We start from the raw sequence: 72089 nt of genomic DNA, 5'->3' as shown, positions 1-72089 counted from the left end.
TTACGTTCATCTATCTTAATCCTGCTATTTTCTGACTATCCTGTCCTGTCTTTGTGAGGCACGCCATCGCCGCATCGCATTGGCTGCCTCATTCCAGTCTGTCTGGTTTTGGACGCTTGCTGTCGCTAAGTAGCCGCTAGCTAGCAAGCGTTCATTCTGTCTACCTGTCCTGATCTCCTCAGTTCTGGTTTATGTGCTCAGCGCTACTTTGCGCTGAGACGTTATAACGAAAGCATTGTTTGTGGCTGTCAGATCTGCACCGGCTCTGTGCGCCACAATCTCCTATTGGAGTCAGTCCTCCCCTCCACTATACTAGGGATAGCCTGTTTCCTGGTGCTAGTGTGTGTACCTCCTCCACGCCAGCTCATGCGTTGCATGCTGACTGTGGAGAATACACCACTAAGCCTAACAGTATGTCTCTACCAGCTTTGCACATCTAGAGACTGAAATCCTTGCCCATTCTTCTTTGCAAAACAGCTCCAGCACAGTCAGATTAGATGGACAGCGTTTGTGAACATCAGTTTTCAGATCTTGCCACAGATTCTCGATTGGATTTAGATCTGGACTTTGACTGGGCCATTCTAACACACATGGATATGTTTTGTTTTAAACCATTCCATTGTTGCCCCGGCTTTATGTTTAGGGTTGTTGTCCTGCTGGAAGTTGAACCTCCACCCCAGTCTCAAGTCTTTTGCAGACTCCAAGAGGTTTTCTTCCAAGATTGCCCTGTATTTGGCTCCATATATCTTCCCATCAACTCTGAACAGCTTCCCTGTCCCTGCTGAAGAGAAGCACCCCCAGAGTATGATCCTGCCACCACCATATTTGACAGTGGGGATGGTGTGTTCTGAGTGATGTGCAGTGTTAGTTTTCTGCCACACATAGCGTTTTGCATTTTGGCCAAAAAGTTCCATTTTGGTCTCATCTGACCAGAGCACCTTCTTTCACATGTTTGCTGTGTCCCTCACATGGCTTGTGGCAAACTGCAAACGGGATTTCTTATGCTTTTCTGTTCCCAATGGCTTTCTTCTTGTCACTCTTCCATAAATGCCAACTTTGTGCAGTGCATGACTAATAGTTGTCCTATGGACAGAGTCTCCCACCTGAGCTGTAGATCTCTGCAGTTCGTCCAGAGTCACCATGGGCCTTTTGACTGCATTTCTGATCAGCGCTCTCCTTGTTTGGCCTGTGAGTTTAGGTGGATGGCCTTGTCTTGGTAGTTTAACAGTTGTGCCATACTCCTTCCATTTCTGAATGATTGCTTGAACAGTGCTCCGTGGGATGTTCAAGGCTTTGGAAATCTTTTTGTAGCCTAAGCCTGCTTTAAATTTCTCAATAACTTCATCCATGACCTGTCTGGTGTGTTCTTTGGACTTCATGGTGTTGCTCCCAAGATTCTCTTAGAAAACCTCTGAGGCCATCACAGAGCAGCTGTAGTTGTACTGACATTAGATTACACACAGGTGCACTCTATTTAGTCATTAGCACTCATCAGGCAATGTCTATGGGCAACTGACTGCACTCAAACCAAAGGGAGCTGAATAATTACGCACAACCCACTTTGCAGTTATTGATTTTTTAAAAATGTTTGGAATCACAAATGATTTTCGTTCCACTTCTCACATGTACACCACTTTGTATTGGTCTTTCATGTGGAATTCCAATAAAATTGATTCATGTTTGTGGCAGTAATGTGACAAAATGTGGAAAACTTCAAGGGGGCCGAATACTTTTGCAAGCCACTGTATGTATAAACCCTCCCTAGCCCACCTGCCCGGCTGCTGTACCCTCCCCTCACCCTCCTATTGCTAGATTCGCGTCGGCCCATGCCCCCATCCTCAGTGGAATGGTCCGTTTCTTCACTAGTGTGAAGAAACGTTCCGTTTCCCATTGCCTCAATGCTGCAGTATTTTTTGTCCGGATCCGTTCCGGTAAGCAGAACGGTATGGAAAATTAGGGCCTGCAGCAATTTTTAGGTCCGGGGACCGGAACGTATGGAACGTATACGTAACAACGGACGCATGTGAATGGATCCATAGGTTAACATTGGGATTTCCTGATCGGAGATCGCCGAAGGCGATCGAAGCGGGCGGGGGATACTGCTGAGCAGCGGCTATCATGTAGCGAGCCCTGGGCTCGCTACATGATATAATAAAACAAAAAAACTGCTGCGCTGCCTCCTGGCGGATTTTTTTATACCGCCAGGAGGGTTAAACCAAAAAGTGATGCATTTAAAATAAAAATACATGAATAGTTCTCTTGGATGACTCAACTTGTTGTTTTTTTTATATGTATGTCGTGGGGTATATTTCTGTTATATTTGTACATAAGGGCTTATAATTAGTGACATTGTATAAACTGACACAAAAAGGAAAAAATACACCTTTATATTCAAATAAAATCTTGTCACCATACATTGCACTAAGGACATGATTTCAACATTGTAATAACCAGAAACAATGGGCAAATAAAATTTAAAAAAAGGTGTGGGGTTTATTAACAGTAGCAAATTTTATCTTAAAATTATAATGGCTGAAAACTGAGAATTAATTTTTTCATTCATTTTTTTCCCCATTATTCCCATTAAACTGCACGTCAACCAGTGGCGGACATACGGCCGTGCAGGCCGTGCCGCCGCACGAGGGCCCCTGAAGTTCCGTTTTCTTCAGGGGCCCATTAAGTATTTTTTTTTTTTACATTTTTTTTTTATTATTTTATTCCCCGGGGGGCCCCCCGATTCCTATCCTCCCTCCCTCCCTCACCTCGGGGGGCCCCCCTCCCGATATGCGCGGCGGGAGAGCGAGCGAGCGAGCGGCAAATGCAGGAAGACTTCCTGCATTTGCCGCTCGCTCTCCCGCCACGCATATCGGGAGGGGGCCCCCCGAGGTGAGGAAGGAAGGGAGGGAGGGAGGATAGGAGTCGGGCCCCCCACCCGGATAGCTACCCACCCGGCTACCTAACCACCTACCCACCCGGCTACCTACCTACCTACCCACCAGGCTTCCTACCTACCCACCCGACTACCTAACCACCCACCAGGCTTCCTACCTACCTACCCACCCGGCTACCTACCCACCCACCAGGCTTCCTACCTAACCACCCACCCAACTACCTAACCACCCACCCGGCTACCTACCCACCTACCAGGCTTCCTACCTAACCACCCACCCAACTACCTAATCACCCACCCGGCTACCTACCCACCCGGCTACCTACCCACCCGGCTACCTACCTACCTAACCACCCACCCGGCTACCTACCTACCTAACCACCCACCCGGCTACCTACCTAACCACCCACCCGGCTACCTACCGGGCTAGTTACCAACCCACCCACCCGGCTACCCACCCACCCACCCGGCTACCCACCCACCCACCCGGCTACCTACCTACCTACCCACCCGGCTACCTACCTAACCACCCACACGGCTACCTACCTAACCACCCACCCGGCTACCTACCGGGCTAGTTACCAACCCACCCACCAGGCTACCTACCCACCCACCAGGCTACCTACCCACCCACCCACCCACCAGGCTACCTACCCACCCACCAGGCTTCCTACCTACCCACCCGGCTACCTACCTACCCACCCGGCTACCTACCCACCCACCAGGCTTCCTACCTACCCACCCGGCTACCTACCTAACCACCCACCCAGCTACCTACCTACCCACCCACCCGGCTACCCACCCACCAGGCTTCCTACCTACCTACCCACCCGGCTACCTACCTAACCACCCACCCGGCTACCTACCTAACCACCCACCCGGCTACCTACCGGGCTAGTTACCAACCCACCCACCAGGCTACCTACCCACCCACCAGGCTACCCACCCACCAGGCTACCTACCTAACCACCCACCCGGCTACCTACCTAACCACCCACCCGGCTACCTACCTAACCACCCACCCGGCTACCTACCGGGCTAGTTACCAACCCACCCACCAGGCTACCTACCTACCCACCCACCAGGCTACCTACCTAACCACCCACCCGGCTACCTACCGGGCTAGTTACCAACCCACCCACCAGGCTACCTACCCACCCACCAGGCTACCCACCCACCCACCAGGCTTCCTACCTACCTACCCACCCGGCTACCTACCTAACCACCCACCCGGCTACCTACCTAACCACCCACCCGGCTACCTACCGGGCTAGTTACCAACCCACCCACCAGGCTACCTACCCACCCACCCACCAGGCTACCTACCTAACCACCCACCCGGCTACCTACCTAACCACCCACCCGGCTACCTACCTAACCACCCACCCGGCTACCTACTGGGCTAGTTACCAACCCACCCGGCTACCTACCCACCCGGCTACCTACCCACCCGGCTACCTACCTACCTAACCACCCACCCGGCTACCTACCTACCTAACCACCCACCCGGCTACCTACCGGGCTAGTTACCAACCCACCCACCAGGCTACCTACCCACCCACCAGGCTACCCACCCACCCACCCACCAGGCTACCTACCTAACCACCCACCCGGCTACCTACCTAACCACCCACCCGGCTACCTACCTAACCACCCACCCGGCTACCTACCGGGCTAGTTACCAACCCACCCACCAGGCTACCTACCTACCCACCCACCAGGCTACCTACCGGGCTAGTTACCAACCCACCCACCAGGCTACCTACCTACCCACCCACGGGGCTACCTACCTACCTACCGGGCTAGTTACCCACCCACCCACCCACCAGGCTACCTACCCACCCACCCACCCACTAGGCTACCTATCCACCCAACCACCCATGGGAGCTGCGCGCCGGATGGAGGCTGGGACAGGAGGTCTGCTGCTGCAGGTGAGTAAATGTTTTTGTTTTATTTATATTAGCAGGTGTATGTTCTGGGCAGGTCTGCCACATGATTGCATGTATTTTCTGGGCATATCTGCCGACATGATTGCACGTATTTTCTGGGCATATCTGCCGACTTGTTTGCACGTATTTTCTGGGCATATCTGCCGACTTGATTGCATGTATTTTCTGGGCATATCTGCCGACTTGTTTGCACGTATTTTCTGGGCATATCTGCCGACTTGTTTGCACGTATTTTCTGGGCATATCTGCCGACTTGATTGCACGTATTTTCTGGGCATATCTGCCGACATGATTGCACGTATTTTCTGGGCATATCTGCCGACATGATTGCATGTATTTTCTTGAGAAAACCTGCACAATTATGTGAATTTTCTGGGGAAAGGGTCACCAAAACTTGGGCCCACTGTCTTTGCGTTGCACTTTTCAAGGGAACCTGAGGTGAGAATAATATTGAGGCTGACATATTTCTCTCCTTTTAACCACTTAACATCTCAGTCGTTCTCAGCTTATGCATCCGAGCAATGTTCACCTCCCATTCATTAGCCTATAACTTTATCACTACTTATCACAATGAACTGATCTATATCTTGTTTTTTCCGCCACCAATTAGGCTTTCTTTGGGGGGTACATTTTGCTAAGAGCCACTTTACTGTAAATGCATTTTAACAGGAAGAATAAGAAAAAAAATGAAAAAAATCATTATTTGTCAGTTTTCGGCCATTATAGTTTTAAAATAATACATGCCTCCATAATTAAAACCCATGTATTGTATATGCCCATATGTCCCGGTTATTTCACCATTTAAATTATGTCCCTATCACAATGTATGGCGACAATATTTTATTTGGAAATAAAAGAGCATTTTTTCCGTTTTGCATACATCACTATTTACAAGCTTATAAAAAAAAAATAGAGAGAAATATTTCATCTTTACATAGATATTTAAAAAGTTTAGACCCCAAGGTAAATATTTATGTGTTTTTGTTTTTTTTATAGTAATGTTTTTTTTGTTTTTTTTTATTAAACATTTTATGTGGGCATTTTTGGGAGGGTGGGTTTTAGGCTCCCTGCACACTGCAAATCCGTTTTCCGATTCCGATTCCGATTCCGTTTCCGATTCCGATTCCGATTCCGTTTCCGATTTTCCTTGAATACATTCAACAGAAAAACGGATCAAAAAACGCAGCATGCAGTTAAGATTAAAAATCTGAATCGGAATCGGATGTAAAAACAGATTAAAAATCTGAATCTGAATCTGATTTGCTTGCAGTGTGCAAGAGGCCTTAAAAGTGTTTTATTTGGGGAAATATTGGTGTCTTGTAATGTTTTTGGGCATTTACATGTAGTTTTACATTTTGGCCACAAGATGGCAATCTCGATTTTTTTTACATGACGTCACTCTAAGCGTACAATGTACGCTTAGAGGGACACAGCTTCAGAAAGAGCAAAGCTTCCGAGAGAAGCTGTCGCTTTTTCAGCGGGGGAGAGGAATCAATGATCGGGCTCCCCAGCCCGATACATTGATTCCGTGGCTACCGACTCCGCGGCCGGGAGTGCGCGTGCACGCGCGCGATCGGCCGCGGGAGCGCGCGGGGGCGCGCCTGTCCTCCTTGACGTTTTTATACGTCAAGGAGGACAAAGTGGTTAAGCAATACCAGTTGCCTGGCTGCCGTGCTGGTCCTCTGCCTCTTATTCTTTCAACCATAGACCCTGAACAAGCATGCAGCAGGTCAGGGGTTTCTGACAATATTGTCAGAACTGAGAAGATTAGCTGCATGCTTGTTGCTGGTGTAATTCAGTTTATTACTGCAGCCAAATAGATCAGCAGGGCCGCCAGGCAACTAGTATTGTTTAAAAGGAAATAAACCCTCACCCCGGGTTCGCTTTAAGTTACAGTTAGCTCCGCCCTCATCCGGTCATTGCCACGCCCATTTTTTGCCGCGGCGCTACGCGCCGCAGGCTCTATCCACTGCTTTTTGCCGCGGCGCGCGATAGCCACGCCCATATTCGCTACGCGCGCCGCAGGTCATAGGGGGCCCACAATTACAATTTTGCACAGGGGCCCACTGCTGGCTGTGTCCGCCACTGACGTCAACTAAATATTTCTTAGCGACAAGTACCACCCAAAGAAAGCCCAATTTGTGGCGGAAAAAGATATAGTTCATTTAGGTGTAATAAGTAGTGATAAAGTTATTGGCAAATTAATGGGAGGAGCGCTGAAATGTGAAAATTGCTCTGGTCCATAAGAGGAAAACAACCTGTTGTGATCAACTCGTTATTGGGCACCTTTACAGCAATTGATCCACTGACTTACATGCAGAAACCACTAATTTTTGTGACAATGAGCAGCAAATTAGTGGAAAGTGTGCCTGAACCACGCCCCTTTTCCTTTGCAGCCTACCATGTTATCCTGAATGTGGAGAGCACTATCTGACCATCAATAAGGGCTGTTTCACACTGGTGGCGATTGGGGACGTATGCAACTGGCGATCACAGGAGATCTGCAAATTGGTAGCGCAGGGTCTCCCTAAAGCATCATTCACTCGACAGTACTGCGAGCGTAAACTGGGTAACTGCATGTAGCATTTCCGGAAGGATCACGCAGCAATTCTTGCTCCTGGAATGAGAATCGCAAATGCAATTGCTGACAATTCACTAAGCGCTAGCGATTTTCAGTTTGAACAGTGTCCTAAAGTCGTAATCGGATTTAATAATTATTTTATTATTATTACGTATTTATATAGTATTAACATCTTCTGCAGCACTTTACAGAGTACATAGCCATGTCACTGACTGTCCTCAGAGGAGCTCACAATCTAATCCCTACCATAGTCATAGTGTAATGTCCTACCATATTATTATTATGTATTTATATAGCACTGACATCTTCTGCAGCACTCTTTAGACGACATAGTCATGTTCTGACTGTCCTCAGAGGAGCTCACAATCTAATCCCACCATAGCCACAGCGTAATGTCCTACCATATTATTATTGTGTATTTATATAGCACTGACATCTTCTGCAGCACTTTACAGAGTACATAGCTATGTCATGTCACTGACTGTCCTCAGAGGAGCTCACAATCTAACCCCTACCACAGTCATAGTCTAATGTCCTACCATATTATTATTATTATTATGTACCGTATTTATATAGCACTGACATCTTCTGCAGCGCTTTTTAGACTACATAGCCATGTCACTGACTGTCCTCAGAGGAGCTCACAATCTAATCCTACCATAGTCATTGTGTAATGTCCTACCATATTATTATTATGTATTTATATAGCACTGACATCTTCTGCAGCACATTACAGAGTACATAGTCATGTCACTGACTGTCCTCAGAGGAGCTCACAATCTAATCCTACCATAGTCATAGTCTAATGGCCTACCATATTATTATTATGTATTTATATAGCACTGACATCTTCTGCAGCACATTACAGAGTACATAGTCATGTCACTGACTGTCCTCAGATGAGCTCACAATCTAATCCTACCATAGTCATAGTCTAATGTCCTACCATATTATTATTATGTATTCATATAGCACTGACGTCTTCTGCAGCACATTACAGAGTACATAGTCATGTCACTGACTGTCCTCAGAGGAGCTCACAATCTAATCCTACCGTAGTCATAGTCTAATGGCCTACCATATTATTATTATGTATTTATATAGCACTGACGTCTTCTGCAGCACATTACAGAGTACATAGTCATGTCACTGACTGTCCTCAGAGGAGCTCACAATCTAACCCTACCATAGTCATAGTCTAATGTCCTACCATATTATTATTATGTATTTATATAGCACTGACGTCTTCTGCAGCACATTACAGAGTACATAGTCATGTCACTGACTGTCCTCAGAGGAGCTCACAATCTAATCCCTACCATATTCATAGTCTAATGTCCTACCATATTATTATTATGTATTTATATAGCACTGATATCTCCTGCAGTACATTACAGAGTACATAGTCATGTCACTGACTGTCCTCAGAGGAGCTCACAATCTAATCCTACCATAGTCATAGTCTAATGTCCTACCATATTATCATTATGTATTTATATAGCACTGACGTCTTCTGCAGCACATTACAGAGTACATAGTCATGTCACTGACTGTCCTCAGAGGAGTTCACAATCTAACCCTACCATATTCATAGTCTAATGTCCTACCATGTTATTATTATGTATTTATATAGCACTGACATCTTCTGCAGCACATTACAGAGTACATAGTTATGTCACTGACTGTCCTCAGAGGAGCTCACAATCTAATCCCTACCATATTCATAGTCTAATGTCCTACCATATTATTATTATGTATTTATATAGCACTGATATCTCCTGCAGTACATTACAGAGTACATAGTCATGTCACTGACTGTCCTCAGAGGAGCTCACACTCTAATCCTACCATAGTCATAGTGTAATGTCCTACCATATTATTATTATGTATTTATATAGCACTGACATCTTCTGCAGCACATTACAGAGTACATAGCCATGTCACTGACTGTCCTCAGAGGAGCTCGCAATCTAATCCCTGCAATAGTCATATGTCTATGTATGTATCGTGTAGTGTATGTATCGTAGTCTTGGGCCAATTTAAGGGGAAGCCAGTTAACTTATCTGTATGTTTTTGGTATGTCGGAGGAAACCTGAGTGCCCAGAGGAAACCCACATAGACACAGGGTGAACATACAAACTCCATGCAGATAGTGCCCCGGCTAGGATTCAAACCAGGAACCCAATGCTGCAAGGTGAGAGCGCTAACCACCATGCCACTATGCTTTATACATATAGCGACGACCATCTCTAAGCTGGTGGCAATCCTGCAAAATGGCGATGCCTTATAAAAGGGGTGATTATATAAGCTGATTGGCCCTTATAACAAACCCGAAGTGAGAGGGATACGGAGGCTGACATATTTAGTTCCTTTTAAATAAGGCACATTGCCTGGCTGTCCTGCTGATCCTCTGCCTCCAATACCTTTAGCCATAGCCCCTGAACAAGCATGCAGCAGATCAGGTGTTTCTGACATTATTGTCAGATCTGACAAGACTAGCTGCATGCTTGTTTCTGGTGTGATTCAGACATTTATGCAGCCAAATAGACCAGCAGGCCTGCCAGGCAACTGGTATGATTTAAAAGGAAGTAAAGATGGGCACCTCCATATCATTTCCCTCTCATTACGGTTGTCCTTTAAGCCATAGCCCCTGAACAAGCATGCAGAGCAGATGTCTATGAGAAATCTGACAAGATTAGCTGCATGCTTGTATCAGGTGAGTGATTCAGACACTACTGCAGCCAAATAGACCAGCAGGCCTCCCAGGCAACTGGTATTGTGTAAAAGGAAATAAATATGACAATTTCCATAGGTCTCACACCTCAGCTGCTATGTGTAGTAGGGGTGGGTGAATGATAAAACTCAGTGAACAGATAGTAGCCTAGGCAACTTTTGCATCCCAGAACTACATTGTGAATGGGACATAACTGGATAACAGGGTGAATTTTTGCACATGACAGTAAACACGTAGCACTGTTCTTGCCTGGCTCCAGGTCGGTTAGACGTGCCGGTATCCAGAGGCACCCCGATAAACGCAGCGTCCAGTCCCTCCGCCGACTCCTGATAGGGCAGCTTCATCATAGTGCAGACCCCTGAGGGGCGGGCCACCTCCAGTGCGCTGAGAGGGGCGTTCAGCTTTCTGTCCGAGAGACTCCGCTGAGGGAGGATCTGGGGTATAGCTGATCTGAGCCTGCAGGCTGGAGGGGCCCCCAGGATCGGGGAGCGTGAGGCCCATCGCAGGGTGGGCTTTTGTGTTCCAGCGGTCGGAAGGCCGCAGAGGCGCCGCAGCGGGCCAGCCTGAAATACAGGAGCGTTCAGAGGAGGGAGTCTACAGAGTCTCTGCATGCTGTGCATAATGACTGAACTTGACTCTGCCTGAGCTCAAAGTGCAGCTGACTGAGCTGCTTGTACTACATTCCACCCCTCCTTCTGAACCCCCTCCAGGCACCCCTGGACAGCCAGGCCTGGACACTCCCCTCATTCCACCTCCTCCCCTCCAGGCACCCCGCCAGGATCTCAGGATCAGGTGGCGCGAGGGGGGGGGGGGAGGTTATTTTTAACCATCGAGTTTGTAAAACTTATGTAACTTGCTTCCAAATAGCCCTGATTCCCTGACAGTGCAGTAGCAATAGGGGGATGCAGAGGTATCGACTGCACTCCTGGACCAGAGGGCCCCCCCTTCAACTGCTTCTCAAAGGACCACTATCGCCAAAATCTTAACATTTTAAATACTTGGAAACATATCCAAATAAGAAGTCTATTTCTTACTGAGTAAGATGAGCCATAAATTACTTCTCTCCTATGTTTCTGTCACTTACAGTAAGTAGTAGAAATCTGACATTACCAACAGATGTTGGACTAGTCTATCCATACCTCCCAACTTTTTGAGATGAGAAAAAGGGACACTTAAAGTGAACCTCAGGACTAAAAATCTACTCAGCAGAACTGAAAAGGCCTGGTGTTTCTTTAACAGATTCACAGCAGCAGAACTCTTCTTACCAAAGCATCATTTTTAGCTGCATTTTTAGCTGAGCTCCACCCATCAAAGAAAACTGCCCGGGCTTTTTTTCCCTGATGCTGTGCAAAGCATGATGGGATTTCCTATGATGTTATTCACGTTGCCTAGCAGCTAGGAGGGGTGATCAGCACAAAGGACAGTTGGAACTGTGCCTCATGCTCCCTGTCACTCCTTTCAACCAAAAAGATGGCTGCCATCATGAAATCAAACATTTGCCTGTTCTTTTAAAACAGGGTGGTAAGAGATTATATTACCTATCTATTTTAATTAACATAACTAATGTAACTTAATGACAGTATGTTTGTTTAGGCTGAAGTTCCTCTTTAAGCCACGCCCCTGCCACACACATGGCCACGCCCTCACCACACCTCTAGTCACGCATACCATAAAGATTTCATAGGAAACATATGTTGTTTTATAATTCAAACCACACTGGTCCTTTCTATTCTTGTTCATTTTCCTTCATAGTAACATTTTACAATTAGTAATATATCAATTTAACCTCTTGCCTACCGCGTCACGCCGATGGGCGTGGCCGCGGCGGCAGCCCCAGGACCGCCTAACGCCGATTGGCGTAAAGTCCTGGGGCTCTGTTTTGCCCTAGCAACCAATCATAGGAGCGGAGGCTCTGCCCTCCCCTCCTGTATATAAAGTGGGGGCCATTTCCAGAGTTCCATCCTTGCTAGACTGTGGCGCTGAGAGGATCATCTCCAGGCCATATTGTACATCAGCAAGAGCCTTTTCAGTCCTTACATTGCCCTTATACTGTATCTGATACTTGTATTTAGCTAGCTAGCCAGTGAGTGATGACTTAAGTCAGCCCCATGCTTGCTGTGACCTCCACCCGCCAGGTGCCATTGGGACTCACCTTCGCCTCTGTGATTGCTTAAAGTGTATTTCCCTGTTTAAAACCACTTATTACTAATTAAAGCGGTTTAAAACTCTGACAAAATATTCAACAAAAATGTGTTTTCCTACTTTTTATATCCCATGCAATTATCATATTTGCTTTTGTGCACAAGTATTATAATTCATTTATAAATTATAACTCCCCAAAGTTCAGTTTATTTACTTTGAAAGCTGTTGGATTGTAGCATGTATTGGGCCTTTAATAAAAGCTTAAATGATTTTCCGTGATCACGGCTGTGAATTTACTTTTCAAAACCGGAAATTAATCACAGAACCTCCAGATTTTTTATCAATCACGGCCGAATAGTCGAATCCGTGATTGGGGGGTATCCGAGCAGCACTGGAGATTAGAGCAGTAATTTATGGATCATTTTACTCTGAAATAAAACATACTTCTTATATGTATGCATTTACAAGCATTTTACATTTTACGATTTTTGCGATAGTGTTCCTTAACCCCCCTGGCGGTATGAAAAATTCCGCCAGGAGGCAGCGCAGCAGTTTTTTTTTTTTTTTTTTTTTTGTTTTAAATCATGTAGTGAGCCCAGGGCTCGCTACATGATAGCCGCTGCTCAGCGGCATCCCCCCGCCTGCTTCGATCAGGAAATCCCGTTCAAAGAACGGGATTTCCTGGAGGGCTTCCCCCGTCGCCATGGCGACGGGGCGGGATGACGTCACCGACGTCGTGATGTAATTGGGAGTCCCGATTCACCCCTCAGCGCTGCCTGGCACTGATTGGCCAGGCAGCGCACGGGGTTTGGGGGGGGGGCGCGCCGCGTCGGATAGCGGCGATCGGGCACGGGGCGGCGGCGATCGGTGTGCTGGCGCAGCTAGCAAAGTGCTAGCTGCATCCAGCAAAAAAGAAATTAAGAAAATCGGCCAAGCAGGGCCTGAGAAAACCTCCTGCGCGGCTTACCCCGAACTACGTTCGGGGTTACCGCCAGGAAGGTTAAAACGCTTTCTTGGTGCTAAGTTGGTAATTACATACTGTAGCTCCCAACTGTCCCCTTTCAGAAGGACAGTCTCTCTTTGGGAACCGTGTCCCTACGTCCTTATTTTTTCATTTGTCCCTCTTTCAAGATTGATGGATCTATGTAAATATATGTATTTTTCTACTGAAAAATGTGTTTAACTCTAAACTTTATTCCCATCAATTAAATGAATCTATTTTTTATTTGCAAATGTTAAAATGAAGAAAAACGTTTGATGATAGAGAGGACCGGTGTGGTTTGATAAAACTACATCTTTTGATTCTCAATATTTTGTCATATGCATGGCGATGGGCGTGGTTGGAGGTGTGGCAGGGGTGTGTCTTTAAGTGTCACTCTTTCTCATCTCAAAATGGGAGCTATAGGTAATTATCATCTCTATGGTCTAGTGCACACCAGACCGGTTCGGCTGCGGTTTGCGATCCGCTTGCGGGTGCAGATACGCTTGGGTAATGTATTTCAGTGGGCTGGTGCACACCAGAGCGGGAGGCGTTTTGCAGAAACGCATACTCCCGGGCTGCTGCAGATTTTGGATTGCGGATGCGTTTCTGCCTCAATGTTAAGTGTAGGAAAACCGCAAACCGCTCTGAAAAACGGCACTTCAGAGCGGTTTGCCAGGAGTTTTTTGTTACAGTAGCTGTTCAGTAACAGCTTTACTGTAACAATACATGAAATCTACTACACCAAAAACCCTTCACAAAACCGCAAAACGCTAGCTGAAACGCTACAGAAAAAGAAGAAAAAGCGTTTCAAAATCTGCTAGTATTTTGCGGATCTGCTAGCAGTTTTTGGTGTGCACCAGGCCTTTATGTGCTTTGATTGGTTGTTACCATTAAGGGCCCTTTTCCACTGCACTGCTGAATTGCTAAATCGCAAATCGATAGTGATTTTTAAATCACTAGGTTTTGCTATTAACATAGGATTTGTGGTATTTTCCACAAACGGAATTTGATTTTACCCAAAGCGCGGTTTCATGCAGGAGTGATTTTTAAAGCGATTTTTGCATTGCAGGATCATGTAAAGCAATCGCTAGCGTTTAGCCAGGGGCGTAACAAGGTCCCACCAGGCCCCCCTGCAGAAATACTGAGCGCTCCTGTATAAACAGGAAGTCGCCCCTCTGATGCGGGCCGTTTTGGGGGGGCTGGAGGGGTCGCAGCATGAGGGAAAAGCCATGCTGTACTTTGGCGGGGAGGGGGGACGCCCCCCCCCCCTCCCTCACCTCGGGCTCTCCCCTCTGTGCTCCCCTCCAGCGTTGAATAGTTTATTTATGCAGGCGGCGGCAGATGCATACCGTGCGTTACAGCGTGGACGTTCCTCTCTCTAGCCTCTGATGCGACTTCCTGTTTATACAGGAAGTCGCGTCAGACACTAGAGGGAGAAACATCCGCGCTGGAGCGCACGGAAGGTATGTATGTATCTACGCCACTGAAAACCCCACTTCCTGATGACTAACTCTAAAACCCCCTTTACTGACACCTAACCCTAAATCACACCGTCCTAACCCTACAATCCAAATCCAAAGTCCACATTTTCTGCTTCCGCAGTGATCCTTTCCCTTCATCTTTTTTTTTTTTTTTCAATTGATTTTTATTGAAATTTTTTCACAGTTTACAAATCCAAAATAAAGGTAATGAGTATCATTCATTTTCAATAATTCTTTAGTTGAACAATGAATTGGAGAACAAAACAGCTATTTACTGTATAGCAACTCAGAAATAATGTGTTATAGAACAGTTCTAAATCAGGTGGAATAAGCACCTTCAACTGAGTTAGTACTTGAAGCTCTAATTTCAATATATTTATATAGAAACAACAATCACCCACGTAAAGTGGGAATATGCCAAACTAATAACATCAACACAACTAGTAGAGAGTGCATAGTGCCTTAATAGATGCGTAGGGCCGAGGATTACAGCCCGTGCCGAATAGTCAATGAATTTACAGAGGTCTAGAGCTAGATCTCAGACTTGAAGAGGTTCAAGTAGATCTAGTCTGGCCTGATAGTAGGACCTGCTAAGTCAAGCGGAAAGGAGATTGGGGGAGGGGGGGGGGAGGGTTTATCATTAGTTTAGGATCTCCATGACTGCCCTTGTGACCAGTCTATTCTGTGGAAGGGAATTCTAGTATTAACTGTGTAGTTACATATTGTTAGAGGGTGACCTTATGGGTTTAAGTTCCAGTCAAAGGACCATGTGTGTTGCCATACATTTTGATTGTCTCTGGATCTTAACAGGTATTCCATTCTGAGGTTATATTCTGTTAGGTGGACTACCTGAGTGATGGAAGGTGTGTCAATTGTGTTCCAGTTCGTCAGGAGTAGATGTCTAGCTGCACATAGGATGTGAGTTATTCCTAATCTGAGATGTGGCTGAAAATTATCTATGTTGAGAAGAAATAAAGCTAGGGTTGGTGAGGGGAGTACTTGTGTTTTGGTGATGGAGGATATTATTTTGAAGATGGCTGACCAGTATGTGGTGAGTTTGGGGCAATCCCATAGTACATGGGAAAGTGTGCCCGTTTGTGAACACTCTCTCCAACAATTTGGGGAGTGTTGTGGGGACATCTTGGCTAGGATTCTGGGTGTAAGATACCATTTGCATAGTATTTTTTTTGTGGTTTCTGTGTGGGTGACACATTTAGAGTATTTTTTTAGATTTCTTAGTGCTCTTTTGAGGTCTGTTATAGGGATCGCTTCTTTTAGGTCGTATTCCCATATTTTAAGATATTTCAGGATGGGAGAGTGTGTTGGGGTGTTTAGTAGATTGTACCAAAAAGATATCCCCCCCTTGGGTGAGGATTTGGGTTGAAACAAAAAGTCCCATACTGCTTGAGGCAATGATTCGTTGGGTAGAGTGTGAGAGGTTAATAAATGGTTAAGTTGGAGGTATGTGAAGTAGTCCTTGTCTGATAATTTGTACTTCCACTTCAGGAATTCAAAAGGTTCCAGTCTTTTCCCAGTCATTATGTCTTCAATATTATTGATACCTGCTCTTATCCAGCTATTGAGATTAATCAAAGGAATATGTGATTTTATTGCTGACATGGGAAGGGGGGATTTCACCGTATTGAGATCTAATGGGGAGAGACTTTTGAAGAGTTCCCATGAGGTTAAGGTTTGGTGGATGATTGGGTGTGAGGTTTTATATGGTGGTAGGTTGGCCCATGTTAAATATAGTAAGTCAATTGGATCTTCTTTGATTAGGGATTTTTCCAACTGTGCCCAGTATTTATCTTGAGAGTTTTTGGTCCAAAATTGGGACATGTCTAAAATTGAGGCATGATAATATAGGAGGGGTTGGGGAGCCCAAAGCCTCCTTCTGAGGGGTTCGCAGTTAGAATTTTAAATGCAAGCCTGTGTTTTTTGCCTTTCCATAGGTATTGATTAATTATTTTATTTAATTTTTGGAAGAACTGTGCGGGAAGGGGTACTGGGAGAGTTCTGAAGTAATATAACATTTTTGGGAATATTGCCATTTTGTATGTCGCTATTTTCCCGGATATAGATAGATCCGTAGGGGTCAGTTTTGACAGTTCTGTTTGAATTACTGATAATAGAGGTGGGAAATTTACGTCATAAAGCTCCTTTGTAGTGGACGGTATTTGTATTCCTAAGTAAGAAATGCTTTTTTTGGCCCAGGGGAAGGGGAATTCCCATGTTATTTTTTCTTTTAATGTTCTGGATATGTTAATACCTAAGAGAGAAGATTTCGTTTCATTAACTTTATATAGGGATACTTTGGAGAAGTCATTTAGGGTGTTGGAGATATGCCGCAGTGATTCTATTGGGTTGGTGATTGATAGGAGGACATCGTCTGCAAAGAGACTGATTTTCGGGGACATTTGGCCTATCTGGACTCCTGTTATCTTTGGATTCGAGCGAATAGCTTCTGCCAGGGTCTCCATAATTAGCACAAATATTAAGGGAGATAGGGGACAGCCCTGTCTGGTGCCATTAGATATAGCAAATTGTTTGGATATGAAGCCAGAGACGTTTACTGATGCCAATGGAGTTTTATAGAGGGCCATGGTAGCTTGGTGGAAGGAGCCTTGAATTCCAAATTTTAGAAGAACTTCACCCAGGAAGTCCCAATGGACTCTGTCAAAGGCCTTCTCTGCATCCAAAGCCAGAAGCAGAGAAGGCCTTCGACACAAATCCAAGGAGTGAAGTATATTAATGATTCTTCTGGTTCCATCCGAAGCTTGGCGTCCCCCCGTAAAACCCACTTGATCCAAAGCAATAACCGTAGGTAAAATGTTAAATAGCCTATTGGCTAGGATCTTCGCATAAAACTTGAGGTCGCAGTTCAATAATTTTCCCTTCATCTTACTCACCAATAGTGCTTTATTTTTTAAAGAGACTCTGTACTGTCCGATTTGTACAATAAAAAAACCATACCAATCGAGTCACTGTGATCTCCTGGGTCCCTCTTGGCTGTTTCTGCCGCTCCCCGCCGCGATCCTGGCTTTTAATCGCCAAACAAAAAACATGGCTTCTAAGCAGGAAGTGATGCATGTGTAAAATATGAATGTGTATATATATATATATATATATATATATATATATATAATCTATATCATGTTACAGTATACTGTACTGCAGGTTTTTATTACATAGTGAATTATCTGCACTCCAGTCTACAGACAAGGTGAAACTGAGAGCAATAAACAAAGCACACACACAGAACCTGGAGGGGGCGTGCATAACTTCTCCCTATCACAGCAGAGGCAGTGCATTCCTCTCTGGGTCGACAAAGCTTGACAAAGAAAAGAAGATTAGATATATTACAGAGACAGTGCAACTAAAAAAAAGGCTGTAGTAATCCAGACCACATTAGAACAGGTATAGGAACTTACAGGATAGAAGAAATAGGGCTGACATTTTTGTTACAGAGTCTCTTTAAAGCGGCTCCTATTAGATGGTCTAGTGGTCCCCTCTACAACGCTACAGCTTTCTGCTCCTGGTAAACCCCACTCCCCTTGGCTATAGGCCCCATAGTGACCACTATGGCTGCTATGAAGATCCCTACACCAGTATTTGAAATACTGCCAAACACTCGCCAACGCCCCACGTTTCATAAACTGTCCCCAGAAAGTCTGGGACTTACCCGACGCATAGAGAAGAGCAATGTGGTCTACAGGAAGACAACCCACACCTGCTGTTACATTGCTTTTATTAAATAAATAATAGAATCAATATATATATATATAATGAAGTCTTCACAGGGCCGGGTAACAGTGGAGGGAGATGGTGAAGTCCAGTGAGGAGATATAATTTGCTATATATTATATACTATAATCTTAGATCTTGAAGTCCTCAAATCAAAACAACTTTGGCTGCGTCTGGTGATGGGTGGTCAGAAGATGTAAATTTGGTGGACATCGTTGTCTCATATTGTGAGTTTCTCTGGTCCAAATGACATCGGCAGGAGGTGGTGGAGGGTGGTCTGCTGATAGGCCCCACTCGGCTTGGTCAGGAAGACTTCCCATTCGGTGCCAAACTGGAGGAAGAAGACAAAAGGATGGATTTTAGATACAGAATATATCTTCTTCATCAGTCAGCGACATCAGGAACAGCTTCACCTATCAGCCTAGTCCTTATATAGGGACCTTCAATCCTCACCTCTTCTTTATTAGTCTTCTCCCAACTAAGTGAACACACCCTCTCGTTTCTCATCTGTAAAGTTAATCCCACCACCACCTTCCTTCATCCTATCCTCTCTCACCTCATCACTCACCTTTCCTCTTCCATCATACCTGCACTAACCTCTCTCTCCAACTTTTCTCTCTCCTCCGGTACATTCTCATTCACTTTCAAGCAAGCCCTTGTAGCACCTATACTCTTATGTCATTACAGGTGCTCTTTACTGCATTCTACTATATGTCATTACAGGGCCTATTTACTGCATTCTACTATATGTCACTACAGGACCTCTTTACTGCATTCTACTATATGTCATTACCAGGGCAGCTTCTAGGCTAAATTTCACCCAGGGCGAGGGTGTAAAAATCGCCCCCCCCCCCCCCCACCGTGGAGCCAGGTATAGGTGCCCACAGTTTAGGTTAGCTATGTAGGTGCCACTAGTATGAATTAGATAGGTAGGTGCCCGCAGTATAGGTTAGATAGGTAGGTGCCTGCAGTATAGGTTTGGTAGGTAGGTGCCTGCAGAATAGTTTAGGTAGGTAGGTGCCTGCAGTATGGGTTAGGTAGGTAGGTGCCTGCCTGCAGTATAGGTTAGTTAGGTAGGTGCCTGCAGTATAGCTTAGATAGGTAGGTGACTGCAGTATAGCTTTGATAAGTAGGTGACTGCAGTATAGCTTAGATAGGTAGGTGACAGTATAGGTTAGATAGGTAGGTAGGTGACTGCAGTATATGATAGGTAGGTAGGTGACTGCAGTATATGTTAGATAGGTAGGTGCCTGCTGTATAGGTTATATAGGTAAGTGCTTGCAGTATAGGTTAGGTAGGTAGGTGCCTGTAGTATAGGTTAGATAGGTAGGTGCCTGCAGTATAGGTTTGCTAGATAGGAGCCTGCAGTATAGGTTTGCTAGATAGGAGCCTGCAGTATAGGTTAGGTAGGTAGGAGCCTGCAGTATAGGTTAGATAGGTAAGTGCTTGCAGTATAGGTTAGGAAGGTAGGTGCCTGTAGTATAGCTTAGATAAGTGCCAGTATAGGATAGATAGGTAGGTGACTGCAGTATAGGTTAGGTAGGTGCTGCAGTATAGGTTAGGTAGGTAGGTGCTGCAGTATAGATTAGGTAGGTAGGTAGGTGCTGCAGTATAGATTAGGTAGGTAGGTAGGTGCTGCAGTATAGATTAGGTAGGTAGGTAGGTGCTGCAGTATAGATTAGGTAGGTAGGTGCTGCAGTATAGATTAGGTAGGTGCTGCGGTATAGGTTAGGTAGGTAGGTGCTGCAGTATAGATTAGGTTGGTAGGTAGGTGCTGCAGTATAGATTAGGTAGGTAGGTAGATAGGTAGGTGCTGCAGTATAGATTAGGTAGGTAGGTGACAGCAATATATGTTAGGTAGGTGACTACAGTATAGCTTAGATAGGTAGGGGCTGCATCGCTGTTGTGAGCGGGCATAATAGTAATTACAGGGCCCTGACGCCTCAGCAAGATCAGGGAGTTCATTATTTATTTAAAATAATACTGCAGCCGGGCAGAGAGTGCCCACCCCTCCCTCTCCCCCCTCCCAGGCAGAGGGAAAGTCAGGTGATAGCGCAGCAGGTCACTTACTGTCTGTGTGACCACCTGCTGAAGAGGCGCTGATGCAGGGGGAAAAGCACGCATCGCCGTTTAGACAGACTCCTCCATCGGCGCTCTGCCTGGCCTTCAATACCGGTCCGGCGCTAGACGTCAAGTGTCATCACGCGCGGCGGTGACGTCAGAGCGGAAGGAGAATGCCACAGGACGCCCAGGAGGAGTGTGGGTAGGATGGTGATGATCGCGCTGGCGTACTTTCATTCGCCTGCACTGCGCATCACCTGTCCTGCTCACTCCCCGGCTCCCGCAGACGCAGTCAGTGTCTTCTTGCCAGCGCCCCCCTTCCTGTCCTGTCCGTCTGCGCTCAGTGTGGTCGCCCGGCCCGCACGGTGCAAAAAACGGCCCTGGCCATTACAGGGCCTATTTACTGCATTCTACTATATGTTACTACAGGGCCTCTTTACTGCATTCTACTATATGTCACTACAGGGCCTCTTTACTGCATTGTACTGTATGTCATTACAGGGCCTCTTTACTGTATTCTGCTATATGTCACTACAGGGCCTCTTTACTGCATTCTGCTATATGTCACTACAGGGCCTCTTTACTGCATTCTGCTATATGTCACTACAGGGCCTCTTTACTGCATTCTGCTATATGTCACTACAGGGCCTCTTTACTGAAGTCTGCTATATGTCACTACAGTGCTTCTTTAACTAGTTCCTCCACCACGTGCTGTATATCTATGTCCTGCAGGACTTCATTTGAAGTTCCAGGGACATAAATATTTGTCTACTGCCACCACCGCCACTGTGCGTGCTCCTGCTCACTCCTGTGTGTGTTCTCGCTAACACCCAACAGTTTCCATCAACTGATCTAAGTGCCTGTGATCAATGAGTACTGACATCAATGAGATGATCGTCATTGGTAAAGTGAAAGTAAAACATGTTTACATAACACGGGAGGAATTAAACTGGGAGGGTGTGGACATCTAGTGGCCAAATAGTAAAATTACACCCACATACATTACATAAATAAAAATACATACATCTTCAATTAAAATTAACACCTTACCTCCCCTACTCTCCCATAGTTACCAAAATAAAACATTTGCATACAAAAAAAAGACATTTTACAAAAATACATAAATAGCTACGTTAGGGACTCTTTAATATGTATGTCATCCTATACAATAAAACCTAACTGTCCCTGTGTCATCATCTTTCCCTGTCCATCCGTCCGAAGCTTTTTTGTACTGCGCATGTGTGCAGAACAGACAGCCGTTGCGATGGGAGGTCGGGCCAGGGAGCAGAACGGCCGTGTGCATGGCGAGCGGACGGGTGCACGACCGGTAATAGATCAGTACCTAGAGCCCGTTTTTAAACGGGCTTAGCCTAGTGAGGGTATATTACTGTTATTTTTGCAATAAGGGCTTGTAATTAGTGACGGACGCAAAACTGAAAAAAAATACACCTTATTGCCAAATAAAATATTATCCCCATACATTATACTATGGACATAATTTAAACGGTGTAGTAACCCGGACACATAGGCAAATCAAGTATGTGGGTTTTAATTACAGTAGCATGTATTATTTTAAAACTATAAAACTGGTTGAACTCGATGGATGTCTTTTTTTCAACTCAAATAACTACAGTATGTATAATGGCTGAAAAATTAGAAATAATGGATTTTTTCAATTTTCTTTGTTATTATACCCATTAAAATTCATTTAGAATAAAATAATTCTTAGCATAATGTATCACTCATAGAAAGCCTAATTGGTGGCGGGAAAAAAAAGAGATATTTTTGTTGTGGCAAGTAGTGATAAAGTTATTGGCGAATGAAAGGGAGGAGCGCTGACAGGTGAAAATTGCTCTGGTCCAGAAGGGGAAAAACCCCTCAGTGGTTGACTAGTTAACTGAACACACAACACAGGGATAGAAAGGATGCTTTTTATATCATACAACATACCTCTCTCATGACTTGTCTGCAAGCTCCACAAGGGCTGATAAACTCCGTTTCTACATCACTGAAAGGGAGAGAAGAGTGTGGTATAAATAGCAGGACTATTACATTATATTACATTATAGATAGCATAGAAATGAAGGGAGCATAATCGCAAAATGTCATTAAAGTTACACACCCAGAAGGTACAACAAGTAATGTAGGCATTGCACATATAACGCAAGTGTCACGCCAGCTGATGCGGATAGCGGCGCAGCCTGCAGCTTTCGCATCTGGCATCACGGCGTCTCCCGCCGTGGCATCCCCGGGCTCCCCGCCGGCATCAGGGAGGTCTGGTCTCTGTGTCAATGTGGGCGAACATCAGGCTCGCGTGCGCGCGGATCGCCGCCGCACTTATTCGCTGAGGAAGCGTGTCAGCTGACAGCCACCTGCTTCCCGATTGGCTGGGCCTCTGGGCGGCGCTGTGGAGTGCTCCACAGTATTTCAGGAGCTGCCTGTCATTCGCTCTTCGTCTGTTGTTGCGATCACCTTCCTGTGAAAGCTCTCAGACCTTAGTCAGATCCTGGTGTGTTTGATCCGGCAGGACCCCGGGGATTCACACATAGCGTAGGATTATTGCTATTACTGTATTGATATTCCGTGTATGACCTTTTGCTTGAACCTCTGACTCCGCTCTCTGCATCCTGATTCTGTACTGTACCTATCTGATCTGTTGTCGACTCTCGGCCTGATTACTGACCCTGATTTCTGCCTCACGATTCTGTACTTTGCCAATCTGATCTGCTGCCGACCTTGGCCTGTAATTTGACTACGATATTGCCTTACGATTTTGTACTACTGCTGATCGACCCATTGCCGACCTTGCTTGTATGACCACTCTCTGTCTAGTGATAGCCCCAGTCACCAAGGGCTATCACACTAGGAGTACTCCTAATACCACTGTGCACTAATACACGTGTAATCACACTCTGATTAATGTACTGATTGTTGTCCTGTGAGAGCTCATACTGATCAATTTTACATCACTGATCGTTACAGCAAGTTACACTATTTGCACAATGCTCAACGTAGATTGCGTAAAGCCATTTAAACTTTTATGTGCGCTCCCTGCCCATGTGCAGACCTCAAAATGTTTTAGGGTCTAAGTGTAACTGGGATCCGTGCAAGCCCAGCCTTTCCTTTGACCTACTGTACACAGGGCCAGATTTGTACTTTTTACCACCCAAGGCCACTATCACGAGCCGCCCCCTGACGAACAGCTAGCGTCCTACCACACATACACACTTTTTTTGATCCCAGTAATCAATGTATTTAAAGATGCTTATTAACAATGCAATTTTACAGATTGATCAACCTTCCGATTGATTTGACTGAACAGTGTTGATGGTGCCAATTGACTACAAACGACCAACTGTCAATTGTTTCATCGGTCTGTTTTGTGGATCGATTATATCTGAAATGATCAGAATGATTAATAATTTTTATTCCATTTATGGGCCAAATCAATACTTTCCACTCTGAAGATGGTGGAGGGCGGAGTTGGACTCGTGATGAGTGACAGCTCAGGTCACAGACAATAAGCTGCCCATGTTTGCTGCTCCTTCCCTCCCTGAGTTCCATACACTTGCCCACCTGCTGTAGTTCACATGTTGGCAGGTTGACTGCATGAGTGTGCCAGGCTGCAGCCCGCCCCTGGCTTCCTGGTGCCCTAGGCCATGGCCTATGTGGCCTTGCCTGAAATCCGGCCATGAGTCTGTACCTCACTCACCCTTCCATATCTCATTAGTGAGTGCAGTAATGATAATCGCACTGGAAGGGATGCTTCCAAACATCTGGGAGCGGCAGTGAGCCAATTACAGAAGCAGGAGAAATTGAGAACTTATATTCCATGTGCAGGAAAGAAAGACAGTACTTATTTATTTGTATACTTCTTTCTCTAGGACAGAATGGCCAGTGGGAGAATGGAACAGAATGAAATGGCCATAATATTCACTGGTAAAATGAAGCATGTAGCTATTATGTACATTTTTTATTATTAATATTTTATGTGTCTTCCAATCACCCCCATCAAAATATTCCCGTTTTCCTGATTTGCCCAATCAGGAAAATGAGAATGTTTGGATATTTTTCTATAGATGCTGTACATACATTTTATGTGGACTTGCAGCCAGCAGAGGGAGCCCTAATCCATCCAGTATGCATGATATAAATGACTGGTGCCCTCCGGCCCATGTGATGAGATGACAGCAATGCAAGCAGGGTGTACTGTACACACCAGCACAGTTCAGGAGGCGTATCTAGCTTCCAGTGGGTGTTAAAGAGAGTCTGAAGCGAGAATAAATCTCGCTTCAGACCTCATATATAGCAGGGGCACGTGTGCCCCTGCTAAACCACCGCTATCCCGCGGCTTAACGGGGGTCCCTTCACCCCCAAATCCCCTCGGTGCAGCGGGGGAGCGCTTCCTGGTTGGGGCCGGGCTAACCGCCGCAGCCCTGCCCCACGCGCGTCTGTCAGCGCGTATCTCCGCCTCTCCCCCGCCCCTCTCAGTCTTCCTTCACTGAGAGGGGCGGGGGAGAGGCGGCGATGCGCGGCTGATAGACGCGAATGGAGGCACGGCTGCAGCCCTTAGCCCTGCCTCCAGGAGCGACCAAGCCTGCGACCAAGTGTCGCAGTAGGGGGTTTGGGGGTGAAGGGACCCCCGTTTAGCGGCACGTATGCGGCGCTTTAGCAGGGGCACACGTGCCCCTGCTAACTATGAGCTCTGAAGCACGATTTATTCTCGCTTCAGAGTCTCTTTAAGAGATGATTTGCATATTCAGCAGTGATGCACCATGGGAGATTTCTCTTGCTCAGCTAAAGCTGAATAATTTGTATGAAGACAAACCTTAACTAAAAATGAACTGAAGAGATAAAACATTGTATATCGTTCTACTCCTAAATATGCCTTTTTAGAATCCCACAGTTTAATTTTGTGTTTAAAGAGGAACTCCAGTGAAAATAATGTAATAAAAAATGCTTAATGTTTACATTAATTATTCATAAATGATTTAGTCAATTTTTGCCCATTGTTAAATCTTTCCTCTCCCTGCTTTACATTCTGACATTTATCACATGGTGACATTTTTACTACTGGCAGGTGATGTCAGTGGAAGGAGAGGATGCTTGCTTTTTTGGCAGTTGGAAACAGCTGTAAACAGCTATTATTCCCCACAATGGTACAAGGCTTCCACAGTGTGATGTCAGAACCTCAGAGCTGTGAGGAGCTGACATCATTTGTGGGAGGGGTTTCACCCCAATATCAGCCATACAGCGCCCCCTGATGATCTGTTTGAGAAAAGGAAAATATTTCTCATGTAAAAGGGGGTATCAGCTACTGATTGGAATGAAGTTCAATTCTTGGTCACGATTTCTCTTTAAAAGCTAAAAAAGTAGGTTTAATTTTTTAATAGTCTCTGCTGAATGACAGTCTTTTAGAGCTCCAGAGCTACAATCCATGAACTATTGACTTTTATTATCTATTCCCTGCCCTCAGAAGCTGTTCTCTGACAGGCGAGAGCTTTATGCCTTTTAATGAATTAGCAGCGAGGCTGATTTCTCACCTATTAGCAGCAGTGCAATGCTATCTCAGGATCATATACATAGACTGCCCCCCAGCCAGTGATGTACTCCCTGTTGGGAGTCAGTGGGATTTTCTGTCACACTGTACTCCTTGCTGCGTCGGCCATTGACTTGCATTGCTGCATAATTCATGCGGTAGGCGTGGATTATGTGGTAACGTGCTGCAGACTTTGCATCCCATGCACCGCGTCGCATTGCATGCAGTGTGCAAGTCTCCATAGACATGCATGGCCCTTGCAACGTGGATGCGGTGGGGAAGCGTAATGTGGGGAGATGCAGCCCGCAAGTGTAAAAGAGGCCTCAGTGTTTACTATGGTTGGAGACTATTTGCATATCTGAATTCTAAACCCTTACAATGAGTGGGTGAAAAAAAGGGAACACACCATAGTTCCAGTTAGGATAGGGAGCATACATTCAGGCCTGGTGCACACCAAAACCCGCTAGCAGATCCGCAAAATGCTAGCAGATTTTGAAACGCTTTTTCTTATTTTTCCGTAGCGTTTCAGCTAGCATTCTGCGGTTTTGGGAAGCGTTTTTGGTGTAGTAGATGTCATGTATTGTTACAGTAAAGCTGTTACTGAACAGCTTCTTTAACAAAAACGCCTGCAAAACCGCTCTGATCTGGTGTTTTTCAAAGCGGTTTGCGTTTTTCCTATACTTAACATTGGAGGCAGAAAGTCAGCCTTTTGCTTAGGGCCCTTTCACACCAGAGGACTTTTTCGGCGTTTTAACGCCACGGCCGAAGTTGGCGTTTTGCTAGGTAAAAGAAAGTCCATAGACATTCATTTTACCTTTCACATCTAACTCGGCGTTTTGGAGTGTTGCGTTTCAACGCTTCCAGGAGCTTTTTCAGGGCTGTTTACAGCCGAAGTTGGCTGTTGGCGTTTCAATGATAGTCAATGGAAAACGCCAACTTCAGCGTTTTCAAAGCGTTTTACAGCTCATATGAAAACGTCCTTTTTTCTATAAAAATAAGTGAACAAACCAGCTTTAAAACGCTTTGAAAACGCTGAAGTTGGCGTTTTCCATTGACTATCATCAAAACGCCAACAGCCAACTTCGGCTGTAAACAGCCCTGAAAAAGCTTCTGGGAGCGTTGAAACGCAACTCCCCAAAACGCCGAGTTAGATGTGAAAGGTAAAATGAAAGTCTATGGACTTTCATTTTACCTTAGAAAACGCCAACTTCGGCTGTGGCGTTAAAACGCCAAAAAAGCCCTCTAGTGTGAAAGGGCCCTAAACCTTCTCTCCACTAGCATGTTTTGTTCCTGTAAAAGTGTCTTTGCTTTACTCCTGTGATGTAACGATGAGCCCAGAGTGGGATTGCTGCTGGGCCTGCAGTAGGTAGACACACCTCCCTGCTGACTGACTGATGGGGGGGGGGGGGGGGGAGGAAAGTATGCAGGCAGCTGGAGATTTCTGGGGAATTTATTGCAATAGCTTTAATAATTTTTTTTTTTTTTTTTTTATACAATTGTTACGCCTAATTCAAATAAAGTCATATTTTCTGATAAAAGCCTGACCTAGTGCTTTATATTAAAAAAAATGCACATTTCCTTAACCCATTAGCAGCTTCAATAGAATTATCGCATTTGAGATAAGTGCTGTAAAGTTGGGGTTCACAGCCAGCACGCAGTACACAGTTTGTATAAAAACAAAGTCTGTTTATTTAACCAGCAGGAAATTAAACAGCTTGACATCCGCAGTAAAAGGAAAATAACAGGAAGCTTACTTCAGCTTTGGTAAAAGTAAAGTCCAGTTTGTTCAGATACAGCAGTCTCCAACAGGACCAAACCACACATAAATCACAGCCCAGTGTGTGGCCTGGCCTTCAGCAAGCTTTCAGCAATCTTATTTGCAATACTCTTGAGACAAGAGTCTCAGTAGCCAGCATGCTACTCCTCCAAACACCTTCCCTGACTGCCTGTCAGAGCAGCCCTTATGAATGTCATTACCTGAGCTGAACAGCCCAGAGGAAACAGGTGTGGCCCGAGGTGAGATGGGAAGGCCCGCCCGTCCTTCCCTCCCATCCCAGGAGTCCGGCCCTGAAAAGAAAAAAAACATACAGGTAGCAATTGCTTGCTGCCTATAAAACCCGGGCTCCTTTCCACGGACCACACGTGCTTAAAGCGACCAGAGTCCAAACAGCGGGGAAACATATCTCCCGTCCAGCACCCAGCCTTGATGACCTCTACATATTCCCCCCCTCTGCCTCAACCCCGAGGAGGAGGCACTTTGACCCACCATGCAATGAACTCTGGAAAGAGCATCGGTGTTCTGATGCTCTTTTCCAGGCCTGTGTTCCACCAAAAAGTTGAACTCCTGGAGAGAGAGAAACCACCGGGACACTCTGGCATTCGTACCCCTATTCTGTTTCATCCAGTACAGAGGTGCATGGTCGGAAATGAGCCTGAACTTCCTGCCCAGCAAATAGTAGCGCAGGGAGTCCAGAGCCCATTTTATGGCCAGGCATTCTCTCTCCACGACCGCATAGTTTTTCTCAGCCGCTGTCAGCTTCCTACTGAGAAAAACTACTGGATGTTCCTCACCATCAATCACCTGGGAGAGCACCGCCCCCAATCCCACATCTAAGGCATCTGTCTGCACCACAAACTCTCGGGTGAAATCTGGGGCTACCAGGACAGGATTTTGGCACAATGCCAACTTCAACTCCATAAACGCTTTGTCGGTTTCCCCAGTCCACTGGATCATTACTGACTTACGGCCCTTCGTCAAATCAGTCAAGGGGGCTGCCAGGGTGGAAAAATTGGGGATGAAGCATCTGTAGTACCCCACTATGCCTAAGAAAGCACGAACCTGCTTCTTACTGACGGGGCGGGGCCATTCCTGGATTGCCTCAACCTTGTTCACTTGGGGTTTCACCAACCCCTTTCCGACAATGTACCCTAAGTACTTCGCCTCTTCCATACCTAGGGCACATTTCTCGGGGTTCACGGTGAAACCCCCTTTTCTCAATGCATCTAGGACTGCTTGTACCTTCGGCAAATGGGACTCCCAGTCTGAGCTGAAAATGACAATGTCATCCAAATAGACTGATGCATATCTCTGATGGGGACGCAGCAACCTGTCCATGACTCTCTGGAAGGTGGCGGGGACAGTCTGTAACCCAAAAGGCATCCGCTTGTATTGGAAATGCCCCTCAGGTGTAGAAAATGCAGTTTTTTCCCGAGCTTCCTTGGCCAAGGGTATTTGCCAATACCCCTTGGTCAGATCTAACGTGGAAATGTAACGAGCAGGGCCTAACCTTTCAATCAGCTCGTCTACTCGGGGCATCGGATATCCATCAAACTTGGACACATCGTTCAATTTCCGGAAATCATTGCAGAACCGCCAAGTTCCGTTGGGCTTCGGTACCAACACTATTGGGCTCGACCAATCACTCTGTGATTCCTCAATGATATCCAGCTCTAACATCCGTTTTACCTCTTCCGACACGGCCTTCCTGTGGGCCTCCGGAATTCGATAGGGCTTGATGAACACTTTTGTCCTGGGCTCAGTTATAATGTTATGCTCGATCAAATGGGTGAGCCCCGGCAAATCTGAAAATATCCCCGTTTCTCTGGAGAAACTCCTTCACCTGTTGAACCTGCGGCTTAGACAGTGTGGGAGCTATTTTCACACTCTCGATGCTGACCTGGGGCACCCCACTCACACCCACCATAACCGGATCGGTCTCTCTCTCTTTCCAGAGCTTCAACAAATTCACATGATATAGTTGAAACGGTTTCCGTTTCCCAGGCTGATGTACCTTATAGTTCACATCTCCTATTTTTTCGATAATTTCGAATGGTCCTTGCCACCTAGCCAAAAATTTACTTTCCACGGTGGCGATTAACACCGCCACTCTGTCTCCTATCTGGAACTGCCTGACCTTTGCCGAACGGTTATATACGCGTCTCTGCGCTTCTTGGGCTGCCATTAGGTGTTCCTTGACCAGGGGCATTACCTTAGCAATGCGTTCTTGCATCTGGGAAATATGTTCCACCACGCTTATATGGGGACTGGACTCACTTTCCCAGGTCTCTTTTACCAGGTCAAGCAACCCCCTAGGTCTGCGCCCATACACCAATTCAAATGGGGAAAAACCGGTGGAGGCCTGGGGTACCTCCCGGACAGCAAACATTACAGCAGGTATCAAACAATCCCAATCCTTTCCGTCTTTTTGTACTACTCTTTTTAACATCATTTTCAGAGTTTTGTTAAACCGCTCAACCAGTCCATCTGTCTGGGGATGGTAGACAGAAGTTCTCATCTGTTTGATTTTGAACAATTTACACAAATCAGCCATAACTTTAGACTTGAAAGATGTCCCCTGGTCCGTAAGGATTTCCCTGGGAAAACCCGTCCGAGTAAACATATTAAATAACTCACGGGTGATGGCTTTGGACGTTGGTTTCCTCAAAGGGAATGCCTCAGGGTACCGGGTGGCATAATCGAGCACTACCAGGATATATTGGTGCCCCCTGGCAGACTTTACCAAGGGTCCCACGATATCCATGGCAATGCGCTCGAACGGAACCTCTATTATTGGCAAGGGCACCAAAGGGTTTTCGAAAACGGGACATTGGCGCGGTTAACTGACAGGTTGGGCAGGAAGCGCAAAAGTTCTTTACATCGGCCTTTAAACCAGGCCAATAAAACCTGTCAGCAATCAGCGCCTCCGTTTTCTCAGCCCCCAGGTGGCCTCCCAATGCTTCGCTGTCCGCCAAATCGAGTACCATCCTCCGAAAAGTTTGAGGAACAAGCAGCTGTTCTACCACCTTGTCTCTTACTTTTGAGACTCGATACAGTAGATCTCTATTTACTGAAAAATGGGGAAATCTCTCATCAGCCCCAGGCTCCTGGGACACTCCGTTCATTACGGTTACCTGCGCTCTAGCGTGGGACAGCATTGGATCTCGCATCTGTGCAGTAATAAATGTCCCTTTTGATACATCCAGATCGGGAAGCATAGATTGGGGAGAAGATTCCTCATCATCCTCGCCCAACATAATTTGTAATGGGGAATCTTCCCCCCCTCAGAAACCTGCTCAGGGTCCCGAAATGGATGTTCGTACATCCTTTTATCAACTTGCGCCAATACATTATTTTTCAATAACACATTTTCTTTCAAACCTTGACCATCAGTCTCTATTTGAGAGGGAGTAGGGGCTAAAACATCTTTAACAGACGTCCCTCTTACCCTCTCCAAAAGTTCCCAAAACAGTGGAAAGTCTCTTCCCAAAATCACCTTACACATTAGGTTTCTTACCACTCCAACGGCATGAGTGATTGTCCCACAGTCAGTCGCAATCAGTACGGGAATCACCGGATAAGTCTTGGTGTCTCCATGGATGCATACCACCTTCAGTGGTTTTAGTCCAGAAATAATTTTCGTTTTAATTAGATCAGCGTGCACCATGGTCACCATACTGCCTGAGTCCAGCAAGGCTTTCGTAGGTACCTGGTTCACACTGATAGTGCAAACAAAGTTTTCCTGGCACTCTGCCAGGCACACATCATGAGCAAAATATGAAACCCTCCGCAGTACATCACACTGCATGGGCTCCTCCTGTAGTGGACACTGGGCTCTGGTATGGCCCCTGTTAAGCTTGGAGGTGTAATCTCCACAGTCAGCATGCAACACATAAGCTGACGTGAAGGAGGTACACACACCAGCACAAGGGATCAGGATATCCCCAGTTTAGTGGAGGAGAGGACTGACTCCAATAGGAGATTGTGGTGCACAGAGACGGTGCAGATCCGAACAGCCACAAACAACATTTTCGTAATAACGTCTCAGCGCAAAGTAGCGCTGAGCGCATAAACCAGGACTGAGGAGATCAGGACAGGTAGACAGAATGAACGCTTGCTTAACTAGCCACTACTTAGTGACAGCAAGCGTCCACAATAAGACAGACTGGAATGAGGCAGCCAATGCGTTTGCAGCGATGGCGTGCCTCACAAAGACAGGACAAGATAGTCAGGAAATAGCAGGATCAAGATAGATGAACGTAACACAGACAAATATACAATAAGTATGTTTTCCTAGCGTATTACAATTTCAGCTATCAATGAAACTATTTGTAACGTCTGACTAACATATGTATATATCGGCAATGAACCGATATATGACATAAGCAGGAACACTGACTAGCACTGGAGCAATACAGGAAACAGGACTCAGAAGGATTCGCTATCTCTTCGCAGAGATGAACGCAATCCACAAGCGGTAACAGGACAGGATTCAGAAGGATTCGTTATCTCCTCGCAGAGATGAACGCAATCCACAAACAGGACCAGGAGCAGGATACTAGCTCAGCACGGGTGCTCACGATACGCGCAAACTACCAAAACGTGCTGGAAGGCTGACTAACTGAACACAGGAAATAAACAGTTCGTGTACGTATATATCAGCGACACTGATGTATCAACGTAACACGAATACAAGGAAAATAACAAAATGCGCAAGTATGCGTATATATTGGCGATGAACCAATATATGACACAAGACAAGCAGAGTAACAACTTCTAGAACAAGAGCAGAACTAGGAGGACTCGCTGACCCCTTCGCAGGAGTCAGCGCAGTCCACACGGACTAGGAACGAGGTGGGGCACGAGCAGAGTAACAGACAGAATCTGAGACTATGGTAGCCCATGAGGCATTGCAGGAAGCAGTTCTTTATACTGAGGTCATCCAATGGGAGCAGACCTGCAGATTCCCACACAAGTGAATGGTAATTAATCACAGGCTGATAGCAGGAAAAGGCAGACAATGATATGCAGCCTGCAGGAAAGGGATTGCCCCTCCATTGCAGCAGACAATGTTTGTTTACACAAAAGCATATTAAACTGTCATTAACTTCAGAGCGACTGCAGATGGAATCAGCAACTAGTTTAAGTGCAAACCAAACTATGCAAGCAAATGCATGTAATGACATTAGAACTGCTTGGTTTGCAATACCACTGCAGTCAGCAGTAAACGCTGCAGAAGCGATCATAACAGTACCCCCCCCCTTAAACGCGGCCTCTGGACGCCTATAAAAACTGACATATTTCTCCTGAACCACCCAAACCAAAAAATCAGAAGTGGGAAATCCAGCAAACTGATCTGACTGAAAATTCATGAAGGTCGGATCAGCCCGACAAAACCAAATTCCCGAATCAGTCTCACCAAAACTAGACCAGATGGAACCAGAACCTACCGAACCATGCCCGTCAGCACTACAAGCCTCAGTGTGATACCCATTAGAACCACGACTTCCAGAAAAAAGCCCCCAGAAACTCTCTGAGCGATACCCACCGCCTTCCAGGGACTGTCCAAAAACGCCAAAGCCTTTGCAATGCCCACCGGAACTGTCCCTACCAACACAAAACCCACTGTTGAACCAGTCCAAGGTACCAGGACAAGTTTCCTCAGAGATCTCCCAGAACACTTGGAAGCTCCAAAGAGATCCCCACAGGTCAGAACGCCCCTTAGGCTCATATGGAGAACTATCAAGAACTCCTATGGAACCCAGGGCAACTCTAGAGTCAGGGTCACAAGGACAAACATCAAGATCAGGGCTTTTAGGGACCAGAACCATCTCCGGGCATGCAGGCCAACCGGCAACATCAGAACATGTCTCCACTAGGGAAGCGTGTGAGCACGCCAACACAGACACACTTGGGCACTCACCGCCTTCCAGGGACTGTCCAAAAACGCCAAAGCCTTTGCAATGCCCACCGGAACTGTCCCTACCAACACAAAACCCACTGTTGAACCTGTCCAAGGTACCAGGACAAGTTTCCTCAGAGATCTCCCAGAATACTTGGAAGCTCCAAAGAGATCCCCACAGGTCAGAACGCCCCTTAGGCTCATATGGAGAACTATCAAGAACTCCTATGGAACCCAGGGCAACTCTAGAGTCAGGGTCACAAGGACAAACATCAAGATCAGGGCTTTTAGGGACCAGAACCATCTCCAGGCATGCAGGCCAACCGGCAACATCAGAACATGTCTCCACTAGGGAAGCGTGTGAGCACGCCAACACAGACACACTTGGGCACTCTGGCATACGAAGCACATCTGGGCACACCGGCACAAGAGAGACTTCTGGGCATGTCAAGGAACTGCGAACCTCAAAGTCAGTCAAGGCAGGACCGAAACCAGGACTGGGCAAAAAAAAAAATCATCATGACTAGACTTCACAGTTACTGGATTCTCACTAAAAATTGCAGGATCAGACTTAGATGTCTCTGATTCCAGCAAGGTTATTAACAAATCATGTTCAGGGGCATTTACAAGACAGGACAAATCCTCTGATGTATGCACTGAACTAGACAGGGTTCCCATAACTTCTTCTGGACTAGACAGAGACTCATCAAATACACTGGATTGGAGCTCATGAAGGGCTGCAAAACAAGTCAGTATTGCAGCAATCCCCACTGAACTAGGCAAAACTGAGTAACTCACTGGACAGAAAGGGGACTCTGGAACTTCTGCCACACCGGCCAGAAAACCAGAATTTTCCAGGATACAGGGCTGGGTTTCAGAAACACTCATTAACCCGGACTGAAATTCTGAGATTTCTATTATTTTTTCCAGCGAGTCAGAATTATCCATGTTACAGGGCAAGACTTTTGAAACATTCAGAGGACAGGGCTGAAGTTCCCTGACTACTGTGATATCAGAGAGGGACTCAACATCTTTAGCTAAATCAGACTGTGTACAGGGCAAGGTATCAAAAACGCTTGCTGACAAAGACAATGTTTCAATAGCTTCTGCTTCACTGGGCAGAGATTCATCAAGTTTTATCAGAGCAGACTGTAATTCCAAAACAGCTGCTAAACAAGTAAATACTACTGCAACACCCACTGAAGTAAGCAGTGTCTCAGACTCCTCTATTAGAGGATCTGAAGTATCCAAAGTACTGGGTGAAGCATAAGACTCTGCGACCACAGCTTCACTGGACAGGATCACTGAACAGGCCATATCGCAGGGCAAAACCATGGAAGCACCTGCTGGACAGCATAATGATTCTGTGACCTGAGCTTCATTGGGAAGATCTACTGCACAATTCATGGTACAGGGCAAATTTACTGGAACATTTTCTGAACAAGGTAATAATTCTACGATTTCAGGTTCACATAGCAGATGCTCTGAGCTATTCACGAAACTAGAGCGAGGTGTAGGAACAGGAAGATCAAGACACTTGTGCATCTAAATCACTATTCAATTGTAAAATTGGGAAATTCAGATGCTGGGGTTCTGAGGTTTCTAGACAGGATTGCTGGGACTCAGAAACTAATGTAGCGCATCTATTGGCATCTGCTGGATCAGACAGGAGTTGAACTTTATTAACACAGGTAATTTCTGCAGAAGTGTTTGCAGAGACAGGCAAGATTTTTCTGGTGCCTGTTTCACTGAACAAAGACTCATGAGTACTGGCTAGGCTGGACTCAGAAGTCAACAGGACCTCTGGATTCTCTGCTGAGAAATTTGTGCAGGGCAAAGTTAAGAAAGTATCAGTGGCTTCTGTTTTACTGGGAAGTAACACTGAGTTATCCATGGTACAGGGTGGAGTTATAGGAACATTCACAAGACATGGCAGGGACTCAGTAACTGGAGAAGTGGGACAGTCTCCAATTGACAGTGTGTCTTCACTGGTATCAACTGATTGAATCGCATAAAAATCGTCCAAAATCATTTTCCACACATCGATCAATGGAGCCACAAAGTCATACCCACACACACCAGTTTTTATTAGGTTATAGGCAGACTTAATGCATGCATTCAATACTAATTCACTTTTTGCACTGAAAAACTGACAAAATGAACTTGCATCTTTCTTCCATTCATAGACCAGAGCTTCCATCTCTCCTTTCTCAGGGCTGGTGCACACTGAGCGGCTTTTTGGGCGTTTTCAGATCCGCTTGCGGCTGCGGATCTGCTTGGTCAATGTATCTCAATGGGGTGGTGCACACCAGAGCGGCAGGCGTTTTGCAGAAACGAAAAATGCCTGGGTGAGGCATTTTTTGGATTTCGGATGCGTTTCTGCCTCAATGTTAAGTATAGGAAAAACGCAAACCGCTCTGAAAAACGCCTGTTCAGAGCGGTTTTGCAGGCGTTTTTGTTACAGAAGCTGTTCAGTGACAGCTTTACTGTAACAATATATGAAATCTACTATACTGAAAACCGCAGCAGCAATCCGCAAAACGCTAGCAAAACGCCTCATAAAAATAAAAAAAAGCGTTTCAAAATCTGCTAGCATTTTGCGGATCTGCTAGCGGGTTTTGGTGTGCACCAGCCCACAAATGGAGGATCCCATGCATATTTAACAGCTGAGCATTCAAGCTGATCATAGTTTGCAAATGTGTTAGTGGCAGAAACATACATTGGGTTATTTAGCAGGTGATTGGCCGATTTCTTATTCCTAAGGATCTCCAGTACCTGTAGCAAGTGTTGAACTGTAGTGTATGCAAATTTCCCTTGCTGCACGAATAAATTGATCTGTTCAATACTCTGTAATATATCTTCATAATCATATTCAGATAATTCATTTAAACAAGAACTTTTATTTTCCCTGGCTAGCAATGAAAGTTCATTAGTAGTTTCATAGGTCCATTTGACTCCCCTGAATGGTGACTGAATTTCATTATCAGCTAATGGCGGAGTCTCATTACAGATCTGATGCGCAGTCGCTAAGGGCAACGAATCCGCTGATTGTAACGCTTTTCTTTTGGAGCGTTTACGTTTGGCTTTAGACCCTGCTGCCTTAGGTGATTTATTCAAAGCAGAAGAAAAGTTATCAGAACAATTATCTGCTTGCTGATTATTTTTGTAGGCAGTAGAAGGAGCAGCTGATTGACAAGCTGCCAGGAGCTTATCAAAAGGGCTAGGCAAATCGGTTTTGCGCAGCCAGTTATGGATCACAAACGCTAGAAATTCCAGCGGTCTTTCTTTCAAATTCGTATGATCCAAGACATCGTACGCCCACTGGAACAAATTTCCCTTAAACAAAACATAAATTAACTGGGGGGCCCACGTTGAAACAGGAGTAGCCTGGAGCTCGGGATTGGCCAAAAACCTGGTACATTCAGAAAAAAACTCATTTTCTGTTTCAGAATTAAGTTTCTCAAATTTCTTAAAGGAACAGGAACCATAACAAACAGTGTCATTTTTGCTGGGAACCCCCCCCCCCACAATAGGGATTGGTAATGGGGCTACCATAATGTTAAGCTTGGAGGTGTAATCTCCACAGTCAGCATGCAACACATAAGCTGACGTGAAGGAGGTACACACACCAGCACAAGGGATCAGGATATCCCCAGTTTAGTGGAGGAGAGGACTGACTCCAATAGGAGATTGTGGTGCACAGAGCCGGTGCAGATCCGAACAGCCACAAACAACACTTTCGTAATAACGTCTCAGCGCAAAGTAGTGCTGAGCGCATAAACCAGGACTGAGGAGATCAGGACAGGTAGACAGAATGAACGCTTGCTTAACTAGCCACTACTTAGTGACAGCAAGCGTCCACAATAAGACAGACTGGAATGAGGCAGCCAATGCGTTTGCAGCGATGGCGTGCCTCACAAAGACAGGACAAGATAGTCAGGAAATAGCAGGATCAAGATAGATGAACGTAACACAGACAAATATACAGTAAGTGTGTTTTCCTAGCGTATTACAATTACAGCTATCAATGAAACTATTTGTACCGTCTGACTAACATATGTATATATCGGCAATGAACCGATATATGACATAAGCAGGAACACTGACTAGCACTGGAGCAATACAGGAAACAGGACTCAGAAGGATTCGCTATCTCTTCGCAGAGATGAACGCAATCCACAAGCGGTAACAGGACAGGATTCAGAAGGATTTGTTATCTCCTCGCAGAGATGAACGCAATCCACAAACAGGACCAGGAGCAGGATACTAGCTCAGCACGGGTGCTCACGATACGCGCAAACTACCAAAACGTGCTGGAAGGCTGACTAACTGAACACAGGAAATAAACAGTTCGTGTACGTATATATCAGCGACACTGATGTATCAACGTAACACGAATACAAGGAAAATAACAAAATGCGCAAGTATGCGTATATATTGGCGATGAACCAATATATGACACAAGACAAGCAGAGTAACAACTTCTAGAACAAGAGCAGAACTAGGAGGACTCGCTGACCCCTTCGCAGGAGTCAGCGCAGTCCACACGGACTAGGAACGAGGTGGGGCACGAGCAGAGTAACAGACAGAATCTGAGACTATGGTAGCCCATGAGGCATTGCAGGAAGCAGTTCTTTATACTGAGGTCATCCAATGGGAGCAGACCTGCAGATTCCCACACAAGTGAATGGTAATTAATCACAGGCTGATAGCAGGAAAAGGCAGACAATGATATGCAGCCTGCAGGAAAGGGATTGCCCCTCCATTGCAGCAGACAATGTTTGTTTACACAAAAGCATATTAAACTGTCATTAACTTCAGAGCGACTGCAGATGGAATCAGCAACTAGTTTAAGTGCAAACCAAACTATGCAAGCAAATGCATGTAATGACATTAGAACTGCTTGGTTTGCAATACCACTGCAGTCAGCAGTAAACGCTGCAGAAGCGATCATAACATCCCCACGCAGAACATCGCCAACACTGGATAGCACCTCCCCTCCTAGGTGCAGCAACAACAGGTGGCAGCCCCTGAGTGGCTCCTGGGGGCCCTTCCCTGTTACTGGAGGTGTTGGTTCCAGGGTTCCATGTAGCACCCTTTCCAAAGGAAGAGAACCTAGCAACACGAGATGAGGTGGGGCCCGCCTGGCCCTTTGGAGATAGCAGATCCTCCACGGCAGTGTATCTCTCCACCATCTGCTCCGCTGTTTTGGGGTCCCCATGACTGACCCACCGTTGTAGATTCACTGGTAGGGCACGCAGAAACCGATCCAACACAAATCGCTCCACCATCTGGGAACCGGTGAGGACCTCTGGTTGTAGCCATTTTGTCGCCAGTTGAACTAGGTCATGCATCTGGGATCTGGCTGGCCGATCCAACAGGTATTTCCAACTGTACACCCGCTGGTCCCGAACCGCTGTTGTTACACCTAGCCAGGCCAGGATCTCCGCCTTTAACCGATCATAGTCCAGAGCGTCTGCAGGGGTGAGGTCGTAGTAGGCCTTTTGGGGTTCTCCCGTCAGGAACGGTGCAAGGAGTCCAGCCCATCTGTCTCTCGACCATCCTTCCCGCTCTGCAGTCCTCTCAAAGGTCTTAAGAAAGGCTTCCACATCATCGGTGGGCGTCAACTTCTGCAGAAAGTGACTGGCTTTTACCATCGCTTGGTTGCTAGGGGCAACTCCGGCTGCCTCTCGCCCTTGGGCCATCTGCCGCATTGCCTCAAGTAGCATTTTAGCTTGTGCTTCCGAGGCCTCTCGTAGGGCTTCTGTGGCTTGCGCCTCTGCGGCCCGCTGTTGAGTCGCCGCTTGTGCCTCTGCGGTCTCTCGTAGGGCTTCTATAGCTTGCTGATGTGCCGCAGCTTGTACCTCTGTGGCTTGCTGTTGGGTCACCATGCTCGCCTGCTGAGCCACCATACTCTGCTGCAGCTGTAAAGTTGCCAAGGCCAACTGCTTCACCACTTCCTCCATGATGCACACAAGGAGACTGGCCCTTTAAATGTCACTTTTTAAACGGAACCCTTTTTTTTTTTTTTCTGCCCGCATCCGAGCACCAGTTGTAAAATTGGGGTTCGCAGCCAGCACGCAGTACACAGTTTGTATAAAAACAAAGTCTGTTTATTTAACCAGCAGGAAATTAAACAGCTTGACATCCGCAGTAAAAGGAAAATAACAGGAAGCTTACTTCAGCTTTGGTAAAGGTAAAGTCCAGTTTGTTCAGATACAGCAGTCTCCAACAGGACCAATCCACACATAAATCACAGTCCAGTGTGTGGCCTGGCCTTCAGCAAGCTTTCAGCAATCTTATTTGCAATACTCTTGAGACAAGAGTCTCAGTAGCCAGCATGCTACTCCTCCAAAAAACTTTCTCTGACTGCCTGTCAGAGCAGCCCTTATGAATCTCATTACCTGAGCTGAACAGCCCAGAGGAAACAGGTGTGGCCCGAGGTGGGATGGGAAGGCCCGCCCGTCCTTCCCTCCCATCCCAGGAGTCCGGCCCTGAAAAGAAAAAAAACATACAGGCAGCAATTGCTTGCTGCCTATAAAACCCGGGCTCCTTTCCACGGACCACACGTGCTTAAAGGGGCCAGAGTCCAAACAGCGGGGAAACATATCTCCCGTCCAGCACCCAGCCTTGATGACCTCTACAGTGCCCTGCTTTCGACCTCAGTTGGCAGAACTTATTGTGCTGTAAATTCTTGGAATGCTTTGTTGTCTCTCTGCTAGCAGAAAATATAGAAACTGAAAGCAGAAGTCCTCTGTTATTGTCTCACACTGCCCCCTAGTGACACGTGGCCATAAATACACATTACAGCAGTAGTAATTAGACCCAGGAAAATGTAGCAAATAAAGAAATAAAAAAAAATTGCTAAAATAAATTGGCCTGGAGCACTTGCAAGCCTCTAAATAAACTGGCTGCTAAAGGGTTAAAATTTGGCCTTTTCTCTGATAAGGAGAGAACAGGGAAAAGGGAAGAATTATGTGTTTTTATTGCTTTCTGTGTCCCTGTTTCAGAGATTTCATTTGTGCCCCTGTGTCCCCACAGTAACAGGAAAGGACATTTCTCTGTCATATCCAATGTCGTATCATCTACAAGGCAATTCTAGGCAGTTGCCTAGGGCCTGGAGAGAGTCTAGGGGCCTGATGGATGCTAGCCCCCACCAAATCTAACTAAAAAGCCAGGTCTTAGGGCTTGTTCACACTATGGGCTTGATTCACTGAGACAAATAGCATGCCTTATCCGAGTTAACATGCCTTATCAGAGATAACCCGCCTTATCAGAGTTAACACTCCTTACCAGAGATAACACGCCTTATCAAAGTTAACACACCTTATCAGAGTAGCACAGTGAGCTCTTCGAACGTATGCCTGCTAATTGGCAATGACGAGAGCTCCACTCGTCCTGCCCTGAGCCCCTGCGGGTTCGTAGAGCTTGCTATGCTACTCTGATAAGGGACGTTAACTTTGATAAGGCTAGTTATCTCTGAGAAGGCGTGTTAACGCGGATAAGGCGTGCTATTTTAGTCTTAGTGAATCAAGCCCTATAAGTGCTTTTCATTTTTTTTTTTGCACTCGCAATTTTTAAAAGCACTTGAACATTGGATTTTAATGTGAGTGTTCTCACATAAGCGATGAGCTTTCTTTACAACTGCAAACGCTGGTCCTGCACCATTTTATGACCGTTTACGATTCAATAGAAAGTATAGGAAAATTGATAAGCGCTTTAAAAAAGCGATTAGTTAAGCGATTTTGTGCGCACTTTAAAAAAACAACAACATTAAAGAGATTCAGTTCCAGGTGAAAGTGTTCACTTCCTGATTGTGTGTTAAAAAAACACATTAATCGCCAAACAAAAGCACTTACAAAAGCGCTTTGCCAAATCGCAAGAAAGCAGAAAAAAAAGTTTTAAAAAGGGCTGAGTACTTGCGATTGCGCTGGCGACTTATAATGTGAACTAGGCCTTAATCCTTTTCTGGTCGATTCCCTCATAATCTTTATTCCTGATGTTTTGTAATCCTTCCTGTGTGATAAACAGGGACATGAAGACACCTCTGTGACCTGTGAGGGTGGCTATTCTGCCTGATCCTGACAGTTCTGTCCTGTTAATAAGTGACAGGAGTGACAGAGGCAGATGGGCCGCACATTAATGATTAAACGCCTGCGTGTTGTTAGGTGACAGATATTATGGAATTATCTACAGGAGGCGTGTCCGCAAATCTGTGCAAAACCCACTGACAACCCAACAAACAGCCCCTCACGTGTGTCAGATAAGGCATTAGATCAGATACAGGTCTCACAAACACTCTCACCTTCTGACATTGATCATCACAGCTCAGGGCGATGTTATTAATGTTAAAGAGAACCCGAGGTGGGTTTGAAGAATATTATCTGCATACAGAGGCTGGATCTGCCTATACAGCCCAGCCTCTGTTGCTATCCCAAACCCCCCTAAGGTCCCCCTGCACTCTGTAATCCCTCATAAATCACAGCCGTGCTGTGAGGCTGTGTTTACATCTGTAGTGTCAGTCTCAGCTGCTCCCCCGCCTCCTGCATAGCTCCGGTCCCTGCCCCCGTCCCTTCCCTCCAATCAGCAGGGAGGGAAGGGATGCAGGCGGGGACTGGAGTTCTGCAGGAGGCGGGGAGAGCAGCAGACTGACACTATAGAGATAAACACAGCCAGCTCTGACAAGCTGTTTGTCAGCAGCGTAGCTGTGATTTATGAGGGATGCAGAGTGCAGGGGGACCTTAGGGGGGTTTGGGATAGCAACAGAGGCTGGGCTGTATAGGCAGATCCAGCCTCTGTATGCAGATAATATTCTTCAAACCCACCTCGGGTTCTCTTTAAGTATTTATATAGCGCTAACATTTTCCGTAGAGCTGTACAGAATATATATTGTCTTGTCACATAACTGTCCCTCAGAGGGGCTCACAATCTAGTCCCTACCATAGTCCTATGCCCATCGTAGTCCAATTTAGGGGGAAACCGATTAACTTATCTGTATGCCTTTGGGTGGTGTGAGGAAACCAGAGTGCCCAGAGGAAACCCACCGAGACACAGAGGGAGAACATACAAATTATGTGCAGATAATGCTGCTGTCATTCAAACTAGGGATCCAGCGCTGCAAGGCGAAATCGCTATCCAGCACACCACCGTGCTGCCCATTTTAAAATCTGCAAATTTTAATATATTAATTTTGTAGAATATGTTATGTTTATTCTTAAAGGAAACCTGAGACAGCTGAAAAAAAATTATACATACCTGGGGCTTCCTCCAGCCCCTTCAGGCCGTTTGCTCCCTCGCTGTCCTCCTGGATAGCTAGCCCGTTAAGTCCTACAGTCCGGGCATACCGCGTATGCGTGGTCCCGCCACGCATGCCCCCATTGGAGGTGAGGGTACAGCAGGACTGCACATGCCCTGAAGGGGGCTGGAGTGAGCCCCAGGTTTGTATACTGTAGTGTATATACTCGACTATCAATTTAGAAATGTAGGTCTGACTCACTAAATAAAAGTATAGGGCACGACTTATACACGAGTCACGGGCAGCACTGAGTAATGTGTGTACTATTTGTGACATTTCCAGCAATTTCCCCAGTGGTGACACTTTCTTGATAAAGGAAATGCCAAGAAAACACAGGTGTGAAAGTTCTGGCCACAACAATTACCAAGGAAAGGGGAAGAGGGGAAATACTGGGCTGCAGGAAAGGGAGTGAATCATTATTGCACTTGGGGGCCTGGAGGAGGTATTGGCTGCACTTAAGGGACAGAAGGGGTTAATGGCTGCAATACTGTATACAATGCTGCCATGAACCCCTCCTGATCCCCAAGTGCAACCATTACCTTTGCTGGGTAGACTTATACTTGAGTCAATAAAAAAATCCAGCTAAAGAGGGTTGAATATTGGGGTTGACTTATACACGAGGTTATTATTATTATTTTTTTATTTATATAGCGCCAACATATTCCACAGCGCTTTACAAAGCACAATAAGACGACACGGGGAACATAGATATACTAACAAATTGTAAAACAGAGTTCCAAGCAGCACAAATATTGTGACAAAAACAGTAAACATTAGAAGGAGGACCCTGCCCTTGCGAGCTTACAATCTAATGGGTAGTGGGGGACACATTAGGTAAGGGGGTGGAGGATGGATGAGGCAGTGACCCTTTGCCTCTGATTACATTGTGTCAAATAAGTAAATAAGGGCTATAGAATGTTATAAGCTTGTCTGAAAAGGTGTGTTTTAAGAGTGCGTTTGAAGATGTCCAGGTTTGGAGCGTGACGTACAGGCTGTGGAAGAGAGTTCCAGATAAGAGATGATGCTCGTGTAAAGTCTTGGATGCGAGCATGAGAGGAGGTGATCAGCTTAGAGGCCAGGAGAATTTCTTGGGAGGAGCGGAGGTTGCGGGAGGTTGACTTATATTCGAGGAAATACGGTATTTTTTTTTATTATTTGTCTCAGGTACGCTTTAAAAAGGAGCACAAACATGTGTGCATATGTGTGTACAGCAGCACTTATCTCTGCCCATGCGTGTACATCACATACATCTGCACGTGCGAGTATAGCACATGCATCCACTGTGCAGGAGCAGCATGGTTTGCACCTGTGCAGAAGCTAGAAGCTCTGTGCTACTGTACATGCGCAAGCCATCCTTCCCCTGTGCAGTTCAGACAGGGGCTTGTTGAGGAGCTCCGGGGGTCCCAGACTCCCAGCACTGGAACAGTGAGGTGGAGGGAATGAGGGAAGTTTGTATGGAGCTTATTAAAATTTGCATGCAAATGTGTGAAAAGTGAACGCTTTTGCCAGACATCTAATGAAAGTCAATGTAAAATCACACCTCTGCTGTAATTCCGGAAACTGCATTTGCACATGCGTGAAAAAAAAGTGCACCTTGCAGCATAAATTTGCAAATGTCATGCGATTTTCCAATAAAGTGGAAAAAATGCATGTGAAAAAAGTGTGAACTCTGCCCTACTCCTTCACCTTATTTTCAGTCATAAAACTAGCAGTGAAATTTCTTCAAGAATACCTAGAAAGAAAGCTGAAACCAGTGGCGTATCAAGAGGGAGGCAGGCATGGCTCGTGCCATGGGTGCCATGCTGTGTCACCGCTGTCTGCTGCCTCCCTGGCTTTCGGTGTCGCCGCCGCTGCTTGCGCCCGACTCTCCGTCACAGTACCAGACCTCAGCGCTGCAACAGCAGAGACCGAGAGGGCTTACATGCTACCCGTGCCCGGTGTACTCCAAATACACCCAGCCCTCAGCCAGCACCCAGGGAATAAGAAAAAAAGATTTCTGGAAAAAAATATCCCGCAACCAAAAAACACAGACTATGGTAACAAATGTACAATGTACATGAGAAAAGATGCTGTTTTTACAGTAATGCTAGTCACGTCCCTGCAGTTTGGGGGGCTGTGCACGGGATCATGCGGGCAGAAGGCCGCAATCGCAATGTTGCCGGCAACAGGGGGGATTGGCTGCAGGGCCGGCAACAGGGGGGATTGGCTGCAGGGCCGGCAACAGGGGGGATTGGCTGCAGGGGACAAAAGTCCCCTGAGCCAATCCGTTCTTGTCCGCCGAGAATAATCACTGGTTTTGATCAAAACCAGTGATTATTTTTAAATACAACCGCTGCGCTGCCTCCCGATCGCAAATTTCCGCCGCTTACCACTGCCGATTGTTAGATTTATGAATGGGAAAAAAGTTCCCAGTCATTTATATCCCCTCCAGGCCACCGTAATCGCAGGCCAGGCATCAATGGATGCTTGCGTCACTTCCTTAGTTACATAGTAACACATTGCTTCCTATGTAGCGTACTTATTGTATGCTTATAGGAAGTCCTGTGTGAGGACATCTTATGGCCAAATAGTAAAATTACACCTACAGCATTAGGGCCTGATTTTTATTTAACCTCTTCCCTACCACGCTATTTTGTGCTGATCTGTGCTGCGTGGGCTCTCCAGCCCACAGCACAGATCAGCTAGCAGCCAGGCCGATCAGACTTCCCCCCTTTTTTCCCCACTAGGGGGATGTCCTGCTGGGGGGGTCTGATCGCCGCCGGCTGCTTGCGCTTGCGGGGGGGGGGGGGCTCTTCAAAGCCCCCCTCCGCAGCGTTTCCTGGCCTCCTTCCCCTTCCCTCCCTCTCCCTCCTCCTGTGAGCGGCGCAGGACGGATTTCCATCCTGCGCCTGATGGGATAGGCTTTAGCCTATCAGATGCCGGTGATCCCCAGCCAATCAGAGGCCGGGGATCACCGATCTCCTCTACGGCGCTGCTGCGCAGCAGCGCCGTATACATGTAAACACCGGGGAAGATCTTCCCCGTGTGTTTACATTTACCCTGCGAGCCGCCGATCGGCTCGCAGGGTGTTCACGGAGACACCCTCCGGGAACTGACATGGAACGGCCGCTCATACGAGCGGCCGTTTCCATGGAATACACTTCAGGATTCAGGGGCGTGTATATACGCTCCGAGAATCCGGAAGTGGTTAATATGTGTGACAAGATGGTACATCATTTTTTAATTATGGGCTTGTAAATAGGGATGGATGTAAAAGTGAAAAAGTGCACCTTTATTTCCAAACAAAATATTGTCACCATACATTGTACTAGGGATATAATTTAAATGTTGCAATAAACTGGACAAATGGGCAAATAAAATGTGTGGCTTTTATCCACAGAAGAATGTTTAATTTTAAAACTATAATAACCGAAAACTGGGAAAAAATATATATTTTTTTAAATTTTTACTTATTATTCCTATTAAAATGCATTTAAAATAAAATAATTCTTAGCATAATGTACCATCCAAAGAAATCCTAATTGGCGGCGGAAAAAAAAAGGTATAGATCATTTAGTTGTGATAAGTAGTGATAAAGTTATTGGGGAATGAATGGGAGGAACGCTGAAATGTGAAAATTCCTCTCGTCCATAAGGTGAAAACAACCCGAGGGCTGAAATGGTTAAATAGGCGCGTGCGGCATATCAGATAGTTTGCTGGAACGCTGTTTAACAGGTCTGGAGGATACACACTGCAGATAACAGAACGTGAGACAGTCGTGTTACGAGTTCCTCCCATCTCCAGACACCTCAGGAGGACAGTCTGCAGATAACTGGAGGCCTCAGGACCTTCTCCTCCTCCTGCACTCTACCTCGGCTGCGGCCCAGAGTGAGTCATTTCCTACAGACATCAGCTAAAACTTTCCTTCCTTTCACCATCACCGCCAGCCTCGCCCTCCCCTCCTCGTGTTAATCATCTCCTCATTGTGACAAAGTGCACGGAATAGATCACATATGGAGGCTTCTTACAGCATATGATCAGTGATAACTAGAGATGTCGCGAACCTCCGATTTTCGGTTCGCGAACCGGGTTCGCGAACTTCCGCGGAAGGTTCGGTTCGCGGAAAAATTCGCGAACCGCAATAGACTTCAATGGGGAGGCGAACTTTGAAAAATAGAAAAAATTATGCTGGCCACAAAAGTGATGGAAAAGATGTTTCAAGGGGTCTAACACCTGGAGGGGGGCATGGCGGAGTGGGATACATGCCAAAAGTCCCGGTGAAAAATCTGGATGTGACGCAAAGCAGCGTTTTAAGGGCAGAAATCACATTGAATGCTAAATTGCAGGCCTAACGTGCTTTCAAACATCTTGCATGTGTATACATCAAACAGGGAGTGTAATTAGAGTACTGCTTCACACTGACACACCAAACTCACTGTGTAACGCACCGCAAACAGCTGTTTGTTTAGTGACGGCCATGCTGGACTACTGCGCAACATGGCGTGATTGCTCTTCCTCACTCAGTGATGTCAGGTAATGTGTGACTTCCTTCTCAACTTTCCATGGCATTGTTAAAAAGCTTACGTTTTGTTTTTAATTTACATTTTCTACTTGCTGTGTACTTGTTCAGTACCGCTACAATGAGAATCCTGTGGAGGCGGGCAAGTCTGCCATTGTGACCCCGCGTAATGGCCGGGGAATGAGAGGTTTGAATCCGGTGTGGAGCCTGAGCAGCGGCTACCACTACACATCCAAGGAGGGCAGCGGGCAGGCATGCACGCCCGCCCGCCCCGAGGTAGTGACCAAAAATAACAATACAGGAGGAGGACTTTCGAGGCCCTGCTGTGTATTTGAAATGAATGTACTTTAAATCCTTTGACGAGAACCAGTTATGGCGGGCAAAGATGACACCACATTCCTTTCACGAGAATCATATGGAGGCGGGCAAGTCTGTCATTTGTGACCCCGGGTAATGGCCGGGGAATGAGGGATGGAATCCGGTGTGGAGCCTGAGAAACGGCTACCACTACACATCCAAGGAGGGCAGCAGGTAGGCATGCACTCCCGCCCCGAGGTAGTGACCAAAAATAACAATACAGGAGGCGGACTTTCGAGGCCCTGCTGTGTATTTGAAATGAATTAACTTTAAATCCTTTAACGGGAATCCGTTATGGAGGGCAAGTCTGCCATTGTCACCGCGGGGAATGAAGGTTGGATTGCGGCCCAAAGTGGGAGCCTGCTGAGACCCATGCTGTAGCTGCCCTGACCGTGCTTTGCAGACCAGGCATCTGTGATCAGATGGACCCTTGAGCCAGCGGAAGACAAACCAAGTCGAAAGCATTTGCCAAGAATGTTTTACGGAGGGCAAGTTTTTTTGCCCTTTTTTTAAATTTTTTGAAAATGATAGATGGTTGTATTTTTAAATTGTTTGAAAGTTTAGATGGTTGTATTTTTAAATTGTTTGAAAGTTTAGATGGTTGTATTTTTAAATTGTTTGAAAGTTTAGATGGTTGTATTTTTAAATTGTTTGAAAGTTTAGATGGTTGTATTTTTAAATTGTTTAAAAGTGTATCCATTCTTCCTCCCCCCAGCCACGAACAATACCATGGGAACGTGGAGCAGCAGAAGCCCCCTGTGACGGCTGCCACGGTTGTTCTCCGCTGCATGTCTTTTGAGGGGTGCTTCTTTTCCTCAGGTGTTCTTGCCATAGCTGTTTGTGCCTTCTCTCCAGGTGCCTTCGTAAAGCACTTGTCCCTAGTACCTACGTGAGAGTTGGCCTTTCCATGGCTCAATTTTTGCTGGCAGAGACAACAGATGGCTTTGCTCCGATCTGAGACACACACGTGAAAAAATTTCCAAACCGCTGAGCCCCCCTGGGGTGATGGCGCTACGGTGGCATCAGCAGCAGCTGACGTTGAAGGGCATGTGTGCTCCCTGGCCATAGCTGGCGATACATGGCGCCGGACACTGCCCCCAGCTGTTTCTGAGGACGAGCTCCCTCTGCTTCTATCATGGAGTCGTCTCCTCCTACTCCTCTCTGACTCCTCCTCTGAACTGTCCCCCTGGTCATCTCCTCTACCGGGAACATATGTGGTATCCGTATAATCGTCATCATAATCCTCCTGGCCAGCTGCGCTTTCCTCAGACACCTCCTCAAGTGCACCAACTTCAGGTGGTCCACCATCATCCCCATCCACACACGTTACGTCCATACTATCGCCACCTAACTCAGACGTATGAGGTGGTGTACCTGCACCTTCTTGTTGTTGTTGCAGTAGTGGCTGGGAATCAGTGATTTCACCACCACCACCAAATAACTCCTGCGAAGTGTCAAATGCAGCGGATGTGGTGCTTGTTGTAGCGCTGGTGGCTGCGGGAGATGAGGTGTTCTGTGTTAAATACTCAATCACCTCCTCACGATTTTGGGAAGTGATGGCACGTGCCTTCTTCTGAGCACTGTATTTTGGGGCAGGTCCGCATGAAATCACAGCAACACCACCTCGCACAGCCACAGACCTGCCGGTGCCTGGTGGCCTTCCTCTGGGTCTGCCTCTACCTCTTCCTCTACCTGGTTTGTCCATTTTGTCCATCTCGGGGGTATGCTAGCTATATGCAGTGAGGTGGGTTCTCACTCAACACAACAGGTAGTTAGATGCAGTGAGGTGGCCAGGTGGGTTCACACTCAACACAACAGGTAGTTAGATGCAGTGAGCTGGGTTCACTCAACAGTAAAGGTACTTAAGATGCAGTGGGGTGGGTTCTCACTCAACACAACAGGTAGTTAGATGCAGTGAGGTGGCCAGGTGGGTTCACACTCAACACAACAGGTAGTTAGATGCAGTGAGCTGGGTTCACTCAACAGTAAAGGTACTTAAGATGCAGTGGGGTGGGTTCTCACTCAACACAACAGGTAGTTAGATGCAGTGAGGTGGCCAGGTGCGTTCACACTCAACACAACAGGTAGTTAGATGCAGTGAGCTGGGTTCACTCAACACAAGGCTAGGTATATGCAGTGATGAGGTGGGTTAAGTAAACACAACAGGTACTGGGTAGTTAGATGCAGTGAGCTGGGTTCACTCAACAGTAAAGGTACTTAAGATGCAGTGAGGTGGGTTCTCACTCAACACAACAGGTAGTTAGATGCAGTGAGGTGGCCAGGTGGGTTCACACTCAACACAACAGGTAGTTAGATGCAGTGAGCTGGGTTCACTCAACAGTAAAGGTACTTAAGATGCAGTGAGGTGGGTTTTCACTCAACACAACAGGTAGTTAGATGCAGTGAGCTGGGTTCACTCAACAGTAAAGGTACTTAAGATGCAGTGAGGTGGGTTCTCACTCAACACAACAGGTAGTTAGATGCAGTGAGGTGGCCAGGTGGGCTCACACTCAACACAACAGGTAGTTAGATGCAGTGAGCTGGGTTCACTCAACACAAGGCTAGGTATATGCAGTGATGAGGTGGGTTAAGTAAACACAACAGGTACTGGGTAGTTAGATGCAGTGAGCTGGGTTCACTCAACAGTAAAGGTACTTTAGATGCAGTGAGGTGGGTTCTCACTCAACACAACAGGTAGTTAGATGCAGTGAGGTGGCCAGGTGGGTTCACACTCAACACAACAGGTAGTTAGATGCAGTGAGGTGGCCAGGTGGGTTCACACTCAACACAACAGGTAGTTAGATGCAGTGAGCTGGGTTCACTCAACACAACGCTAGGTATATGCAGTGATGATGTGGGTTAAGTAAACACAACAGGTACTGGGTAGTTAGATGCAGTGAGCTGGGTTCACTCAACACAAAGCTAGGTATATGCAGTGATGAGGTGGGTTAAGTAAACACAACAGGTACTGGGGTATATGCAGTACTGGGTAGTACAATGTGCAGCTCCCTGTCACACACACAGGCAGTCAGTCACTGAATGTGCTGGGCTGCTGGCAGTGGCACACACACTATCAATTAGCAAGGCTGTGCATGCAACAAAAGTGTCAGGATAAAAAAATGTACAGGTTGAGCTCTGAAAAGAGCTGTTGCTGGGTGCTTTAAAAGCAATAACAATCAGTCAGGAGCAAGCAAAGCAGCCTAGAACCTAACTAATCTGTCCCTAGGAGAAAAAGTCTGCAGCAGCTGTCCCTTTCCTCTCACTAGCAGGCACACGAGTGAGTGTAATGGCCGCCGGAGGCTGCCTTATATAAGGGGGGGTGGGGCTCCAGGGCTTACTGTAGCCTGAATGGCTACAATGTGCCTGCTGACTGTGATGCAGAGGGTCAAAGTTGACCCTCATCATAGTGCATTATGGGGCGAATCGAACTTCCGGAAAAGTTCGCCTGGCGCAGGCGAACGCGAACCCCCAATGTTCGCCTGGAACCGTTCGCCGGCGAACCGTTCGGTACACCTCTAGTGATAACCCTTTACAATGCACATTCTGGATCACTCAACCTGCAACGTAACTACAATTCTTGGGGCCCCCAGCGAAACTTTGTTGGGGCCTTCCAATGTTCCCACCCCTTCCTCTGCCTCCCCTTGATGCCCTTCACGCCCTCACTGCACTCGTGATTGGCCCAATGATGGAGCCATGGTCCCGCCTCTGAGACCATTGGCTCCAGTCAGAATGCTAGGCGGTTGTGAATGACTTGCAGTGCTCTCCCTGATTGGCCGCACGGCATCTGCAGGTTCCAGTGAGAGTACTGAATGGCTGCACTGAGGTCCTGGATCTCTACATCTGGGACATGGTTTTATCAGTGCGGCAAGATTAACTTATCAGGAGGACACACCAGGTCACGGGGCAGATGGGACAGAGAGGGCACACAGGGACACCGGACACAGGAGGGCAGATGGGACACTGGATGGCACAGAGCCAGTGAGATACAGGAGGACATGGGGACTCCGGCCAGAGGGGAGACAGGAGGACACCAGAGACACAGGACAGCAACGGAAGACAGAGGGGGCACTTATGGGGGACACCTTTGGACCAAAAGACTCACTGACTTTTCCCCCACACTTTTGGGGGAGAAAAGGTGCATCTTATGGTCCAAAAAATACAGTACTTGTTAATTTACTTAATTTATTTAAGTTACTTGCCTATTGTAAAATCTTTCCTCTCCCTGATGTACATTCTGAAATGTATCACTGTTGGTGACATCTTTACTGCTGACAGGTACATCACTGCGGAATGTTTGTTTGTTGTGTCTAAGTGAGCAGAGCCAACACCTGGTCTTCTGGAGGAGAATTCTGCCTAATAAACAGCCTAGGCTGTGACATCACTAGATGGGAAGGGTTCCATACCAACATACAGCTATATCCAAAACATATCCAAAGTCCAATTGTACTGATTTTTTGCTTCAAACTGACTGTTATTATTATTGGGTATTCTGAGAACTCACGTGGCAACGGCGATGGCGGTGAACTCCTTGCAGCCCTCGGACACGGCGTTTTGGATGGCGGTACGCTCGGCGCAGATTCCGAGCGTGTAACAGGCATTCTCCACATTGCAACCTGCAGAATACAAGAGACCTGTCAGAGCCAATCACCTCGCTATTCTCTACCCAGCAACCGGGCTCTGCAACGAGCTAATGTAGAGCTCCGACCAAACATAAAAGTTTACAAACTAACAAGGGAACATAACCTTGCAGCTGATTGGTTCTCATCTCCATCACGGAACCCATCTTGTGCCCCTGCGAATGTCTGAAGGGGTCAGTATGCCTTCTGCTTCAGAACTCTCATTTTTTCCCTTTTAGCATACCTCCCAACCTTTTGAGGTGAGAAAGAGGGACACTTAAGCCACACCCCTGATCACGCCCCCATCATGCCTCTACTGTAGTCACGCATACTGTAAAGATTTCATGAGCAAAATATGTTGTTTTAATTCACACCACACTGGTCCTTTCTATCCTGGTTCATTTTCCTTCATAGTAACCAGTGGTGCTCAGCAGAGCTCGAATATTCGAGTAGCTCGAATATTCGAGCTCTTTTTCAGCTATTCGAGCTCGGTATTCGAGCTCCGAATAGCTGGAGCTATTCGAATGGGCTATCCGAGTACACTCGAATAGCCCATTCACTATTCGAGCTATTCGAGCAAACCGGCGCTATTCGAGCTCGGTGCCGAGCTCGAATAGCGTCATAGCCCAGATTGATGTCCTTAGAGCCAATCAGAGGGCTCCCAGGCCCTCTGACGGCAGCCAATCACAGAGGGGGACCCTGGCCAGCCCCTACCCTATAAATAGCGGCCGCCATGTTAGGTTTTTCCATGCTTGCCTGAGACTTGTACAGAGAGAGAGTTGCTCCTTTGTGCTTTGGCTTAGCAAGTGCTCTATTGTGGTCATTTACCTAGCGTTTTTGCTCACCTATACCTGCCATATACACCTATATTGTTGTTAGTTAGATAGACATTGTATTTTAGTTAGTAGCTTGTGTGTTACATTAGAGAACTGCAGGCAGCTGCTGCAAGCTTACAGGTTTAGGCCTCAGGGGGGCCTTGCCTCTGTGGGCAGCTGTCCTCTGTTTATTTCTCTCATCTATACCAGTATTTCTGCTGTCCTTTACTAAATAGTATTGTAGTTATACTGTACTAGGAGTAGGACACTCACTGACTGTCACTGTTTATAGGCTACTAGCTAGCTCCTGCGTGTGTGCACTCACTCACTGTCTGTGTGTACACACACTCTATTTCCTTCTGATTACTGATTGATTATTGTTAGTTGTACTTACTTACTACTTACTCTTACTGTACCCGTAGGGACACTCACTGTCACTGTTCATATAGGCTACTAGCTCCTGCGTGTGCGCACTCACTGTCTGAGTGTACACACACAACACACACTCTATTTCCTTCTGATCGCTGATTGATTATTGTAATTAGTTAGTTCTACTTACTGTTACTACTTACTCTTACTGTACTAGGAGTCTAGGACACTCAGTCACTGTGTTCATAGGCTACTAGCTCCTGCCTGCGTGCACTCACTGTCTGAGTGTACACACACCCACACTCCATTTCCTTCTGATCGCTGATTGATTATTGTAATTAGTTAGTTCTACTTACTGGTGTTACTACTTACTCTTACTGTACTAGGAGTCTAGGACACTCAGTCACTGTGTTCATAGGCTACTAGCTCCTGCCTGCGTGCACTCACTGTCTGAGTGTACACACACCCACACTCCATTTCCTTCTGATCGCTGATTGATTATTGTAATTAGTTAGTTCTACTTACTGGTGTTACTACTTACTCTTACTGTACTAGGAGTCTAGGACACTCAGTCACTGTGTTCATAGGCTACTAGCTCCTGCCTGCGTGCACTCACTGTCTGAGTGTACACACACCCACACTCCATTTCCTTCTGATCGCTGATTGATTATTGTAATTAGTTAGTTCTACTTACTGGTGTTACTACTTACTCTTACTGTACTAGGAGTCTAGGACACTCAGTCACTGTGTTCATAGGCTACTAGCTCCTGCCTGCGTGCACTCACTGTCTGAGTGTACACACACCCACACTCCATTTCCTTCTGATCGCTGATTGATTATTGTAATTAGTTAGTTCTACTTACTGTTATTACTTACTCTTACTGTACTAGGAGTCTAGGACACTCAGTCACTGTGTTCATAGGCTACTAGCTCCTGCGTGCGTGCACTCACTGTCTGAGTGTACACACACCCACACTCCATTTCCTTCTGATCGCTGATTGATTATTGTAATTAGTTAGTTCTACTTACTGGTGTTACTACTTACTCTTACTGTACTAGGAGTCTAGGACACTCAGTCACTGTGTTCATAGGCTACTAGCTCCTGCGTGCGTGCACTCACTGTCTGAGTGTACACACACCCACACTCCATTTCCTTCTGATCGCTGATTGATTATTGTAATTAGTTAGTTCTACTTACTGGTGTTACTACTTACTCTTACTGTACTAGGAGTCTAGGACACTCAGTCACTGTGTTCATAGGCTACTAGCTCCTGCCTGCGTGCACTCACTGTCTGAGTGTACACACACCCACACTCCATTTCCTTCTGATCGCTGATTGATTATTGTAATTAGTTAGTTCTACTTACTGGTGTTACTACTTACTCTTACTGTACTAGGAGTCTAGGACACTCAGTCACTGTGTTCATAGGCTACTAGCTCCTGCCTGCGTGCACTCACTGTCTGAGTGTACACACACCCACACTCCATTTCCTTCTGATCGCTGATTGATTATTGTAATTAGTTAGTTCTACTTACTGGTGTTACTACTTACTCTTACTGTACTAGGAGTCTAGGACACTCAGTCACTGTGTTCATAGGCTACTAGCTCCTGCCTGCGTGCACTCACTGTCTGAGTGTACACACACCCACACTCCATTTCCTTCTGATCGCTGATTGATTATTGTAATTAGTTAGTTCTACTTACTGGTGTTACTACTTACTCTTACTGTACTAGGAGTCTAGGACACTCAGTCACTGTGTTCATAGGCTACTAGCTCCTGCCTGCGTGCACTCACTGTCTGAGTGTACACACACCCACACTCCATTTCCTTCTGATCGCTGATTGATTATTGTAATTAGTTAGTTCTACTTACTGGTGTTACTACTTACTCTTACTGTACTAGGAGTCTAGGACACTCAGTCACTGTGTTCATAGGCTACTAGCTCCTGCCTGCGTGCACTCACTGTCTGAGTGTACACACACCCACACTCCATTTCCTTCTGATCGCTGATTGATTATTGTAATTAGTTAGTTCTACTTACTGGTGTTACTACTTACTCTTACTGTACTAGGAGTCTAGGACACTCAGTCACTGTGTTCATAGGCTACTAGCTCCTGCCTGCGTGCACTCACTGTCTGAGTGTACACACACTAAATTTACTTGTGATTACTACTGATTATTGTAACTGCTAGTTGTACTTCCTGACTGTTACTACTTACTTATTGTACTAGGGGACACTCACTCAGTCACCTCACCAACCAACCCACTCCATTAAAGTACCCCACTTTTCACCCGCCCTTTTAAAAAACTTTTGTCTATACGCCCAAAACATTGAAGATGTCTGGAAGTGGCAGCCAGCGCGGTTTGGGCAAGGGGAAGGGCAGCAAGGGAATCAGGAGGAGAGGGAGCAGCATTGTGGCAAGCCGCGGCCGCAGGCGCGCCACCATGCACAGTTCCGCAGCAGCAGCGTCAGTGGCTAACAATCCTCCCATAGCCACTGGCCGTGGACGCCTTGGGCGCCGCCCAGCAGGAGCATCTGCAACTCACGCTGCAGAGACACAGCAGCAGCAGCGTGTAGCACCTGCTCCCATTTTCCTCCAGCCGGGTCGGAAACGTCCCATTGAGGAAAAGGATGCAGACACTGTGGTGCAACTCATGACGGAGGATGAGCAGCCCGCCATCAGCTCTGCATCCGAGGCCTCCACCCTCACCACCACCACCACCACCCCTGTTCGCAGCAGCCGCCCAGCAGGGTCTGGGGAGGAGGCCAGTTCACCGTCAGTCGCCGACCTGTCATTCAGCACTCTTTTGACCCCAGGCATGATGAGTCAATTGTCTGCTGTTGTTGGCGATTTTGAGGAGGAGATGCTGATGGGCACTTTGGGGGATGAGGGATTGGACAGCAAGACTGTGGCGACAGTCAAGCAGCCCATCCATGCATCAGGAGAGGAGTTTGGGGGGTCATCATCCCAGCAGGACATGTTTTAGGAGGGGGAGGATGATGGTGATGACCCGGTGACAGACAGAGACTGGGTGCCACCACCTCCAGGGGATGTCGTCCTCAGCAGCTCGGAGGAGGAGGAGGATGCGCTTGTGGGCCTTGCAAGGAGGCGCATCATTGCAAGCATTGGCAGCAGCAGTAGGCAGGTCCCACAGCCTGCTGGTGTCTCAGGCTCAGCAGCAGCAGCAGCAGCATCTGCCAGTACCACCACCAGCCGCACCCAAGCCCCCCAAGCCCCCCCCCCCCCAACCACCACAGGGAGACAGGCAGCAGCGCTTCCATGCCGTAGGGGGATGTTTAAGTCACCAATCTGGCGATATTTCACCATGCCCACTGTGTACAGCAAGTACGCCACTTGCAACCACTGTCAGCGGAAGTTGAGCAGAGGTGCAGACCCCTTAAAGTTCTGCACCAGCTCGCTCATCAACCACCTTGCGGCTAAACATTTCCACCAGCATGAGGAGTTCCAGAGGCTGAAGGCATCTGGTGCTGGCAGTGGCACCACACCCATCACTGCACAGCCTTCAGCAGCAGCAGCAGCAACAGCAGCCACCCGCCCTCCTGCTCCTCCAGCAGCACCAGCAGGAGTGCGGAAACGCACTGCTCCTCCCCCCTCTGCAACTCCTGCCGCCGACACTGAGGCCTGTTCTGGCAGCCAGTCCTCAGTGGCCTCCTCCGCTGTGTCTGCTGATTCCTGTGTCAGCAAAAGGCCACGCCAGAGCCTTTTGAGCGAGTCCTTCCAGGGGGTGGTTAGGGCTCTGCCTCCCAGCAGCCGTCGCGTGCGGCAGCTGAACGGCTTGCTGGCACGGGCCATGTGCTCCCAACTCCTGCCGTACACGCTCGTGCAGGAGGGGAGCGACATGCGGGCGCTGCTTGCTTGTGCAGCCCCAGACTGGCAGCTCCCCAGCAGACACTTCTTCGCCCGCAAGGCCATTCCTGCACTGCACCGCTTTGTGATGGCCAATGTGCAGCGAGGGCTGGAGCACGCGGTTGGTGAAAGGGTCCACGTCACCATGGACTCCTGGAGCAGCCGCTTCGGGACAGGCCGCTACCTGTCCTTCACTGTCCACTGGGTCAGCTTGGTGGAAGGGGGTGAGGATGGGAGAGCAGCAGCGGGCACAGCAGCAGCAGCAGCAACACAGTGGGTGGTGCCACCCCGCAGGGTCAGGGGAACTGCAGCGGGTTCCTCCGATCCTCTGCCATCCTCCGGCACACCTGGCCAAACCCCCCGCCTCAGCAGCAGCGTGCAGGCCCGCCACTGCCAAGCGCTGCTGCACTTGGTCAGCCTTGGCAAGACCAAGCTGACGGCAGCCCACGTGTTGGCCAAACTCCAGGAGCAGGAGAGGATTTGGCTGACCCCCAGAGGCCTCAGAGTCGGAGAGGTGGTGTCCGACAATGGGGCCAATCTGGTTGCTGCCATAGACAGGGGAAACCTGACCCACATCCCCTGTCTTGCCCACGTGCTGAACCTGGTGGTGCAGAAGTTCCTGCGCACCTACCAGGGGATGGGCGAACTGCTGGAAACGGCAAGGAATGTTGTGCGTCACTTCCGGCGCTCGGCTGCAGCCTGTGCGAGCCTGGAAGACGTGCAAAAGGAGCTGGATCTGCCACGCCATCGGCTGATCCTTGACGTTCCGACTCGCTGGAACTCCACCCTGGCGATGTTGGAGCGTCTGGTTGAACAGAGGCACGCTGTCAACCAGTACCTTGCCCTGGCCACTGTTTCCGCAGCTCAGAGAAGGGACAAGACCAGCAACATCCCGTCCATCGTCCCCGATGATGACTGGAGGCACATGCAGCAGGTGTGCTTTGTGCTGGCTCCCTTCCTGCAGGCCACAAACATGGTGAGCAGGGACCATGCTATGGTCTGCGAGTGGGTGCCCCTGGTTTCTCTGCTGAACAGGGCCCTCGATGCTTTGCTGGAACAGGGAGCGGCAGCCTTGGACCAGCAGGAGCGGCAACCAGCTGCGCAGTCCACCTCTGAGGGGGAGGAGGAGGAGGACTTGGTGGAGGTCCCTGACCTGGCTGCTGATGAGGGGGATCAGCACAGCGCAGCTGAGTTGGTGCGGGGGTGGAGAGAGGATGAGGCGGCAGAGGAGGAGGATGAGGACAGCACTGACGTCGATGTGCCAGCAGACGTGGCCCGCCTCTTCCCAATGGCAGCGCACATGCTGACGTGCCTGCGCAGGGACCCCAGGGTGATCCAGATGAAGCAGAGGGAGGACATCTGGATCAGCATGATGTTGGACCCACGCCTCAAGGGGAAGTTGAGCCAGTTCCTGCCGCCTGCAGGAGGAGACCCAGCGCAACAAATAAGGAGCTTGCAGCAGGCCCTTGTTGAGCGCTTGGAGGAAGCCTTCCCCCAGCCTTCCACCCCCACTGTCCAGCAGCCAGCACAGAGGCAGCAGCAGGTGCCTGCATCCAGCAGCAGCAAGCGCCCCACAGACCTGCTGTCTCTCAGCCACGAGCTCTACAGGACTGTAGAGGCTCCGGCAGCAGTGACTAGAGAGGAGATGCATGCAGCAGCATCCTCCTCCGGTCACAGCCAGCGCCTGACCCGCATGGTGGCTGACTACATGGGGTCGTACAGCGGGCTTGACAGCGATGCCCCTGTTGATCCCATGGAGTATTGGGTCAAGCGCATGGAGATCTGGAGCGAGCTAGCGCAGTACGCCCTGGAAGTGCTGTCCTGCCCCCCTTCCAGCGTGCTGTCCGAGCGCTGCTTCAGTGCAGCTGGTGGCGTGGTCACCGAGAAACGCTCACGTCTGTCTCACAAGTCTGTGGACAGACTGACGTTTCTGAAGATGAACCAGGCGTGGGTGGAAGGCGAGTTCCTGGCCCCTGTTGTCGGCGAGAGGGGGACATGAACTGGCTGCCGGAACCATCGTTAATGTGCCTTACCACCCTTTACCACCTCCTGGCTCCTGCTCACTAAGCCAGCCTGGTTCACTTTGACTATTACGTCGCCTGCAGCCACACATTTTACACCTACAGTGGGCTGCTGTGTACTGCCCTTCTGCTGTCTGTCTGTGTTTCCCACTGCCAGGGTACACAGAATTACCTTCTTCTGCTGCCACTCTGCCACCAGCTATTACGTCAAACAATAGCTATATTGGTTGCAAAACCAAAACCAAACAAACCATAAAAAAAAAAAAAGGTTTAATTTTTCTGAGGTGCCCGGGTTGAAAACTGTGTTGTTCCAGTTGTGTATTGGACACAATGTGGGCTGCACGACCGCTGTCTGGGACCTCCTGTTGTGTTTATTTACGGCCTGGTATCACCGCTAGGTACCAGGGCTATTATGTCACGCTGCCTACCTGCTGCCACACTCACACTACTCCTCCATTCCTCCTGCTGCTGCTGTCTGTCTGTGTTTCCCACTGCCAGGGTACACAGAATTACCTTCTGCTGCCACACTGCCACCAGCTATTACGTCAAACAATAGCTGCTCACATAATTACTCCTCCATTCCTCCTCCTGCTGCTGCTGCTGTCTGTCTGTGTTTCCCACCGCCAGGGTACACAGATTTACCTTCTGCTGCCACTCTGCCACCAGCTATTACGTCAAACAATAGCTATATATCTGTGTAATTGGTTGTAAAACCAAAACTACAAAACCATTACAAAAAAAGGTTTAATTTTTCTGAGGTGCCCGGGTTGAAAACTGTGTTGTCCCAGTTGTGTATTGGACACAATGTGGGCTGCACGACCGCTGTCTGGGACCTCCTGTTGTGTTTATTTACGGCCTGGTATCACCGCTAGGTACCAGGGCTATTATGTCACGCTGCCTACCTGCTGCCACACTCACACTACTCCTCCATTCCTCCTGCTGCTGCTGTCTGTCTGTGTTTCCCACTGCCAGGGTACACAGAATTACCTTCTGCTGCCACACTGCCACCAGCTATTACGTCAAACAATAGCTGCTCACATAATTACTCCTCCATTCCTCCTCCTGCTGCTGCTGCTGTCTGTCTGTGTTTCCCACCGCCAGGGTACACAGATTTACCTTCTGCTGCCACTCTGCCACCAGCTATTACGTCAAACAATAGCTATATATCTGTGTAATTGGTTGTAAAACCAAAACTACAAAACCATTACAAAAAAAGGTTTAATTTTTCTGAGGTGCCCGGGTTGAAAACTGTGTTGTCCCAGTTGTGTATTGGACACAATGTGGGCTGCACGACCGCTGTCTGGGACCTCCTGTTGTGTTTATTTACGCCCTGGTATCACCGCTAGGTACCAGGGCTATTATGCCACGCTGCCTGCCTCATTGACCGCATGCTGCCACACACTCATCCTCCTCCTCCTGCTGCTGAATTTACCTCCTGCTGTCTGTGTGTTTCCACTGCCAGGGAGCACATACAATGGCGCTTCCAACATGCGTGCGCCACCAGCTATTTGTTGTTACGCTCAAAAATAGCTGCATTTCTTTAAAAAAAAATGAAAAGAGAAATAAGTGAAGAAGAAGACGATATAGAAGAAGATGAAGAAGAAGAAGATGAAGAAGAAGAAGAAGAAGATGAAGAAGATGAAGAAGAAGAAGAAGAAGAAGAAGATGAAGAAGATGAAGAAGAAGAAGAAGAAGATGAAGAAGATGAAGATGAAGAAGATGAAGAAGAAGATGAAGAAGATGAAGATGAAGAAGATGAAGAAGAAGATGAAGATGAAGAAGATGAAGAAGAAGATGAAGAAGATGAAGATGAAGAAGATGAAGAAGAAGATGAAGAAGAAGATGAAGAAGAAGAAGAAGAAGAAGAAGATGAAGATGAAGAAGATGAAGATGAAGAAGATGAAGAAGAAGAAGATGAAGAAGAAGAAGATGATGAAGAAGAAGAAGATATAGAAGAAGAAGAAGAAGATATAGAAGATAAAGAAGAAGAAGAAGAAGAAGTATATACAGTACTGAACAAAATTCTGGACACAACTTCTCTTTTCACCTTTTTTTTTTTTAAAGGAACATCCCCACATAATCACTTGCTGTTGTTACTTGGAAAAAAATATGTTTCTTGCATCATTCACCCTCAAAACAAGTGTTGGGAAGCTATTTAAGGCCAATTCGAATAGTCAGCTCGAATAATGAGCTCGAATACCGACTCGAATAGTGAGCTCGAAGTCCGAGGTCGAATCGAATAGTAAAATTTATTCGACTCGAATATTCGACTGACCTCGAATAATTTACTATTCGAATTCGACCAAACTCGAATTTTAAAAAGGGGTATTTGAGCATCACTAATAGTAACATCTTAAAATGAGTAATATATCAATGTAAAGGATGGGAATAAAGTTTAGAGTCAATCAAACACATTTTTAGTAGAGAAAAATATATATATTTACATAGAAAGAGGGACAAAGTCCTGAAAGAGGGACAAATGAGGAGGAGAGAGGGACAGAGGGACAGGGCTCCCAAAGAGGGACAGTTGGGAGTTATGCTTTTAGGGCTAATTGGACCAGGCCTTGTAATAATACAGGATTGGTCATGAGCACCTCTATTTTTTCGATTTGATGTGTTTTTTTCACCCTTGTTAAGCCCTATAAGGGTTTTTCGCCTTCCTCTGGATCAACAGGGATATGTGAGGAAGCAGGCTGGTGTTGTACCTTATTTTCTGGTTGAACTCGATGTCTTTTTTCAACCCAAATGACTATGTAACTATGTAATGACAATATCTGCGCAATCGAATGAACGTTTTTGGAATGTGAAAGAAGACACATTTAAGGAAAACGTACAAACTCCATGCATGTATTCTGGCCCAGATGTGGACCCTGGGCCCTAGTGCTGCAAGGCCAGACCACTAGCTCAGCATGATCTAATCTTGCATTGTATACAGTAGCTCTGATATGTATTCATAGCATGCTTTTTTTTAAATAAAGTGGGAGTTCTCTTTAGTAAACCAGAGGAAAGATTTTAGGATCACTTCTGTTCCCCACTGAGCTCCAGACCAGGAGAGGGTAATTGAATCTGTCTCTTCATATAAATTTGAAGAAGGTCAGATTAATCTGCAGTGTTTGGTGACAAGTGACGGAGGTGATTTGTTATCAACTAGGCTGGCTGGACAGGCGGCAGAAATCAATGTCACCGGCCATTAATCAATATGTGTCTGGACATCACCCGTGTGTCCAGGTGATTTCCGGACACGCGGCGAGAGGAGGCGGCAGAGGACACAGCAGCGGAATAATCCTTCGACTCAAATAGCACAAAACAAAACACCATATCAGGCAAAAGCAACATAAAGAGGTGCAGAAAATCCCAAACAACAAAAAAGATGCAGAAAATAAAAAACAACAAAAAGAGCTGTAGAAAATAAACAACAAAAAGAGGTGCAAAAAAGATCACAAACAACAAAAAGAGGTACAGGGAATCACAACAAAAAGAGGTGCAGAAAATCACAGCAAGACTCTGGAAGGGGCCGAAACTGTCCTCAGTGTGGCCAGACAGGTGATACTTTTGGTAACCACTTGAGGACCCCAGCACTCTGCAGCACATTACAGAGTACATAGTCATGTCACTGGCTGTCCGCAGAGGAGCTCACAGTCTAAGCCGTACCATAGTGTTGAGGTAGCCATACGCTGTACAATTCCTTTTGCCCAATCAGGCTGGGTTCACACTGTAGGCTTGATTCACTAAATGTGATAATTCAAATATCACACCTTATGAAAAGATATCACACCTTATGAAAAGATATCACACTTTATGAAAAGATATCACACCTTATCAAAGTTAACATGCCTTATCAGAGTAGCATAGCGAGCGCTACGAACCCGCAGGGGCTCAGGGCAGGACGAGTGCCATTGCCAATTAGCAGGCATAAGTTCGTAGCAATCATGCAATCTTGGTCTTTAGTCGTTTGAGAAATAACTGATCATAATATTGATGGAAAATAACATGGAGTGATAACTGAATAAAGTATGGCCTGCTTTAATGTTAGGTTCATTTTGGTGGAGAAGTCCAATAATATATCATTATGTATTAGAGATGTGGGAGGAAAATAGAATTACCGCAGTCTGCAATGTCACCAGCTCCTGCCCTGCGATGCAGTGACACCTATGCCATGCTACTGCACTTCTGCGGGTTCCATTTCAGACTCGGGAGGGGCGGCTGGTGGCATTGGGCGGTAGTACAAATCCGTCCCTGCCTTTCACCTGAGGGTACTTCCTGTAAACCCCCCCGAATAGGGCCGTTCTAGACTTTTTGCTGCCTGAGGCAAACTTGTGAGGATGCGCCCCACCCCCCGATTTGTAATGATTGCACATCACCCGGCAATTTACTCTTCTTTATTTAATGTTCTCACATGACATGCTGCTGCTCAACATAATAGCACACGGGCTGGCTGTGAGTCTGACAAACTTCTCACCCTCAGCCACTCTATTCCTCCTCATTCAGGACAGCAGTGCCACCTCCTCTCTCCTGCTGTGCAAGCCGAATGAAACACTGCTGCTCTCCTGCATCCCCCCTCCTCACTCACTGTCAGACTCCTCACACAGCACAACAAACTGCTTTTCCCCAATGATGCTCTCTTCCCCTCACTCTCCTCCCACTTCTCCTCCTACTCTGACTGCATGCTGTAAGTGTAAACACAGTACAAACATTCTGCCCCTGTAATCTCTGCCGCCTGATGCAAATGCTACACCTTGCTTCATGAGTTAACCAGCCCTGCCTCCCGAAAAATGGCCAGCGCTGCCTGGCACATCACCGCTGCATCGGACTGACCGTGTTGAGGTGGTGGAGGTAAGTACTCACCCAAGAAGATCCTGCCATCTTTTCCCAGAAGAGCTGCGCCCACGCGGAACTTGCTGTAGGGGCAATGAGCGGCCCTCTTGGCCTCGTTGCAGCTGTGGATGAGTTTTTGGATGAGTTTGGGGTCCAGGACTGAGGTGCTGCTGCTGCCATTCTCATAGTTGGCCAAGAGGGTATCTTCTCCTTTAGGACAATTCTCACTCATGATCAACGCTGACAAGAATGTGTTGCTGTGTGTGTGTGTGTGTGTGTGTGCGTGCGTGCGTGCGTGCGTGCGTGTGTGTAGGTATCTGTGTGTGTGTAGGTATCTGTGTATGTATGCGTTTCGTCTTTTTTCTGTGTGCTGTGCCGCTATATCTGTTTCACTTGACAAAACTTGAGTGATTCGATTTTTGTGCTATAAAGATTTTTGGTGCACTGTTTGCAGACCTCGGTATGTAGGTACGCCTGTTGTATGAGTACTTGAATTAACCTATTCGTACAGTACACAGTCTTCTATACCTGAGAGTGCAAAGGGTATATGCAATAAAGATGGATAAAGATAGCGATCGTGTATTGATGTGTGTGAGTGTATGTTTATATTGTGTGTAGGCTTGCAAATTGTCTGTTTTGCGTGTATGTTAACTTTCTCTATTGTTTATGTATTTTCTATATCCTGTGTGTCTATATTTTTATTTATATTGTGTATGTATGTTTACTGTCTAAATTATGTACTTATTTGTCTGTTTCTTAGATTTTGTGTGGTGGTGAATGTCTAAATTGTGTTTGTGCTTTTGTATTGTCTGTATTATGTCCCTGTTTGTGTAGTTTCTATATTTTGTGTGTTTTCTATCTTGTGTACTTATCTTCGCTATATATTGCGTACAATACGTTTAACTGTTCTGCTATGTACACTTCTTTTATACACCAGAATGTGTGTTTGTACTACCCTATTCCCGATTGTGAAAGTGCTTCTATGTATCTGTGTGTGTGTGTGTGTGGTGTGTGTCTATGTGATGATTAAGTAGTATTTGTGTATGTTGGATTTTCGCTATCGCTGTTCCCCTCAGTGTATACTGGCTTGTGTCTGTCCTTGTCCTGTCATTTGATGCTGTGTTTGCAGCTAGGTGTGTGATGTGTGGGCTGCACTGCGTGTGGAGGGATGGAGATCTCTCGGATTGTGTGTTGGCAGTTGGCGTGTGATCTCTAGCTGAGTGCAGTGGTGAATGAGTTGTTCTTCTCTTCTTCTTTGCAGGAATTAGGCGTGTAGGAGACTGTCCCTCCCTCATCAGTCTGTGCAGCCAGCAGTAGTGTGCTGTCACTGTGTCACTGTATTGGTGGAGGAGTGACAGAGTGGGTGACCTGTCACTGCATTCCTGGCCATTGTGTGCAGGAACAGCAAACAGCTGTGGTCACACTCAGATTACAGGCAGGAGGGGGGGGGGGGGGGGGGAATACTGCCTGTGACCTAACAGGATATAATCAGAAAACAAAACACCTGCACGACAACACCACAGCAAATTATAATGAGAAATACTTGTATCAGAAATACAGAGAGAGGCGCCAAAGGAAAAAACAATGTTCAAATTAAAAATAGGGGAAGAGGTGCTTACCTCTCAATAGAAGATTCCAGAAAGTAAATGTTTCAAAAATATTCTTTAATAATGTACTCCAATAATTGAGATGGGTTTCGTGGGACACATTCCACTTCCTCAGGCAGTGGAACAGGAGCAGCTGATCCGTTATCTAAGCGAGCGAGTGGCACCTCTGTGTTTCTGATATCGCTAGTATCACTAGTCACCCTTTGGTGGAGAGGTCTACCCCCGTTCTTCCTGCCTATAGAGTGATATCCTAATCTACCCCAAGGGGACGGGTTAAGTTCCCCTCGCGCCTTGAAAGTGGTTGTTTGTCAGCAACCTACCTTTGTGAGTGAGCTCTCGATTTCTCTATTGTTTTTACAAATAAAGAGAAATATTTAGAGATGCTTCGCTTCAAGCAAAAACAGCGCTGGAAATTAAGGCGCAGCCGGCGCCCCCCCACAGGTCGTAATGGACGGAGTCAAAATTATTAATAAAAGAACCAGCGAAAATTCTCCCGCCAGCAATAGGTGGGATCCTAATTACGTCCAGTGTCAATGGTGGCCTGGAGGGGGAATAGTAATTAACGCCGCCAGGACCTTTGCAGGAGCAGGGTGAGACATTGTTTGGCTTTACCAAATTTCCCAGCGCCTTAAAGTGAACCTGAGATGAAAGCCATCTCAGGTTACCATACTTATCTGCGGCTTCCTTAAAGAGGAACTCCAGCCTAAACCAAAATACTGTGATTAAGTTACATTAGTTGTGTTAATTAAAATAGATAGGTAATATAATTTCTTACCCACCCTGTTTTAAAAGAACAGGCAAATGTTTGTGATTTCATGGGGGCAGCCTTCTTTTTCATGGGGGCAGCCATCTTTTTGGCTGAAAGGAGATGACAGGGAGCATGAGACACAGTTCCAACTGTCCTGTGTCCTGATTAACCCTCCCAGCTGCTAGGCAATGAGAACAACAACATCAGGAATCCCATCATGCTTTGCACAGCATCAGAGGAAAAATGCCCAGGCAGATTTCTTTGATGGGGTGGAGCTTAGCTTCTGTGCAGCTAAAAATGAGGCTTGGGTAAGAAAAACAAAGTTCTGTTGCTGTGAAACTGTTAAAGAAACACCAAGCCTTTTCAGTGCTGCTGAGTAGATTTTTAGTCTGGAGGTTCACTTTAAGCACCCTTGAGCCTGCTCAGTCCTTCGCTGTCTCCCCGGGTCGCTCCTGTCCCCCGCAGTATGGCCTGGTAGCCTGGCCAAGTCGCGCATGTGCGGCCCTGCCAGGCGCGCTTTCCCATCGATTGTTAATGGAATTGATCTGTTTTTCTAATCGAGCCCATCAATCTGATCGGTTTAGTTAATGAGAGTTCCGCCGGTAATAGGTACTGCGGTGACTGGAAGCTATCAATCGGCCATGAGATTGTATTGCTAATGGCACACAACTAATTTTGGTTCACCAGTGATTAGCCAATATTACCACCTGCACAATCTGCTCATAGTGTTCAATGGCCTCAATTCACTAAGGGCAGTTCAGTAAAATAATTTAGGTCGGTAAAATACCGCATTCAGTATTTGACAGAAATTTTCAGGATTTGACAGTATTTTTTCCAAATTCACTAAAGATTTCTCGCATGTGGTAGAAGCTTGGTAATATACCAAATAAACATGCTTTAACTCGCTGAAGCCTTGTTCCCATTGTGTTCCGATCTCGTGGCCGTTCCCGGTGGCTGTTTTTTTACGCTTTTTTTTTTTCAATTTCTGTGCGTTGAACGTTTTTAAGTGCTTTTGCAGAGCGATTGCGTTTTTTCACTTCCTGGCGTCAGTCTGGAAGTGAACTCTTTGATCTGGAGAAGAATAAATAAAATGCATTTATTCTTAAAAACGCTCACGCGATTGCTGCATAAAGTGATTTTGTGAGCGTTTTGTGTTTTCCTATACCTTCCATTGAGGCGAGATCGCCTCAAAAATGGTACAGGCAGCGCTTTTCTCAGCAGATCGGAAAAACGAACCGCTCAGATGTGAACTTTCTCATAGGGAATCATTGCACAAGCGCTTTCAGGGCGATTTTGAAAATCGACAGTGCTTAAAAAATATCAAAAACACCCCTAATGTGGACGAGCCCTTACGGCTTGCTTGCAGTAAGGGTGCTTTCTGTTTTTGTAAGCTCCGGGAATTTTTAAAATCGCCCTAAAAGCGCTTGTGCAATGATTCCCTATGAGAGTGTTCACAGCTGAGCGGTTCGATTCCGATCCGCTCACCAAAGCGCTGCCTGTACCATTTTCGAAGCGATTTGCCTATAAGGGAAGGTATAGGGAAATCACAAAGCGCTTGAAAAAGCAATTTGTATAGCGATTTCCACAGCTCTTTCATGAATAAATACATTGTATTTATTCATTACCGGGTGAAAAAGTTCACTTCCTGACGTAAAAAATGAATCGCTCTGCAAAAGCGCTTAGAAAAGCGTTTTATAAAAAATTGCTAACGCACAGGTAAGCATCGGGAGGCGCTAAAAAAGTCTGTGCTTGAGCCACTTGATTTCTGTGCAGTGCATGCCCGGCATCCCTTTAGATGTGCATTTCTGCTAACTAGAGAGGAGCTCCTCTGTGTATCAGTATACAGGTATGCACATCGAAAGGGATACAGAAAAGAGTTTTTAAAGGGATGCTGTAGGGGGGTCGGGGGAAAATGAGTTGAACTTACCCGGGGCTTCTAATGGTCCCCCGCAGACATCCCGTGCCCACACAGCCACTCACCGATGCTCCGGCCCCGCCTCCGGGTCACTTCTGGAATTTCAGACTTTAAAGTCTGAAAACCACTGTGCCTGCACTGCCGTGTCCTCGCTCCCGCTGATGTCACCAGGAGTGTACTGCGCAGACACAGACCATACAGGGCCTGTGCAGTACGCTCCTGGTGACATCAGCGGGAGCGAGGACACAACAATGCAGGCGCAGTGGTTTTCAGACTTTAAAGTCTGAAATTCCAGAAGTGAACTGGAGGCGGGGCCAGAGCATTGGGGAGTGGCTGTGCGGGCACAGGATGTCTGTGGGGGACCATTAGAAGCCCCGGGTAAGTTCAACTCATTTTCCCCCGACCCCCCTACAGTAGTCTTTTAAATGTCTCATTCTCCTGCCCTGCAGTTCTGAAGTCCGGTCCTCCAGAGCATCGGATCAAATGGGGTGAGAAGCAGGGCTGTGTGGCTCTCCCTATTGGCTGCCTGGCTCTCCCTATTGGCTGTCTGTCAATGTTACCGCATGGAGGTTGTGAGTTACCGGCTGGAGGTAAGTACTGAACACTTTTACTTGATTTGCCAAATGCTTTAGTCTTTGAGAATTGCAATTTCTTGACATTTCTTGAGGTTTTTACCGCACAAGTCGGTAATTTACCTAAGCAGTCGGTAATTTTGCTATTTAGTGCGGTAATAGGTTTAGTGAATTGGCATTTGGCAAGGGGATCGGTAAAATCAGCTGTTTTCTGCATTACCGACTGCAGTAATGCTTAGTGACTCATTATCAGTTGGCCCTTATACTACATGGCGGTGGTAAAATTAGTCATTTATTGGCCAATCAAAATTGGATGTATGTACAAGGCTTAACACTACCTACACACATTAGTTTAAAGTAATTTGAAATGTCCAACTATCTTGAACGTAAAGCGAACCAACGATCTGATCAAGTAAAAAGCAGTGGGAAATCTCGACCACAACAACCGATCCATCCTGCTGGATCTGTTCTGCCAATGATTGTTCGGTTAAAGCGGGCCTGTTTCCACTTGTCAGGATTTCTTTGCGTTTTTCTGTGCAGGAAAAAATCTGCACTGCAGAGACATCAGAATTCGCATACCGCAAGGCGATGCGCGATTCGCATACAATGTAATTAATAGCAAATTTGCATGTGTTTTACCATGCAAATTTCCATGTGAATTCGCATGCGTTTTCGCATTAAAAACAATGTAAAAGCACACCAGCATTGACACGGTTAAAATCGCTTAATGCGAAAACTCATGCTAATTCGCATGAAAATTCTCATCCCCATGCGAATTTGCTCATGCATTTTCCGCAGCAAATTTGCAACGCACAAGTGGAAGTTTCCACTATCGCGGTTTCTGCCTCGAATCCGCAGTTTCCCCGCAGGCAAATCGCGCGGGGAAACTCTGCCATAGGTTATAACAGCGCCGCCGGCCAAATCGCTTGCGCTAGCGATTCGGCCGGAACCCCCCGCAGAATTTGCAGTGGAGGCTGCGATTCCCATAGCCGTGCATGGCATGGCTGATGGGATTCGCCTGCGATCCCGCCCACCTGCTCAGTGCCGGCGTGCGTCTGCGAGACGCACGCCGCACAAGTGGAAACGAGCCCTTAGTGTTGTGTGGTAACATGCTGCGTTATGGTAATACACTGTTGCAGTGTGTTACTTCTAAACTCAGACGTTAACAGATACAGGGAAGCATACTTTTCATTGTCTGTATGCTTCACTGTACCTTCTGTATGCGTCGTTACGGTAATGTGCGTTACGGCTTTTTGTTGCTTTCCGTTGTAATTTTCCGTTGCAGCGCTAACGTCCCACTGTGCACCTAGCCTTAAAGAGACACTGAAGCGAAAAAAAAAACTTATGATATAATGATTTGTATGTGTAGTACAGCTAAAAAATAAAACATTAGGAACAGAGACATACAGTAAGTCTAATATTGTTTCCAGTACAGGAGGAGTTAAGAAACTTCAGTTGTTATCTATGCAAAACAGCCACTGAGCTCCACAACTTTCAAAGTCGCAGAGAACTCTGTCTTCTGAAGCCTCTTATCTCAACTGTCAGTCACTGTAGTTTAGTTTTCTCTCCAGAGGACAAGTCAAAAGTTCACTGGCCTGCTCTGTAAAACCATTTAGAATGCTGAGTAGTGTGTAAACTGCAAATATTAGAGAATGATGCAATGTTATAAAAAACGCTATATAACTGAAAATAAAAATATAAGTTCTAGTAATTATTGGTACTACACAACCAATTCATTATATCATTTTTTTTTTTGTTTCGCTTCAGTGTCTCTTTAAGCTGGGGAGTTTGCCAGAAGTACAATTTTGTAGTGTGTTGCAAACTTTGTTAAACCTTTGAGAAACTCAGGAAAGTTAATATGACAATGAAAAGCTGTTGAGGCAACATCCAGACGGTGAAATAATCTGTTTCCTGTGTGCGTTTCCAAACTCACATCCTCACCTCTGACTAATTAAATGTCGATTGCAGGAAGGGTTACATCAAAGTCTCCTCCTACCAGTCGAAGCAAGTACTGACATTAGTCTGTGAGGATCTCCTCCCCTCCTGCTTATGTTGAGATTTAAAATTGACAGAACCAGCACTTTGTAAAGGTGGACGTTTACGATACAATTCCCTGGACAATCGATCGTCGGATTTGAGTACAATATCAATGGCAACAATCGTTCGGGTCCTACTGATGAAAGGAAAGCTGATTTGCAAATTAGATCAGATTAATGAAATCAATTCATTTTTCAGATCAACTCCCTCAGGCTCGGTGCACACATAGCAGAAACGCTAGCGTTGCGGAAAATGCTGCGTTTTTGCAGCTAATGGAAGTCTATGGGCTGCAGGGAAAAAAAACACATATGCGTTTTCAATGCGTGAGTATTCAGAAATGCTGGTTTTGTTGCATAATCTGCAATAACGCATCAAAAACGCACATAACAAAAGTCAATGGAAACGTATCTTTTTTCATGCGTTTTTTTATACTTTTTTTGTAAAAAAAAATGTTTTCTAATGTATTTCCACTTTCTGTTGTCTTCCTAGTGTTTTGCATAAACCGCAAAAGAAAAAAGGCATGAAATAAGCATACAAAATGCATATGCAATTTGTATATTCGAACCACAAACACATTAAAACACACACAAAAAGCTTGAAAAACGCATCTGCGGTAAAAAAACAATAGCGCAAACGCACCAAAAGCGCAGTAAAAACGCAGCAAAAAAGTACAAAAACATACACAGCATAAAATAAAACAGACATTAAACAAATGACAGCGCTCATAGGCTGCAACTGAAATGAAGACCAACAGAGGCATGCAGAGCCCCA

The 72089-nt window shown here is 46.6% G+C and overlaps 2 protein-coding genes across 3 annotated transcripts in view; both read right to left on the bottom strand.

Annotated features, from left to right (window-relative positions):
• The window catches only part of AGMAT (agmatinase (putative)), a 38870-nt gene extending 27988 nt beyond the window's left edge, over nt 1–10882 (bottom strand). Inside the window, exon 1 of the mRNA XM_068242292.1 lies at nt 10404–10882. Within this exon, the coding sequence (XP_068098393.1) occupies nt 10404–10774 (371 nt within the window). The 5' untranslated portion in view covers nt 10775–10882. The remainder of the gene's footprint in view (nt 1–10403) is intronic.
• Nucleotides 10883–18214: 7332 nt separating this feature from the next.
• CDA (cytidine deaminase) lies at nt 18215–65710 on the bottom strand. Of its 2 annotated transcripts, XM_068241765.1 has the most exons (4): nt 64470–65710; nt 52434–52545; nt 22515–22572; nt 18215–18834 (listed from the first exon to the last, which is right to left on the bottom strand). In XM_068241765.1, the coding sequence occupies exons 1-4, from the start codon at nt 64669–64671 to the stop codon at nt 18724–18726; spliced, it is 483 nt and encodes a 160-aa protein (XP_068097866.1). In that variant the 5' UTR covers nt 64672–65710; the 3' UTR covers nt 18215–18723. The 2 variants fall into 2 exon arrangements, 1 of the variants encoding a protein (XP_068097866.1); XR_011022235.1 differs by lacking the exons at nt 52434–52545; nt 64470–65710 and adding an exon at nt 27858–31278 and having other exon boundaries at nt 18803–18834.
• Between the last annotated feature and the right edge of the window lie 6379 nt (nt 65711–72089).

The sequence above is a fragment of the Hyperolius riggenbachi genome, chromosome 6 (genome assembly GCF_040937935.1).
Source record: "Hyperolius riggenbachi isolate aHypRig1 chromosome 6, aHypRig1.pri, whole genome shotgun sequence".
NCBI lineage: Eukaryota > Metazoa > Chordata > Amphibia > Anura > Hyperoliidae > Hyperolius > Hyperolius riggenbachi.
The sequence above is the reverse complement of the archived record's forward strand: the minus strand, read 5'-3'. Positions and strand labels throughout refer to the sequence as shown.

Coding starts and splice junctions, on each gene's coding strand:
- CDA (XM_068241765.1), bottom strand. CDS start 64,671: ATGAGTGAGAATTGTCCTAAAGGAGAAGATACCCTCTTGGCCAACTAT. Junction 52,546..64,469: donor AGATGGCAGGATCTTCTTGG/GTGAGTACTTAC, acceptor TGTATTCTGCAG/GTTGCAATGTGGAGAATGCC. Junction 18,835..22,514: donor GCAGACAAGTCATGAGAGAG/GTATGTTGTATG, acceptor TTCTTCCTCCAG/TTTGGCACCGAATGGGAAGT.